Source organism: Pinus tabuliformis, chromosome 1_2 (assembly GCF_031772625.1).
Source record: "Pinus tabuliformis cultivar Carrire ecotype Pingquan chromosome 1_2, CPIR1, whole genome shotgun sequence".
Taxonomy (NCBI): Eukaryota; Viridiplantae; Streptophyta; class Pinopsida; order Pinales; family Pinaceae; genus Pinus; species Pinus tabuliformis.
This window is the reverse complement of record NC_142298.1, coordinates 875,119,853-875,191,941: the sequence shown is the minus strand read 5'-3', so window position 1 is coordinate 875,191,941 and position 72,089 is coordinate 875,119,853. Positions and strand designations below refer to the sequence as shown.

The window sequence follows — 72,089 nt, the reverse complement described above, 5'->3', positions numbered from 1 at the left end:
CCTTTCACTTCACTCTTCATAGAGAGTGGTTCTACGAGTATGAGAAATATGATGGTGGTGATGTCTTCTTAGGGGATGATAGGAAGGCTAGAATCGTTGGTCGCGGAAAAGTAAAGTTGAAGTTGCAAGGTGGAAGGGTTAGAACACTTCCGGGTGTTCTACATATTCTTGCATTAGCCAGAAATCTGATTTCTGTAAGCAAGCTGGATGATGCAGGTGTAAAAACAGTGTTCGAGAAGGATACCTGCAAGATGGTTCGAGGAGCACTAGTATTGATGCGGGGAGTTCAGACTGGAACTCTGTACAAGCTGCAAGGTAGCACTGTTGTTGATGGGTGCAACAGTTCTGTGGTTCCTGAAAGTGGAGCAGAAAATCTAGTGGTCTCTAGAGAGAAGACCATGTTGTGGCATCAAAATCTTGGACTTATTAGAGACAAGGGCCTTCGAATACTTCATGGTAAAGGTATGGTAGAAGGTATGAGTAATAGCTCTCTGGATTTTGATTTCTATGAAAATTGTGTATATGAGAAGCAGAATCGGGTGAGTTTCCCCTCTGGTAGTAAGAGGGCGAAACATATATTAGAACTTGTGCACAGTGATGTGTTTGGACCTGTGAAGGTTCCATCACTGGGTAAGTCTGTGTACTATGTAGCATTTATAGATGAATTCTCAAGGAATACATGGATATATTTCCTTAAGAAGAAATCTGAAGTATTTGACAGGTTTAAAGAATTTAAGGCTTTGGTGGAAAACTAGACAGAGAAGAAGATAAAGGTGCTGAGGACAGATAATGGTGGAGATTTTTGCAGTAAGGAATTTGAAGAATTCTGTAAGAAGTGTGGTATAGCACGACATAAGACTACTCCATATACACCTCATCAAAATGGAGCTGTAGAAAGAATGAATAAGACGTTGATGGAAAGGGCAAGAAGCATGCTCAATGGTGCCGGGTTAGGATAGGAATTCTGGGCAGAGGCATTAGATACTGCATGTTACCTGGTCAACAAGTCACCTTCATCAGCGTTGGAGGATAAGACTCCACAAGAGGTATGGACTGGTAAGAAACCCTCTCTTTCACATCTAAGGGTATTTGGATGTGATGCATATGTACATGTTCCAAAGGAGAAAAGAACCAAGTTGGATAGTAAATCTGAAAAGTGCATCTTTATTGGGTATAAGGATGGTTTAAAGGGTTATAAGATTTGGAACCCAATAACAAGGAAGGTTGTGTACAACCGAGATGTGGTGTTCAGAGAGGTGAAAGATGTTATTAAACATGAAGTCCAACCAAAGGAACCTGAGAAGATAGAGTTTGAACTAAAGGAGGAAGAATCAGACTCTACAACAGAGGAGGAATCAGAAGATGAAGAGCCACAAACTCCGGCTGTGAGAAGATCAGTTCAAGAAAGAAGGCAGCCAGAAAGGTATAGTCCATCTGCTTTCTGTTCAAATTTTTCTTTGTATGTTACTGATGATGATCCCAGAACTGTGAAGGAAGCAGTGGATTCAGAGGATGGAAAACTCTAGAAAGAGGCCATGGTTGATGAAATGGCATCTTTGCACAAAAATGAGGCTTGGGATCTGGTGGACTTGCCGGCTAGAAGGAAACCCATTGGCAACAAATGGGTGTTCAAAAAGAAGACAAATGCAGAAGGAGAAGTGGAGAAATACAAAGCTCGGTTGGTAGCGAAAGGTTATTCCCAGGTGCCGGGAATTGATTTTGGTGATATTTTTTCCCCTGTTGCCAAGGTAGCTTCTATTAGATTACTTTTATTTGTTGCTGTTGCTTTTGACTTTGAGGTAGAACAGATGGATGTGAAGACAATCTTCACAGGGATCTGGAAGAGGAGATCTACATGAAGCAACCTGAAGGCTTTGTGGTGAAGGGTAAGAAAGAACTAGTATGTAAGTTAAAGAAGTCTCTGTATGGGTTAAAACAGTCACCAAGGATGTGGTATCAGAAATTTGATACATTTATACGGGGACTTGGCTTCACCAGAAGAAAAGCAGATCACTGTGTGTATTTTAAATTAATTGGTGACCGTGTTATTTATCTGGTCTTGTATGTGGATGATACGTTGCTGGTTGGAAATGACAAAGAATTTATCCAGGATTTGAAGACCCAATTGTCCTCTAAATTTGACATGAAATATCTTGGTGTTGCAAACTATATTTTGGGCATGGAAATTAAAAGAGATCGGGTAAAGAGGAAGCTCTGGTTAAACTAGAGGAAGTATGTCGAGACAATATTGCAGAGGTTTAATATGTAGGATAGTAAACTGATGAAGGTTCCTATTCCTGTAGGTGTGAGGTTATCTGCTGAACAGTGTCCCAAGACACAAGAAGAGGAGAGGACATGTCTCGTGTTCCATATGCAAGTGTAGTCGGTAGCCTGATGTATGCAATGGTCTGTACTAGACCAGACATTGCACATGCAGTGGGAGTATTGAGCAGGTTTATGTCAAAACCAGGGAAGGAGCACTGGACAACAGTGAAGCGGGTTTTCAGGTATTTGCGTGGCATTAGTGATTATGGTCTGTGCTACCAAGGAAGACCAGGATTGGACAGAGTGTTGGATATTTGTGGCTTTGTTGATGCAGACTAGGCTGGGGATCTGGATCAGAGAAGATCTACAAGTGGGTATGTGTTTAACCTATTTGTAGGTGCAGTCAGTTGGATGAGTAAGAAACAGTCTGTAGTGGCACTATCAAATACAGAGGCAAAATACATTGCAGCCACTCATGCAAGCAAGGAAGCAGTTTGGTTGCAGAGATTGTGTTCAAGTATGGGGTTAGTACAGGAAGCTATAAGGATAGACTATGACAGCCAAAGTGCAATTTTCTTGGCAAAGAACCTTGCATATCATTCAAAGACAAAGCACATTGATGTTCAATATCACTTTGTGAGGGATATGATAGAAGACAAAAAGGTGTTGCTAGTAAAGGTGGACACTTTGAAGAATACTGCAGATGCATTGACAAAATCTGTGAGCTCTGAGAAGTTCTCTTGGTGTAGAGAGACAATGGGCATTTCAGGGCTGGGAAATTGACTAAGCTCTCTTGTGGCCCCCTGTGGAAAGAAAACAACAAGTGGGACTATTAGGTGGCCAACAGATATGGTTTCCCTATGGGCAGGTTGAGGCCACCTAACCATTTTGATGATGGATGTATCCTGCCCATTTTTGTGAAAATTAATGAAAAAGAAAGGAATTGCCAAAATTACAAAAAAAAGAGATCTGGCCATAATTGTTTTTGCTGGATTTCAACCAAAAATCCGTCAGAAACTCCAAAAAGTCACACTTAAAAACCACTCCATTGTTTAATGTGTGGTTCATCTTTTTGTAATAATTAACTTTTATGAGAGTTTAGGCTAAATTCATAGATATCTTGAGATAATGGTGGAATGTGTGACTACATTTAGAGAAATTATATTAAATAGTATCTTTACCTATACAACTTAAACATATCAAAGCCCATTTCCATATTCTTTAATTTTTAAATCACATCTCATATTTTTACAAGTGACCAAGTTTTGAAACTTTTTTTTTTTAAGCTTGGTAGGTCCATGCATTTTCTATTATATATTAGGCAAATTTACACCACTTAGATTGACTGGGTGGCCTCAACTTGCCCCGAGGGGAAACCAAGTCTGTTGGCCACCGGTCAGCGTTATACGCCATCCAAAAACAAAATTGCTTCAGTCTTTCTAGCCAAGCTAGATAAGTCTCAATCTCATGTCCAAATATTGCATAACTGTTATATCTAGCATATGCAACAGGAAACTTAAAAGCTAACCACATAAACAAAAACTAAGCTTGAGGAATCTAGTCTTTCTTCTCATCGGAGACAGAGGCTACAGGAGCAGGATCTTCAGCAGTTGCCCCTGGCGTTCCATACAGCTCTAGGATGCAAGGGATGTGGTGGTCGATTCGATCCATCCTGATGTCCTGTTTGTGCAATTGAAAGAGCATTTTTTCCATGTATTTTTTATCACTGGGCAGGCCCTGCACTATGTCCGCCATCCCCACAGAGATTTGTTCCATCACTTTGCCAAGCAAACTTTTCATTAAAAAATACAAGTAAAGGGTGTGTTTGAATTGCGTAATTCTACCACAGGTATTCCTTGGATCACGGACCATTGTCCTCCAGTAGTCGATCTCTTCCTCTGGTTCACTTTCCTATTTTATCTTCGCTTCCCAATATTCAATAAGGTTCCAAATTCCTTTGTCCGTCTCATCTCGGTATGTCGTTATTGCCTCTTCTATGAGGTGCTCGACAGGCTTACGACCCTTGCAAGCTTCCGATGTGTTCGACCCCTTGTTTTCCTAGTGGGTTGAGCCTCTCCTACCTCGACCATGCCCTCTCGTTGCTCGAGCCATAATTTGTGCAGTGATTCCCTGTGGACAGTCAAACGAAGTTAGGTCCGTCAACCCTTGCGCATCATCCCATCGTCGTTGTTCATACAATGCCTCTCTTCCATGCTTCACCATCTGCGGGTTAAGGTAGCCCAGAGCCCACATGTGGCCAAGGGAATTGGGTTTTGGACTCGTCTCCCAGGGCTCCTCAAAGTGCCCCTCCCCCTTGCCATGGTGCAATTTCCTGTCATCCCGCTGCATTTGGAGCCAAGCCCTCAGGCCCATCCGGAGCCTAGCTTGGCACTTGCTTTTATACCCGATTTCAGCTCCCTCAACTAGCAACTGCCAGCCATGGGTATGCTTGCCCCTCTGTCCCGAATACTGCCCAGGGTCCCTAGCTTTGCCCTTACTACCATGCAGGTGCCCATTTTCCCAGGGTTTTCTCAGTGTTCTACTATCATGGCTGATATCCTGACCCCCTGCCCTCAACTCTTTCGTGCCTCTCCCTTTAGCACCCAGCCCCCTAGGAATGGAAAACCCGCTATCCCCTATTCCCTAGTTTGAGCAACTAGGTAAAAGCCCGTGTATCCTCTCGACCCACCATTACCAATGTCGCTGCCAAGATTCTGGTTCGAATGGGATAAAAACAAAACACAGAGCTAGGCCATGGCACTCCCTTTCCTCCCCCAGTTTCTCCCATACAACACTACTCCCCATTGGGACAGCCTCTTGCCCCTCCCTTCCCCCAGCAAAACCCCAACCAGATCATGTAATTGATACAGGAACCCAACCAAATCATGGAATTGATACATGAGCGAGACCGAATTACATACCAGGAAACTGTTTCTTGTCCGTAGCCAAGGTGCCTTCACCCCTCTCTAGCTCTGAGTCACCTCTCGTCTCCACAACTACTCTCACTTGCCCAACACGTCGAATGCCTTAACCTTCTCCACCACCCTTCCTTATTCCTTCCTTTGCCACCTTGCCAGCCCACTGTCCATGAATTCATATCAAAGGACACCACACCCCCTGCCTTGAGCATGTGGGGGACGACGATATTAATGGTCTTTGTATAGTTCATATCACGTCCTAGCCTGTCGCCTATGACACTGTCCCTCATCCTGATCAGGAGGACCAAGTTTTGAAACTTTTAATAATAAGAAGGAAATAACAAAAAAAACCAAATACTTTTTTTTTTCACTGTAAAAAGTTAATTTTTTGTTATTCAGAACTAAATTAAAAAAAAAGTACATAGTCGTTGTTGTAAAACTAGTTTTTCATCTCTTTCAGAAGGTTGTACAACTCTATATAATTATATATTGTCTGAAAGATTCCATAATCTACAGTGAAATAAAAACTTAGATAGAAAACCGAGAGATATAGATTTTGTATAATTTGATCTACTATGGAGAGAAATTATAAGCAATACAATAGCTGTATAATCTGATATACAAAATCTGAATAAATATCTTCAACAAGTCTTAAAAAGGATTTGAAAATTTTGAAAATTCAGAGAGTTAGGAACCTGTAGACTACTTTGTTGAATTTTATGCTAACTTTAATGTGGAATGTTGAAAGGAGTGGCTGATAATGGTTGTGTAGGGAGACCAAAGTTAAAACATGAAGTTTATAGGAATGGAGTGAACATTTTGGACATAGCCACCGACAAGATCCTCAAAGAGAATGGTACTTGGGTCCAAAGTTAAGGTACTTTTTGAGATCTTGTCTGCATTTTTATTAAATTTTGTCTATATATGTTGAAAGATGATCTCCTAAAAGTGGATTTTTTCCTCTACGATTTTGTGCTTCCAAGCAACGAGGTTTAGGACCTCCAACTGGGATTTACCTGTCAACCATCCTATTATGCATTTGGAGTCACCAAGAATCTGGATGTAGTTAATGTTTTTCAGGTTAGCTAATATCATAAGGGCTCAAAGTGTTATCAACTCCGATTTGGTGTTAGTCCCATTTCTAATTCCTATTCTAAAAGTTGTAGATATGTTTCTAGGCAGTTTAATCCAACTCGCCTCCCTCTCACCACAAATTTCCTTTGCATAACTCCATAAAAAAGTCAAACAATTAGATCATATGAGATAACATCGAATATAATCCTCCTTGGGCTTATGCATTACTGGGAGAGGTATTCTCTAAATAGAGAAACAATATTTGAAGATGGAGGGAGAACGCTTATCGTTTTCAAAGATAACCCTATTCTGGAGTAGCCATATGCCCCAGGAGACAAAGATAGGAAAAGCACATAGAATTTATATTTCTTTGACCAAAAAAATAGAAAATCGTCAAAGATAGCCTGAACCATATTCTATGTAATGCCCAGTTCCTGAAGGACAGAGTGCTAAATTTTCTAAGTTGTAGAGCAGTTAACAAAGAGGTGGTCCACAATTTCTTCGTGTTGTCTACATACACAACAACCATTTGGTCCCACAAAGCCTCTTTTCTGCAGATTCTCCTATGTCAAAATTTTATTATGTAGGACTAGCTGAGGAAGCATTTTATCTTATTGGGAATATGCCATTTCCATACAAGTTTATTCCACCATTTGTTGTCTTGAGCTGCTTTAGAGTGAACAATAACTTCATAGGCATGAGTGGCTTTAACTTTTCCAAAAGAGGAGTCCCAGGTCCAAAACAATGAGTCCTTGGAATTGTTTAAGCACACCCCATTGACAATTAATTCTTTTACAAATAGATTCCATTCCTTTGATAAAGGGCTAGCCAATCCCAACTCCACTTAGGTTAATCAATAGCTCTTTATGGGCAGAGAAAGATCCACTCTTTTTACATTCGGTGGGTCGTAGGGATCACCTCTTGGCATATCACAAAGATATTAACAATAAATATATATAAAAGATTAAAAACCTGTCTTTCAATATGTTAAACAATGTTTAAAGAATTTTGAAATTATTTTTTTTGCGTAAATTTTGTGCATTTAAGCGAACAAGTGCTTCAGACCATTTTGGTTAAAATGTTTTAGGTAACTATAGCAAGTTGTCGAGATGAATCGTTGTTATGCTAGTATTCAAAATTTAAATTTTATATATTTAGATGGTATTTTTTCACTTTTCTATATATATATATATAGTAAGTGGCGCGATTACATCTTTATCATATCCAATATATCACCCCTGATAAGGGCGGGAAATTGAACCAATAACTTCATGTCAAAGAGTACCTTAACAAAGCACCCAATTACTGTCTATCCAAAACCTTTTATATATATATATAAATTTAATTAATCATTATTTATTATGAAAATTAAATAATTATATTAAAAATAATTTAAAAAACAAAAATAATTTATAAATAAAATAAGATATTTATTTTTTCTAACAATAATAATAATTTATACTTTTATATTAATAAACCTGTATTGATAACCCTATATGTTTTGGAATGGGAAGGAAACTTCAAAATTAAATAATAATAATAAGATTTGTGCAATTGTTGTATTCCGTTATAATTCTTATAGTTTTTTATTAAATTCAATTTTCTCTTTAGATGAAAGGGCCTTAACATGACGTTGTTAGAGGGAAACCGTTTGCAAGGATTGCGAGCGTGAGGTGGGTATTTGAAAAACAATGGTGGTGTGGAATAGGGAATGGGTTAGCGACAATGACGACCATCAACAACTGGACTGACAATGCCTTTCACGGCACATTCATGTACGTATTTTATTATATCAACAAGCCAATTAGAGATTTTATGTGCTTTTTATACACATGCATAATTGGGGCCATTTGGATTTTCAAATTCCAATCTACATCCCTCGTATCAATTTACTCTTTAATATTTTAAAGATATTTTAAGCATATTTTCTAGTCAAATTTATTTAAAATTTAGTAGGGATCCGTTAGAACCAAAAGTTTGAATTGTGAAATTTGTATAATTTGAGAGTCTCAAAAAAGTTACAGGGCATTGTATCTATTTATGCATTTGTGTTTTAAGATAACAAAAATTTAAAATCAAACCAAAAAATATTTTGCTAGATTCCCACAAAAATCTCCAAAACATAGAATAGTTAGAAAACATACTTAACTTTTTAGTACTAACCTTGTGGGATGTATAATGCTAAGAAATGATAAGGCACCAATATTATTAATAAATAATTAAAAATAATTTTAATTTTATGACGATGGATTTGATTATTTATTGAAATTAATTTATTGTGCCAGCCTAGTATGGAAGAGATGTTGTAATGTTTTGTTATGTTATGTTATATAAACATTTTGAATATGTCAAATAAAAATAAATAAAATAAAAATTATTAAAAATAAAAATAAAATTTATCATTTGTAGGTTTTGGGTTCCAGGTTTTAACAAGTCATGGTTTTGCCAATGATATTCTTATGTAATATAGCATGCTCACACACACACCCTAGATCCATCTTAACTCCTTATCTATCAAGTGCTGAGAGAGATAAGATCTTTAGAGGTGCAAACCTTTCCTCAAATTTTACACTCAAAAAAGAGGTTTGCACTTTGAGAAATTTGATCCCTCTCATGGTTTTGCCAATGATATTCTTATGTAATATAGCCCGCACACACACACACCCTAGATCCATCCTAACTCTTGATCTATGAAGCGCTGAGAGGGATAAGATCTTTAGAGGTGCAAAAATTTCCTCAAGTTTTACACTTAAAAAGAGATTTTCACTTTGAGAAATTTGATCCCTCTCGATGCTTAATAGCTTCGGAGTTAGGATGAATCTAGGTTGATTTTTTTTATTTATTTAAAAAATAAATTATTTTTATAGTTAAAAATATAAAAGAATTTTTTTTACTAATTTTGTTAAGTTAATAGTTTAAAAACTCTTTGGAATTAGGGGTTTTTGGTTAATTAAATTTGACATAAAAAACATAAACTATTATATAAGTTAATAGTTTAAAAACTCTTTGGAATTAGGGGTTTTTGTTAATTAAATTTGACATAAAAAACATAAACTATAATAGATATAATAGGAATATGGGATTTTGGTGATTTGGGTAGGATTTTGATGGATTGTTGGAATTTTGATTTAGTTTTTATAAGTATATTTTTTATTGAAAGTTAATGTATCAAATTGATAGGCCTATTGGGATTATTTAGCCAATTGACTTATATGGCTATGCTATATGAATTATGTGAATAAATACTTCTTTGATGGAGTGATGCTATCTACATGTAATGATTGAAGTGTGGGATTTGTTGCAGCCTTGTGCAACCTCCCCTCCTCGTCAACCACAGCCACTGCATTGTATTTATTACGATCATTTTTCAAAGCACCACTTGCAATGCACTATGGGTAACATTTATCTCCTGCATGATGGTCTCTCTAGAGAATTCTATGCCATCACCTTCTCTTGCTGCATACCTTGGGTTCCTATTTCACTTCGGTTCCTCCCATGCAGGTTGTTTCCTCCAACTGCCATGACTTACGACCGAAGCTCTTTGTCTTAGCCGCTCTGGTTCCACCTTGTTCTACTAGCATTTCTTTGGCATTCACAAATTCTATCCAATGAGGAGGGCCTCATGATGTTCTATTGTGTCTCAAACCTTCCTCTATGGGCTAGTTTCTCTTTATTCTTTGGTTTCATCACTCTAAGCTCCTTTGTGCTCCGTCTTCTCAACTTCGCCAGTTTTCTCCTCCCCCTGACAACAATGACTAGATAGAATAAGTGTGCCTACTACTGCAGAGGGAGTGGTGGTCATGGAAACTTTGACAGTTCTCGAGTTGAACCTTCAACTCATCATTACTAGGTCTATACTTTGCCATAAATTCAACCAGAAATATATCAATTTGAAGCAGAGGTGTGCCAAGAAAGACAAATCACATAAGATTAAGAAATTTAGATAGTATGGCTACATGGGTTTAGACGTAAGAAACACTAGGGGCTGCTATAACCATTATCTCCATACTATTGGGTTTTTGAATAATACCACCATAAAAATTAATGTATAAAATTAATAGACCTCAAAATGGAGACTTTTGTGAAAAGAGAAATTTTCATTACTCACATTAAATTTTTTTTATCAACATTCCGAGCTATCAATTTTAGTTCATCATCAAAACAAAAATATAAATCACACTTATAACTCAAAACATCGACTATAAAAAAAAATTCAAAGATAAATAATCCAAAAATTCAAAGATAAATAATCCATAAATAATAGAATAGAATTAATAGTTCTATCCATCTTTAGTTCTATCAATCTTCTTAAATCATTTTACTTATATAACAACACAATTTACTAAAGTTTTCAAATTTTAAATATGATTTTCATATTTAATTTTTAGATTATAGAACAACACCTTTTCAGTCTCTAATCGAATTTTCCTTGTAACAAAAAAAACAGCTAGCAACCATAGACAAATGTAATATTTCATGAATTATTAATGGAAACAATTAACTTAAAAACAATTGAATAAATACTACCTAATTTTCTAAAACATTCTCCGGGGAATCTTTTAGGGTGCGTCACGCCAGTCTCTCACCCGCAGTCATATGGTTTTGATCTTTACTAGTAACTTTTATACAGAGATTTCGATTTTTATTCGTAACTTTTACGAAAGCTCTATAAACGTACAACTGGAAGGTTTATGTTATCACGAATATAAAGTAAAAAACGGGGTTTTTAGTTATTATGGGTGAATGGAACTTGTTTTTAATTATTATTTTAAAAAATTAATATATGTTTTTTACGGAGGAAAATATGATATAGTTTTTTGGCGAAATTATATATATATATATATATAAGAGTTTTTGAGATATGTTTTTGGGGATTATCACATTAAAATTCATTTGTCTACTTGTTTGGAACTAGTAAGTGTGGTTCATCATGAGAACATGAAGATGAAGAATTAGATCATGACAACAAGTTAAATAAAGAGACCAATCATTCAAACTACTTGGTCCAGTCAAATAGAGAGACTAATCATTCAAACTACTGTGGTCCAGTGAATTGTAGTAGCTGTGGTCCAGTGAATTGTAGTTGTTTTCTTTGGTCAAAAGTACAATTGACTAGCTGTGGTCCAGTCAATTGTCGCTGTTTTCTTTGGTAAAAAGTACAATTGACTGGACATGAGTGAACCACACCCTTTTGAATGATTGGTCTCTCTATTTAACTTGTTGCCATGATCATTCTTCATCTTGTCCTAACGATGAACTACACTTATTACAAATGAATTTTGATGTGATTATTGCCAAAAACATGTCTCAAAAACTTGATATAAATCACAAAATTCTTAATTATATATATATATATATATATATATATATATATATATATATATATAAAATTTGATTAAATAAGAATAAAATATTTCACTATATAAAAATGATAAATTTTAATAATTGATATTCGAATTCAAGCTTCTGATCCATAGCTTGTTAATTTATGATGATTTTCGGAAAAAACCACATTGCCAATATTTGGTCGACGCCTTTCGAACTAGCAAGGTGTTAAAGCTTTCCTCAAAGCTAGTAAGGATCCTAAGGTTAAGATTGACACTACTGATCGTCGTGCAGGAGTTCACCTCCCCTTCATCAAAGGGACGACTAACAAGATCCTCAAGAAGCATAATGTTCCCTCAACCTTTAGACCCCTCAACACCATTAAGAGCTCCCTAAGGTCTGTTAATGACCAAGTGAACCCTATGGATTTGAAAGGTGTTTATGTTATTCCGTGTTCATGTGGGACCTCATACATTGGTGAAATAGGTCAATCTATTAACCAAAGGATTAAGGAACACGTTGCTGATATCAAGCATGGGAGGACCAAATCTTCTGCTTTGGCAGAATATGCAAGGGAGACCAAGAATCATATATGCATTGAGGAGGCTAAGGTCGTCGCAAAGATCTCTCATTTTCATAACCCTAAGTTGCCATTGAAATTGAGAGGTCTTCTAATAATATTAATAGGGATGACAGTTGGAAAATTAGTAGCTATTGGTTCCCCCTCTATTCCTAGTTTTTCTCCTCTTTGTGTGGGCTTTTTCATTTTTATGTTCTATTCCCCTTTTTTATTTTATCTTTTATTAATTAGAAAAGATTATTTATTAATTTTTATTAGTAATATTATTTATGTATTCATTATTAGTATTCGTTTATTTATCATTATTATTATTATTATTTATTGGTTCACTCTCAATATCTATCTATCTATCTATCTATCTATCTATATATATATTTTGTATCTTGGCTATTTAATTTCTATTAGTATTATTATTTATTTATTCCTTATCAATTTTTTTTTTACAATTTCTAATCCTTATTATTTTTTCCAAATCAGATACCAAATAAATAATTAAATAAGAATAATAAGTAATTAAATAAGGGAATGAATAAATAAATAAGTAAAATAAATAAATAATTATTAACTATTTAAATGAATTAAATAATTCCCTACCCTAGTCAAATATAGCCTTTTGGTTAAATTATAATAATATATAAATAAATTAAATAAAGTCTTTTTTTTAACATCATTTTTTTTTTACAATTTCTAATCCTTATTATTTTTTCTAAGTCAGATACCAAATAAATAATTAAATAAGAATAATAAGTAATTAAATAAGGGAATGAATAAATAAATAAATAAATTGAATAAATAAATAAATTGAATAAATAAATAATTATTAACTATTTAAACGAATTAAATAATTCCCTACCCTAGTCAAATATAACCTTTTGGTTAAATTATAATAATATATAAATAAATTAAATAAAGTCCCTCCCTGGTCAAATTTAGCCATTTTCCTCTAGCGGTTAGGATGACCTATCTTCCTATCTCTTCATCTTGTTCTGAAGATGAACTATCTTCCTATTTAACCTTTTTTTGAAATCTGTTTCTTCATCTTGTCCTGAAAATGAACCACTATTTAACCTTTTTCTGAAATCTGTTTCTTCATCTTGCCCTGAAGATGAACCATACTGGCTGGTTCGAAACACATCGATCAAATATGAACAATGTGATTTTTTCAGAAAAATTTCATATAATAATTGATATTTATAATTTTCATTTCATAAAAAGTTAAACATAAATTATTGTTAAAGGTTTAAACATAAATTATTGGTAAAAGTTTAAACCTAAATTATTGGGAAATATAATTATAAGTAAACTTTTTAACATATTTAGATTATGTTATTTTAATATTAATTTTTAAATATCTTATAAAATTAATAAAGTTTAATAATATAAAATATAAAAATAATAAATTTTAATAAAAATATTAATTTTTTTATTAATATAAGTAAAAATCTTAATATAAATCTTAAAAAATAATAATATAATATTGATATATATCTTAAAAAGCTTATATTCAAATTTAAACCATACCAAAAAAATCGATACCATGTTAATACACGCTGATGTGTAACTACATAACCTATAAAACAAAAATATAATTATTATCATAAAATATTCACCCAACTCAAAATATAAATATTCTATTATCTACTAGAAGATTTGGCTTTAAATAAAATATTCACGAACGCAAAATAATAACATTCAACATTATCTCATAAAGTGTATTGCTTTGGTTTTTTTTGAATGCCACGCACACTTTAAACCTCTTACGAAAGCCTAAAAAGAGCGCGATGTGACTCATACAAATAAAGTCAATTTAAGGTTGAGTTTTAATTACTTTAAAATTATATATTTATATATAAGAGTTTTAGGGATTATTTAGACTAATTGGGTTTTTTTATTATGAGAATGGGTAACTTGTTAGAGTGATGGGTTAAATTTGAAATCAAATTAACTCCTTATTATTATAATCTAATAGTATATTTAATGGTGCACAAACGAGATATATTAATAATTTACAATTTAGAAAGCATTGAGATATTTTTAGATTAAAGTGAGTCGTTATCATTAGGGGTATTTTTTATTGGTGATTTGAATTTTGGTGGAGAAATTATGTAAGCTTAAAATTTATTTTCTTAGAATTAAAGTGGATAGATCATATCAATATGTTATTGGGAATCGAATATTAGTGTAGGGTGTCAGGGTTTACTTAGTATAAAAGTTAGGCCTAATGTCTATTGATATCATAGTCATGTCCATGGATTTGTAAGTCATCCCCTCTACCCTCTTACAAATCGCTTCAACCTTGTTTTTGAATCCCTGAATGTCTAGCTACACATCAATAACCCAACCCCATGCTTCCTTCCATGTCATTACCTTCAAGTAATGCTTTGCAAACCACCTCCCTTCTCATGTCCATGATAGTCTTTGTTGTTATTTCCTTGCCTTAGCTAGGGTTTATCCCCCCCAACTCATGTCCATGCACCTACTAAATGAAAAGAAGACATTTAAATTGACCCTTATGGAGGACATTCAATAAGGAACTAGGATGGATTCTTCCCACCAGTATGAGAGGCTCTAATCCCCTCCATGGTAGTGGTATCCTATCCCATTAACTAAACATATTTCTTCAAAAAGTATTGCATCAACTGTAGATTTAGTGGCTTATGGCAAAAAATCAGAAGTATGCATGCATGGATTTCCATAACATCGAAAACTTGAAATCAAGGACGAAGCCTTCATCTCCTTAAATGAAAGCATTCTTCATCATTGAATCCTCTTATGAAGGATAAGAATCTCATTCTCGAAGTTAGTCCTTGGTTTAGGAGCAAAGCGAAGAAGGTTGTTTGTGACTACCACGAAGGCTAGTGAACGAGTCTTGTTGAAGGTAGACGTGGGGGTTGCTCAACGAAGAATAGAAGAGAAGAAGAAAGACTTCAAGGAGGAGAGTCATGCATTGAGGGATTCCCTTCTTTCGTCATAAGGCAAGATTTTGTCATAAGGAACAGAACTACTCACTCCCGAACTATGCCTCTAGCCTATGTGTCTTTTTTGCGAAGCCACTATCAGCTTTGCAGAATTAAGTTTTCAAGCAACTTCAACACAATATCCCTTTACTTTATCTTTCAATCCTTGGTCAATTATTTAAGTTCACTTCTTTAACATTCATCAAATGAACAACTTCAATGAAAACAACAATATAAAACAACAATACACTTCAACATAACATGAACATGTATAACAACATACATGAGAGGGAGAAATCCCAACAGAAAATCTCCCCTTCTTTTATTAACTTCATGCTTCAAGAGATTTTACAATATTTTACAAAAGCATACCTTAGACCAAGTCCCTGTCGACTTGCTGTCATAAGGCAACTTAACTTAAAAAAATCCTAGTTGCCAAGGTTGGGCCAAACCCCAAAGATTTGATGCCACAACACTTAGAAGAAATATAACAGAACCTAAGAAACCAGTCCCACTTCCAATCATGGGGCAGCCAAATCCTTGCCCACCAGAGACGTCCAAATACCCACAAACTCGGCAACGTGCCAACTTGCCTTAGGGCAAGAAAATACTAGCACCCTTTGCCTTCATTTTTCCCATACTCTGTTTTAGTTTGTTGCCTCATACCAAGTCGCATCTTAGATCGTGCACACTTCTTGTCTTCTCTGTCTCATAAGTATATTCATCCACTGCCCTTGCTTCAGGAATTCATGCGATCTGTCATGAGGTCGAACACCACTCGAATAAGCCCTGCATCAATCAAAGTTATATGTCGCATATTGAATGAAAAATCACCTCCACCTTCCTAAGGAAAGCCATCACACAACTCTCTTCATCAATATCTGCATAAGGCTCTTTCATGAAAGAACCCTATTCTTTCTTCATAATCAAAGTCATTGCATAACCTTCTTCTCTTGCATGAGATCTCTCTAAGGGAGTTCCTCCATCTTCCTTCAATCGCTGTGATATGCTTGAATCTAGTTCAAACTTGGCAGGCTTCATCCCACTAACTTCCTTCCTCTTTCAACTACAAGTTCTCAACACTCGCTACACGTTCAATCGTATGATCAACTTCCTCTTCTTCACAGTTAACAACTTCATCTCGTTCAACCAAACATTCTTCTTCAAAAGCACAAGTGCCAAGCTATTCCTCAACATGACTAGAATTACCTTCTTCATGACCGAGAACTTCCTTCTCAGTCTTTTTCCCAAGCACATCGATTCTTTTCTCAACTTTGACCATCTTCTGTTGAAGTGCATCAAGTTCCTTTGCCACCTCACTCATTTCTCCATCAACGTGCTTCATTTTATCATAGATCTACAGGATTGAGTATGACTTTCATCATTTAGCCAATGCACGACTCTCCTCCTTCAAGTCTTTCTTCTTCTTTTCTAATATTCATTGAGCAACCCCCAAGTCTTCCTTCAACAAGACTAGTTCACCAGTCATTGTGGTAGTGGTCGTCATATCACTGCCTTCTTCACTTTTGCAAATAGGTGGGTACCCTTGGATGGACACCCTCATCTTCATCTCAACACACACAACTTCAATTGTTTCATATCGCCCACTTCATTTGGGCACACACGACTTCCATCATCACACCCTCAACTTCAATCAATAGGCACTCTTAATCACCCATGCTCATTGCACAATTTACCTTTGCTCATCGCACAATTCGCTATCACTTTGAATTCATAGGCACTCTCATTCACCCACACTGTAGTGTCCTATCTAGGGTGCTAGATTAGGTTATATTTATTATCGACCAGGATGCGTAGACTTAGAGGCATGTGTCTAAAATATATAGACATAAAGGATTATTAGCTAAGTGGTTATGATGGTAGGTTACAGGGCTTCTTTACGAAAGATTGAGGTATGTTACCTATCACCCAAACACTTAGGTCACTCAGTTTATCTACCTAATTAAAACACTGTCATTCAATTCATCTACCAAATTAAAACACTGTGTATCACTTTAAACCAAGATTTCAATCTCCTTACGGAGACACTATGCATAAAACCCCTGTTTAGCAAATACTCAGCATTCAACTAATATTCATGAAAGATAAAGACATACTGAAATCATAAGCATACTTTAAAATGATAACAGAGTTCATGACATTGCTTTAAAAGACAACAAAGGATCGAATCCCTTACAGGATACGATTCACGATCTCAGTGATGAACTGTTCAAGCACTATCATAAACATCACTCATACGCATTCTAGTGAAATCAAAAACCAATTCTAATTGCTGTGCATATCATTTAATACCCTAAGTTGCGAATAAAAAGAAATGACAGTATACCAGTTCAACGCAGGGCCCGTCCGCGTTTTCAAAGGTATACTGGACTGCGATCAACCAACTATAGAATCAATATGAACTCGTGACTGCAACTGGGTTTTTCGTATTACGTTTCAACCAAAAGCTCTGTTTCGATAACGATACAATGATGATAAAAACTAATTGCCAACACAGAACTGTGTTTACATATGTCTTGCTAAAAACTAACACCGCATACATTTGGAATGTACATTCATTAAGCGGCTGTTGCCGCTTTTATCATGTCATGACTTTTTAAAATGTTTCTATTCTGAACTGATTTCAAAAAGGAACAAAACTAAATCAGTTTAGAATGCTATGCTGTTGCTGCCTTTGTCGCCAACATGCTTGCTTTGACCATCGTTGACCGCGCATGTAGGAGGGTCGGTTCTGTTGTAGGATAGGTATTCGTCCATGCTTGGACATTCTACTTTTCATCCCTACCCTTCGCTCTAGCCCAGCTGTCATGCCATATGTCAAACAATAAACCAATTACAGGATGTTGTAACTTCCTGTAGTCATTTTATCAAAAATTCCTAATTCTTTAACATAAAACTCCTAAATCAATTTTAATGCATTTTTAATAACTATAGTACTATTAACCAATCAATTTCAAGGGATCTAAGAGATGTATGACGGAAAGAGGTAAGCAAATGATATGTTTTAGGAGGAAAAAGGAGGTCATGGGATGGTACCAACACACACCTTCAATTACGGCTGGCTCATTCTCCTCAAAATGAAGTCTAAATGATGATCAAAAACCAATTTCATCATGTTTTACTTCCCAAATGGTCCCTTCCTTCATCGAAACCTCTCCAATTGAAGGTTCACCAAGAACTTCACCTTAGCCTCAATGAAACCTCAATGAAGAAGTCCACCAATCTCTGTGTCAAGTTATCTCTTCTTCTTCTAATGTGCCCTTCTACTACAAGTGCTTCCACTTGAATTCCCTTTGTCCATGAGCCATGTTGGACACTTGGCCAAATCTTCACTCGACCAAACATGACTGGCCCATCGCATAAGAATCTCATCCACCTCCCTTGTCTCAGGCATTCACACCATCCATCACGAGGTCAAATGCTTCCCGAACAAGTACTGCATCTATTGAAATCATTTTTCACCTAATTAAATGCAAAATCACCTCAAATTTACTAAGGAAAGTCATCACACAACTTTCTTTATCCATATCTACACATGACTCTTTCATGAAAGAACCCACTTTTTTTGTCATCACATGATTCTCTTCTTCGACATAAGGTCTCTCCGAGGGAGTGCCTCCATCTTCCTTCAATGGCTACAACATGCTTAAATATGGTTTAGCCTTGGTAAGCTTCATCCCATTAAGCTTTTCCTCTTTCAAAGCAAGTTCACAACACTCATTTCACTTTAAGTCATATGAACAACTTCCTTTTCTTCACAATTAACTACTTCAACTTGTTCAACCAAACATTCTTCTTCAAAAGCACAAGTGTCAACATGTGCCTCAACATGACCGGACTTACCCTCTTTCTGACCAAGAACTTCCTTCTCAGTATTTTTCTCAGGCATAGATTTCTTCCACTTAGATGGGTAAGGAAGCCCAATACCCCTTTACAATTTTGGGGTTTGAATTCCTAAAGACTATTAAAAAATCACTAGGAAAATTCCACCTCCACCATGTAGAAGTGGAAAAGGAGGCATATCACCACATGCACTTACGTTTGTCTGGAAATGGAATTCAATGAAGGGTTTCTAATAACATTCAAGCTTATTATAGAGGAAAAACTAGCAAGGTAGGTTGACACATTAGGAAATCTCATGTAAAGCCCACCTAGAGGTGGGAGCAAAAGAAGATCACACTTAGTTAGAAAAGGTTCCCCTCCAACCCCTTCAAATCATGATTCACCTTAGTTAAAAACCCTCTTGATGGTGTAGCGAGGTGAAGGGAGGAGTCCTACATACCTAAACAAGCAACAACAATAACATCAACCCCATCTTAAGCTACACTTGCATATAAGATAAACCAAGGACACATATCATCAAGTCCCTCTTCTCCCCCAAGAGAAAAAGTCCTTAACATGATCCTCTCCCACCCTCTCCTTAGTGACTACATTACCTCATATCCCTTAAAGTGGGGACAAGGAAGTTGGGTTGATTTTGTTAAGAAAGAGGAAGAGCCCAAAAGATCACTAGACACTAAGGAATCTCACCCAAGTTAGGAAGATGAAAGATCAAAAGTGCTAGAAGAAGGAGAGATACAAAAATTGATAATCCCATTCCAAGATTAATTAGAAGAATGGACAAAATTCCACAAAGAAAAAAAATATGTTGCCTCTATGGAGGACGATCTACATAATGAGAAACTACCTTCCAAATTTGTCTCAACATGTCATGCTTATATGCTTTCTTATGCTCTCAATTTGTCAAAATTTATTCATGTTAATTGGGAAACAACATAACATCAAGTATAAAAAGAATAGTATTTGCTTACCATCCCCCCTTCATAGTTATCGATCAAACGAGAACTATTACCTCAAAACGGGTACTCTAGCCCAAAAACCCTTTAAAAACATGAAAAAACAGGATAGAAATGAAAAGTGTTGATGCTGGAATAACATTTTTTTATTTTATTTTGGGGTACATTTTCAATTTTTTTTTTAAAATGACAGTAAGAACCAATTTTTTGTGTGCAAAAAATACCTTGAAAACGAAAAGTGTTGATGTTGGAATAACATATTTTTTTTCCAGGGTATATTTTCAACATTTTTTAATAATGACGTTAAAAATAAGATATCACGACTCTGAAAAAATTTAAATCTCCAACGATTTTCAAGCATGACATTAAATTTAAAATATCATGTATTTGAAAAACCTTAAAATTCCAACAATTTTTAGGCATGTTGAAGAAAAAATACTTATAACTGTTTTCAACCATAACATTAAAGATAAAATATCATGACTTAGAAAAGCATTAAAATCTTGACAAATTTTCAATCATGGAATTAAAACCAAAGTTATGACTACAAAACAATCTTAAGTTTTCAAAATATTTCAAGCATGACATTATGGACAAATTTTATGATTAAAATTTTCTTTTAAATGAACACTTGAATGAAAGAGTTATTATACGAAGAGTAATTTTTTTTAAAATGCTAAATGTATAGAGATTTTAAACTCTTAGCATAAGACAACTTGATACATTGCAAAAAAAATTAAAAATCAACCATCAAATTGACACGCAGTGTAGGTGTACTCAACCCATTGTGATGAAAACTTAGTAACCAACCATGAAATTGACACATTGTGAGGACAAACTCGATTCATTATAACGAAAAATTTAAAATCAACTATCAAATTGCACATAACGGGATCGGTTGCTAGACGAGCATCGACACAGACCCTATAGAAAAAAAAAATAAATAAAAATGAAAAATACAAAAGAAAACGGAAATTCAAATATTGAAAAAGACTAAAAGCATTAAAAAACAAAAGAATAATACAAAATAAAACAAAAATAAAAATATTGAAAAAAATAAAAACAATAAAAAAACACAAAAAATTTAAAAAATAATAACAAATAATAAAACATAAAAAACATGACAAAAAAATCAAATATAAAAAATATATAGAAAGGACCAAAAAAAACTATAAAATAAATAAAAAATAAAAATTATCTTGTAAAAAAAAGAAAAAAAATGGGGGAAAATATTTCAAAAATAGACATAATTTAAGAAAAAAAATGTTAAAAATTAACGAAAAAATCAAAAACATTTTTTTAAAGTTAATAAAATAAAAACCAAGTAAAAAATAAAAGAAAATTAAAAAATAAGAAAAATAAAAAAAGTTACAAAATAACATAAAACATTAAAAAAATAAAAAATTATAATATGCCCACCCGAAGGCCCAACCAGGGGTGGCGAGGCGCTGATTCATGACAAAAAAAAATCAAAGATAAGAAAATATAAAAAAGAACAAAAAAACAAAAAAAATGTAAAAAAGAAACCAAAATTAACTTGTAAAAATAAAAAATTTAAATAAAAAAAAAAAAGAAAGGAAAATATAAAAAAAAACATATAATTTAAGGGAAAACAAAATAAAAAATAAAAAAATAAAATCTAAATCAATTTTTTTTTAAGTTAAAAAAAAACCTCATAATAAAAAAATATGTAAAATAAATTAGCAAAAAAAAAACCCTGAAAAATTAAAAAAAATTAAAAAAAATTAAAAATTTAAATTACAAAAAAGAAAAATTGAAAAAAAAGAAAAAAAAATTGTCGGTCCATTCGACCTCGCCCTCCCACCCCATCCGACCCACCCCATTCTGACCTCTCATCCCACCCTCCCAAACCTCCCCGCCCTGCCTCCCACTCCTCTCCACCCCTCTGTCCCTCCCACATCATCCTGCCCTCCATCCCTCTCCTCTCGAACCCTTCATCCCTCCCACCTCACCCTGCGGCCACTCACTGCCCACTCTGCAGCCCAACCGACCTAGGGTGGATAAGCAGGAAGGGAGGGGCGGGGAGGCGTGGGACGGGTGGGCGAGGAGGCGTGGGAGGGAGGTAGGGCTGAGTTGGATGGTGAGGGAAGGTGGGGTGCGGTGGGCTAGGTGAGAGGGTGGGGTCGGCTGAAAGGGAGGGTGGGGAGGAGTGGGGTGAGCAGGGAGGTGTGGGAGGGAGTGGTGGTTGGGTGCGGTGAGCGTGGAGGTGTGGGTTGGGTGCGGTGAGTGGGGAGGTGTGGGAGAGAGGACGACGATATATATATATATATATATATATATATATATATATATATATATATATATATATATATATATATATTAATTTTAATTTTAATATATATTTTTAAAATTTTAAAATTAAAATTTTAATTGCTTTAATTTTGTTTTTGTTTTTGGTAATTATTGTTATTATTATTATTATTTTTTTTTTAATGAGTTTTTTTTTTTTTTAAACCTAAAATAAATAGTTTTAGATTTATTTTTTTTGGTTTAATTTTTTTCCTTAAATTATATATATATATATATATATTGAAAAAAATCATTTTTTATTTATTTTTTGTTAAATTTTTTTACCAACATGAAAATCACCAACATTTAAAATATCCGCACTTACTACATTAGAAAATTTAAAGTGTAAAAAATAAGCCCTCTAAACAAAAAGGGTTGATGCTCATTAGCACTTTTCAAAATCAAAATGAAAATCACTAACAAAAAAAAATTGTTCATACTTGATACATAAAAAAATTTAAAGTGTCAAAAATAAGCCCTCTAAAAAAATGTGTTGATACTCCATCAACACTTTTCAAAATTAGCATGAAAATCACTAATATTTAAAAAAAAAATGTTCATACTTGATACATAAAAAAATTTAAAGTGCCAAAAATATGCTCCAAAAAAAGGGGTAGTCCGAATCACCAATTTTCAAAATCGAGTGATTTTTTGCTACCTCAAAAAAATGGTACTAGGTAATTTTCTCGTTTGATCGATAACCCTATAAGCATTGGGGGATATCCCTAGATACATAACACCATTATGATTTTTTGTAGTTTTTCTATAAATGAGTAAAGCCATAGATTATGACAAATACAATTTTATTATTTCTTAAAAAAAAAATAATAGAGCTAGGATTCATAGTTCTCCATAGGTCAATCACACACACACACAACACAATTCATATATGTGTAGCTTAAGGGTTATCACAATTAGTTGGCCCATCCACCAAAGGCATGTCCTAATGGAAAGGTCATAGGTTTCAATTTCATCAAGTTCCTCGAGGTTCCCGGTTGATCTTGTGGCTACTAGTTGTCATTGTCCTCCTTTTTGATGTTCTAGGGAGGTGTGGGGTACCCTATGCAGTTTTCCTTCAATATGTATATTTATATACATCTACATGCATGAAATAAAATATTGTTTTCTTATTTTGAAATGCAAGGGCACCTTAGGGTTGTTATGAAAGCCTTGAGCAGTTAGAATCTACACATTAAGTTCTACATGGCATTAGAGGTAGATTCAAAGTAGAGAAGAGATTTTGAAGTTGTCATTGCAGGAGGTTTGAATTCGAAGATCAATGTTACAGGTTTTCTCCAAGATTGAGAAGATGGATTTCAATGGACTTAGGCTCAATTATGCTTTGGAAGGAACCACAAATTTTGTGGCATGGAAGATCCGCATGGATGCAGTATTGGATGATAATTGGATGCTAGAATACATCAAGAAAAATGTAGCAAAACCCCCAGCATTTGATGCCCAGGATCTTACTCAGTGGAAGAAGGATGTGGCTAAAATGAGGATGATCATATTGGAGGGAGTTTGAGATCATATTGTCTCGAATATACATGGGAAGGAGACTTCGTTGGCAATGTGGAAAACACTGATAGAGTTGTTTGAGAACAAATTATAATGACCATAGGAAGTTGGAACTTAAGGACAAGCTTCGAAGTATTAAGATGCAAAAGAATGAAACAATTCTGCAGTACCTGAGCATGTTTACATAGTGTCGTTATGAACTTGGTGGGGTTGGTGTCACTATCCCTACTGAAGATCTGGTAGCTCTAGCTCTCTTGGGCATTATAAGAGCTGACATATTTATCAAGGTTCGATAAATGGTAGAGAGAAACCACCAAGCTGGGAGTAATTATGGTCTGATCTAGTGTAATAAGAAATAAGGCAGAGCAACGGAGACGAGACTTCATCCAAGGGTGAGGATGAAGAGAAATGTGCCTTGGATGGAAAGGCAAAGGGAAGAAATCCCAATCCAAAGCAAAATGTAGTCAAGAGGGAAAGAAGAAAGACTTGTCCAAAATCAATTGCTTTCACTATCGTGAACTGGAACACTATGCCACAAAATATCCACACAAGAAGGCAAGCAAGAAGACTGTAGGAGGAGCAGTGGGTGAAGCTTTGGCTTCACAGTTCGAACTTGAATTTACCCTCATTTCACACATGGCAAGCATAGTGATGGGTAATGTGTGGTACCTCATTCCACATGACATGCAACAAATATTTTTTTAGTGACTTAGAGGAGAAGTATCTCCAGATGCACATTGAGATGGAAGATGATGAAAGGTATAGTGCAACCAACATTGGTACAATTACTTTTCAGAGGGAGTCTGGCTCCCCTCTTAGGCTCAAGGATGTGATGTATGTATCAGGTTTGAAGAAGAATCTAGTTTCCGTCGCAGTGTTGGAAGATCGTGGCTACGATGTGATATTCAACAGAAGGAAGGATTTCTTGAGACACATTTCCATGGGACAAGTGAATCAGATCGGGGTTCGAGTGAAGAACCTCTACAAATTAAATGTGTAAGACCGTGCAACATTGAACACAAGAGCAGAGAAGGTGCATAGTTGAGATGTCAGTGAGTTATGGCATATAAGACTTGGCCATTTGCATCATGGTGCTTTGAAGATCATGCAATAGATTCTACATGCCAGCCCAATGGAGCACTAGAGCAACATGATACATGAAAAGGGTGTACCTTGGGGAAGTACACAAAATCCACCTTTAATGATCGAGACAACAGGGCACATGCAATCCTTGAAAGGATCCCCTCTAACGTATGTATACATTTCTCAAAAACCTCCACTTCCAAGCACATGTGTTATGTTATATTTGTAGATGATTTCTCACTGAAGTGCTGGATCTACTTCATGTATAAGAAAGACTAAACATTCTCCAAATTTGTTGATTTTAAAGCACTTGTTGACAAAAGAGACTGGTAGTAATGTGAAGGCTCTCAAGAGTGATAACAGTGGTGAGTATGTGTCAAATGGGTTTAAAAAATTTTGTGCAAAGGAAGGCATTCGATGGGAGTTGACAACACCTCATAACCCACAACAAAATGGGGTGGCTGAGAGGAAGAGCATAAGTATTTTGGGAACAACACGAGCGATGTTGCATGACCAAATCCTACCTCTACACTTATGGGTTGAAGCATGCAACACAACGTCTATTTCTAGAATAGGAGTCCTCACAAGATTCTTAGCATGAATACACCGGAGGATTTTTTTTCAGAGAAGAAACTAGATGTATCACACTTCAGGATCTCTTGATCATCAATTTACTGCCATGTTTCCAAGGATGTGAGAAAAAATCTAGAGCCTAAACTAGAGTTTGGCATATTTGTGGGGTACACTGATACACCTCACAACTATCGTGTGTACTTTCCATCTCTCAGGATGACAGTGGTTAGAAGAGATGTAAAATTTGATGAGGAGAAGACAATGAGGCGTTCTCTTAAGATGGAGCTTCAGTTGCAGCCTAATCAGGGGTTTTTGTCTCTGTAGGAAGAACCTAAGGAAGTTGTGGAGTAGCCACAAGCAGAGGAGCAGAGAGTGGAGACATCCACTCAAGTAAAGACTTCCAGAGAAGGAAGGAAGCGAACCAGGGAAGTTGAGAGATTATTGCATGATACTAGAGAGAATGTGGGAGCACCCATATCACAATGCAAGAAAAGGAGGTCACCATATCGGTACACTGGCTACATGGCTCTGATGAGTGAGATGGTAGAGAGAAATCCATCGTCATTCGAGGCAGATGTAGAGAAACCAATATGGGTTGATGTTATGGTAGAGGAATATGATTCCATTTTCAGAAACAATGTTTGGGATGTGGTCCCAAGACCAGTAGACAAATCAGTGGTTGGTTTGAGATGGATCTACAAGGTAAAGCATGCAAAATACAAGAGCATAGAGAAACATAAGGTTAGATTTGCGGCCAAGGGGTTCTCTCAGGTTGAGGTAATTGACTATGAGGAGACCTTTGCTCCAGTAGCAAGGTACTCATCCATAAGGTTGATTCTAGCACTGTCAGCATAGATGGGGTGGAAGATCCATCAGATGGATGTGAAGACAACATTCCTCAATGGAGTTATTGAGGAAGAGGTGTATGTTGAGCAACAAGAGGGGTTTGACACTTTCGACAAAGATTCGCATGTGTGAAGACTCAAGTGAGCGTTGTATGGACTTAAGCAAGCACCCCGTGCTTAGTATACCAAGATCGAAACATATCTCACTGGTTTGGGCTTCACCAAAAGTGAAGTGGATTCAAACCTTTATCACATTATGGTAGAAGGTAAATTATTGATTATTGTTTTATATGTCGATGACTTGATCCTTACTGGTGATGAGAAAATTATCAGATCTTGCAAGGTCAAATTATTGATTATTGTTTTATATGTCGATGACTTGATCCTTACTGGTGATGAGAAAATTATCAGATCTTGCAAGGAGGACCTTGCAAGAGATTTCAAGATGAAGGACATGGGCCTCATGCACTACTTCCTTGGTATGGAAGTATGGCAAGGAAATGGGGAACTGTTTTTCTCTTAGGGAAAGTATGCCAATGAAATACTTCAGAGGTTTTGCATGGACAGGTGTAAACCCATGGAGACTCGTCTAGTAGGAAACTGGAGGAAATAGAATACTACTTTAGCTGAAGTAGTGGAGGCTACCATTTATAGGTAGCTTGTGGGTTCACTTATGTATTTTGTGAACACACGAACGAACATTTGTTATGCACTTAACCATCTTAGTCAAGTAATGGTTAAGCCAACCAAACTGTATTGGAATGCAACAAAGCATGTGTTGAGATGCCTTAGAGGCACCACTTAGTTTGGTCTTTGGTACATACAGACATAGGGAGTGAAGCTGCAAGGATTCACAGATGTAGATTGGGTGGGGAGTCCATTAGACATGAAGAGCACTTTAGGAGGAATTTTTAGTGTTAGGTCAGCAACAATTCTTGGTACAACAAGAAGCAAATATTTTTGGCACTCAACGTAGCAAAAGCAGAGTACATGGCTGCAAGTCAAGCAACATGTGAGGCTATCTAGATGAGAGAGATTATTGTTGGGTTATTTGGTCAGAATATGGATCTTATCATGTTTCATTGTGACAATTATCAGAGTTGTATCAAACTCTCTAAGAATCTAGTATTTCATGATCGATCCAAGCATATCAACATCTAATATCACCATCTACAAGATTGTGTGCTGAGGCAGATTATATTGTTGCAGTACATTTTGACAGAGGAACAAGATGCAAATATTTTGACAAAAGCCTTCTCAAGAGGAAATTTTGAGTTTCATAGAAGTAGGATTGGGGTATCTGATAATCCCTTTCTCGCTGAGAGGGAGTGTTGAAAATGCAGCAAGAAAATATAGTTTTTACTCTGCCATGGTCAAATAGTCCATGTGGATATTGGTGTCTGCCCACCTATTCCACTTAGACCTCCATTTGGTTTCATCTGTTTGCTTGATTATAGAAACATTTAGTATATTTAGTAATTTTTCCGATCCTGAACTTCCGGAGCTATTTTGACCCCCTAAATAACGTTTTTTTGAGGTCCGTGGTGTTAGTAAGGGCTCGTAGAAAATCCTATGGTACTCATAGATATATTTCCAACGAGGTATCATATGTGCCAAATAGAGATCGTATGACCAAGTTACAACCCCGAGAAGTTGGTTGCCCAACTAACTCCAACGAGGCTCACAAACTCTTGGCGTTTCATCTCCTAGGGTTAGGGTTTTGGTTGTTTATGGTTTTCCTTTGTTGTTCAATAATAAAATTCCCCTTGAGCCTCATTGTAACACAGTTCAGAGGCATGTAGCTGCCACATCTCTTCTCAGAGATAAGCTACCATTGCCCGAGCTAGTTTATTTCCATTATAATTCAGTTCTTTGATATTAATGAAATGAAGTTTTATTTCTACTGCATCTCTATGTTTATGTTTGTATTTGTATTTTGTTGTGTTCTTGCATAATTCTAGATCAGTGGTATCAAAGTGGTCTTCTCTTTCTCTGTTTTTCTTTGCATGTCCCCAATGAGGTTAGGGTATAAGGAGTTAGGGATTGAACAAGTTGAACCTTTGCAAGACCAACCTCACAAACCCCAATGACCTCCCATGGCGAAAGAAAAGAATGACGAGGGAGCAGGAGATCCTTTCAAAATATCGCTCGAGGAATCCCTCGAGTGATAAAGAAATGCAATGATGGATAAATTTGCCCAGATCCTTTGGCGGCTACCCATAGATGACTCATCTTGATCCAACAACCACTCTGGAGGTGCCACTCCTTTTGAGGTACAAGTCAACTTTGAAATTCTCATATTTGAAGGCCAAATAGATGTAGACATTGTAGATAGATGGTTAAATCTATAGGAAGGATATTTTTCGGTTCATGACTTTTCTAATCAGGAAAATATTACTTTTTCACTCCTCAAAGCTAGCCCCCATATCAGGGACTGGTGGGAAACCTACTGTGAACAAAAGGATGAGAGGGAATCCTCACTATTTTTAGCCGCACCCACTTGGAATTCTTTTCAAGACACCTTCAAGGAAAAATATTACCCTGCCGTGAGCTATGATGATAAATACATAAAGTGGACCACACTACGGCAGGGAAGGGACCAAGATGTGCTGAAGTTCACTAATATTTTTCATACCCTTCGCTCGAAGTTGGGTATCAAGGATTTTGAGCGGCATTTGGTACACAAGTTTCATAGTTGTCTACAGAAGTACATCCAAGACGAGATGGATTTCTTGGACATATCCTCGCTTGGCGCCGCCTATTGATATGCTGTCAAGATCGAGCAGGAATTTAAACATAATAATTGAGAATTTGGATTTGTGAATCTGAAGTAAGGGAAAGACGCCCCCAAACCGCAGAACAAAGGACAAAGCCAAGACGAGGAGACCTACGACAACCTGATAAAGCCGCAAGAAAAGAAAAACCCCTAAGACAAATAAGGACACAAGGAAAAGGTGTGAGTTCCATAAGAGCCCCACTCATAACACAAGAGAGTGTCGAACCAAGCAGTCACTGGTGGCCAAGCTGAAGGCTTCCAAATCAGATGCATGTTACAACTCTGAGTCAGAAACCAACAAGGGGAATGACAAATGGAAGAAAATTATTGATGTAGAGCCTAGTGCCAGTGTTGTCACCACCAAGATCTAGAAGATCTAGAGGAGGGGGAGCGACTCTTCCACTCATAGATGTGGGTGAAGGTTTCTTCATTGCAGTTCATTGTCAACAACGGAAGCCAAAGGAAACTCATTTTAGTAGAGGTCATGAAGTGGTTGGGCCTATTGACCATGCCACACCCGCAACCGTACACCATTGGGTGGCTTCACCAAGGGAGAGATCTCCGCATCAGCCAACAATTCACAGATGAGGTACTATGTGACATTGCTCCTCTTAAAGTTGGTGATATATTATTAGGCCAACCATACTTGAGGAAGCAACATGATGTGTATGAGTCTAGGCCTTGCACTGTCATTATTTATTTGGGAAATAAGTTATACAGGATACCGGAGGTAACATCATCTACCACCATATCTTTGATCTCTACAAAGCAATGCAGTAAGATCATTTCGTAGACCGAGAAATTTGTCTTCCTTGTGATTCACCCTCAAGGAAAGAAGAAGGTTGTGGCCACATCCACAGCCTCTAGACAGGGCTCCTCCACACGACAACTATAGATGGAAAAGGTTGTGGAAGCGTACAGGGACATCTTCACCTCACCCACAGGGGTACCCCTACATTGTCAGGTCAAGCGCTCCATCGATCTGACCCCGGACACGTCGCTATCGAATGAATTGATCTACTAACACTATTTTGGAGAATGATGAAATTAAGAGGTAGATTCAAGAGTTGTTATAGAAAGGGAACATTAGGCCAAGTTCATCACCCTGTGGGAGCCCGATCATGTTGGTACAGAAGAAAGATGACACCTAAAGACTCGGTATTGACTATCAGGCACTGAATAAGATCACTGTCCAGAATAGGTATCCAATCCCATAGATTGATGAACTTTTGTACCAGCTCAAGGGGACCAAATATTTCAGCAAGATAAACTTGAAGACTGGGTATCACCAGGTAGCAATCGAACCTTATGATGTGTGGAAGACTTCCTTCAAATCTAAGGAGGGCCTTTTCGAATCGCTGGTCATGCCTTTCGGGTTGACGAATGCCCCCACAACCTTCATGCGACTGATGGATGACATATTGCAATCGTTTACCAACTCGTTCGTGGTAGTGTACCTGGATGACATCCTAATCTTCAACAGGAGTTGGGAAGAGCACTTACACCATATCCGACAGGTCCTCCAAACCCTGCGACAACACAAATTGTGTGCCAATTTGGAGAAATGCACTTTTGGTATGACCCAGGTTTAATATCCGGGGTACATCATTAATGAGCAAGGTGTGCACATGGACCCAACTAAGATATGGGTTATTCGAGATTGGCCAGCCCCAACCACTCTAACAGATCTCCACAACTTTCTGGGCCTTGCCAGTTTCTATTACAGCTTCATATTGGGATTCTCTCATATCACTTGGCCTTTGAGTCAATTCACCAAGGGCAGGGTCAAAGCAAAGTTCTTTTGGTCCAAATCCCAATAGAAGGCATTTGTTCGGATGAAGCATTGCCTTTGCTTTTCTCTAGTGATCACATTACTAGTCATGCAACAACCATTTGAAATCAAGACAGACGCCTTCGGCTATGCTATTGGTGCAGTTCTCACCTAGCAAGGGCATCTAGTGGCATATCGCAATGAGACACTTTCAGATATAGTGCGAAAGTATCAAACTTATGAAAAATATATGTATTCTATTATGCAGGCTTTCCTACAATGGAAGCATTACATTATGGGGAAGGAAACAACCATCCACATAGACCATCGACCCCTGTAGTTCATACAGACATAAGGGAAGTTGCAGAACACTCGCCATAAAAAATGGCCCACATATATGCAACAATTCCATTTGAACATCAAGTACAATAAGGGAAGCACTAATAATGTTGCAGAATGTCTCAACCGACCACCGGTTATCGCGCTAACCACTGTGCTTGACTCTTGTGGACACGAGACTTCGAGGTGGCCGCATATTTACAAGAGTGATCGAGAATTCGGAAACACATACCAGATGCTCATGGAAGGCAAGAAAGTTCTAGATTTTCCACCTCTAGGGCACACTGTTATGCCACCTGGGACACCACTGTGTTCCTACAAGTGAACGTGCTGAGATGATTTGGGAGGTGCACTACGGTAAGGTCACTGGACATTTCAGAGTAGAGAAAATAGTGGCAGTGTTGCAAAAGTATTTTTATTAGCCGAACCTTCGGCAGGATGTTGGGAAGTACATCAGATCCTCCACTACTTTCACCATTGACAAACCAACAATCAAGAATCAAGGCATATATACTATTTGCCTATTCCTAGTCGGCCTTGGGAATCCATCTCCATGGATTACATGTCGAGCCTTCCTTCTACCAAGCATGACAACGACTGCGTATTCGTGGTCGTCGATAGATTGTCTAAGATGGCCATTCTGGCAGCCTGTAAGAAGAGTATCACCGCATAAGCCACTGCTAAGCTCTTCTTTGAACGAGTGTGGGTACATTTTGGGATCCCACAATCCTTATCTCAGATCAGGACAACAGGTTCCTAAGTACATTTTGGTCAAGCCTCTGGTTGATGCTGGATACAAAGCTCACCAAGTCCACGACCTTCCACCCCCAAACTGAAGGTCAAATAAGGGTTGTCAACAGGATGATCGTGCACATTTTGTGCATGTACAACTCGAAGCATGCACGCACATGGGAAGAAAACCTCCCTTATGTCCAACACAACTACAACATAGCTCTCCATAGCTCAACTGGCCATAACCCCTCTCAGGTGGGGTTGCTATTTCAACCACTATGTCCCATTGATGAGGCCATACCATTTGCAGCTACTCAAGTAGATTCGACTCATGTCCAGTTTGAAGCTAACCAGGCTAACAACTTCATTGACAGCATTAAGCACATCCCACTACGGGTCCATGACATATTGGATGGAGCTAATGCTAAGTACAAGAAGCATCATGATCAAAATTGAGTGTGATCTCAGTGGATGTTGGTGGCCACCAGCCTATTCCACTGGGACCCCCACCACTGTCTCTTTCAGTTTCCTCAATTGTAGCACAAATTACTATTTTTGGCAGTTTTTCGAGTGCTAAACTTTCAGAGCCTTTTTGAGGCCCTACATGATGTTTTTTGGTAAAACCAGGGAAAACATGAGTCTTTGAGTTATTTTTGTTATTTGAAAGTTGTAGTCCTCGGATAGATATTTCTAACAAGGTATTTGGCACGTCAAACAAAGGTCATCTTCCAAACTTACGCCCCTAGGAAGTTGATGTACAAATTTACCCAAATGGGGCCCATAGTTTTGGAGCTTCATTTCCTAGGGTTAAGTTTTTGGATGTTTAGGGTTTTCCATTGTTTTTCAATAATAAATAGGCCTTCGAGTCTTATTGTAACACAGTTCAGAGGCATGTAGCTGCCACATCTCTTCTTAGAGATAAGCTACCATCGTCCAAGCTAGTTTATTTCCATTCTATTTGTAAGCTTATTTCAGTATTTGATATTAATGAAATGAAGTGTTATTTTTGCTACATCTCTGTATCTATGGTTATATCTGTAATTTGTTGCGTTCCTGTTTAAGTTCGGTTCAAAGTGGCACATAAGTTTCAGGTGGGCGACAAGTTTTGGTTACATCTGCAGAAGGAGCGCCTCGTTGGGCCCCACATCAAGCTTCACCCGCTTCGATATGGGCCATACACCATCAACAAGGCTATAGGGGACAATGCTTATGAGCTCAACATTCCATTGTTCCTTGGTCTGCACCTAGTATTCAATGTGGATCGATTGCAACCATAATTTCCTCCATTGTTGGACACATCCGACGTTTTTGAACAATTGACACCAACAGAGCTCAAACCAAGCTTCATCGAGTAGGCCAGAACAAACAGGATCATGGACACACAGATCAAGAACACTCACCAATAGCGGATCCATCTATATTGAGTTGTTAGAGCATGCCAACTCCTTCACCAAGACAAAGTGGTTCACCGTGGACCAGGTTCAACATAAATTTCCTCACCTCAAGGATGCTCTGCATGTAATGGGGACCATTGGTTCCTAAGGAGGGAGCATTGATCTAGGTGGATATTGGTGGCCACCCGCCTATTCCACCTAGAACTCTAGTCGGTGTTGTCTGTTTCCATCATTATAGTAGCATTTACTATTTTTAGCAGTTTTTTGGGTCCTGAGCTTTTGGAGCTGTTTTGACCCCCTAAACGATGTTTTTTTGAGGTCCGCTACAAGCGTGTATTTTTATGCAAGGGCATGCAAATTTTTTTGTACTACTCAGAGAGATATTTCGAAAGAGGTATCATACGCGCCAAACGAAGATTATATGACCAAGTTACGACCTTGGGAAGTTGACTGCCCAACTAACCCCAACGAGGCCCACAAACTATTGGCGTTTCATCTCCCAGGGTTAGGGTTTCCTTTGTTGTTCAATAATAAAAAGGCCCTTGAGCCTCATTGTAACATAATTCATAGGCATGTAGCCGCCACATCTCTTCTCATAGATAAGCTACCATCTCCCGATCTAGTTTATTTCCATTCTGTATGTACGCATATTTTAGTTCTTGGATATTAATGAAATGAATTTTTATTTCTACTGCATCTCTGTGTTAATGTTTATATCTATATTTTGTTGCATTCCTGCATAATTATGAATCATCAAACTAGATTAAAATTCGAATTTCAATTTCAGCAGAATACTTGGAGGTAGTTAACTGAGGTGACATGGCTCTTGTCACTCAGTTAACTCAATATATTCGAATTGGAGATACTTGAGTTCAGTTCTACATGATTGATTGCTAATTTGTAGAAATCTATGTTAGTTAATTTGAGTTATTGTTAGTTTAACTAGTTCTAGCCATTAGAAGAACTAGTGGAGGTAAAGTTGTGGATGTGTAACTTCAACCACACTGAGTGATTAACTAGTTAATTGATCAATCAACCCAAAATAATTATTGCATTCAAAGAATTTGAGTTACCCAGTTGAGATTGGAGTTGTGTACTATCAGTTGAAAACTAAATCAAGTTGTACAGGTGGTGCATGTAGTAAAAAAATTGACCTACTGTAATTGCGCAATTCCTTGGTGAAATTCCTGAAATATAGGGGCAATTTCCCAAGGAAACAACGCAAGGAATAGGAGCTTCGAGGCTCGAAATTTTGGCTAAGTATTGGCCAAGGTCAGTCAGTCACGTAGAGTATAGAAGATACAGGTGCATGTTGAGCTCAAGCTTGAGCAAAGCATATTGTATTCACCCAGATTCTTTGATTAATGCAATACATATGGTAAGGGGTTTTGAATAGTTACTTTCCCCTTGATAAATATCTGTGTATGTGTGTTGAATATTGATGCATGTTAATGATTTGTGTTCTTGATCATGAATTTACTTTCGCAGATCAGTTGAGTAGATTCTAGTCTTGTGATTTAGAAAATTATATGAGCAATTTAGAATCTACACATTATTTTCTACATAAATAATGTGAATTTTAGAGGTATTTTCCAATATGTAGTCAAATTAGGGGTATTGTTTAGTATGCCACGAACGCACGTGATATGTCAGAGGTTCATTGACTAAAGCCCTCGTGATTTCAATACACATATTCTCTATGTCATATCCATCAATATTTAAATTGTATTCAGTTATAATTAATATTTAAGTTATTATCAAAATTCAAAAAGGCATCTCAAACATCAATATGAAACAAATTATCATAAGCATTAACCATTTGAATTATGACTTAAATACAATATTGATTTCCATTAGACATGCCATTAATAAGACAAATGTATATTATGTAATGATATTCTATTCACGAGCATGTAACAATGTAACAGTAGAGATAACCCCTTGTTCAACATACATCATGATTGATTTGATGTGACACCATTAAATATAAAGTATAAAAGTAGGTTCTAATTGTTTTGTAGCAATGACATGTAATGTGGAAAGCTTTAAAAACAATTTAGAAATACCACATACATCAATTTGGAGCACAAGTGTTCAACATTCATAAACCGTGTTTGAAAGAGCTAAATGATATTATATTATCACCCATAGATGATACTTAGAGTATAATTGTGGAATATAACTTAGAAACATGTGTTCATTTTATGTATCAATGCATTTGGTATTTTGTTTTTTGTTGCATTGATTTTTCATAGGATCTCCACTTAACGAACATATGACATCACATGTGCATTTATGGAATATTAAAGTATACCCCTAATTTTCCTAGATATTGAAAAATATTTCTTGAAATCCTTTTGTTGAACCTTCCTCCCAATACATCTTTCCGATACAAAAACCCTTAGTTTTACTAGATTCTCCCTTTTATACTCTACAATACCCATAACCCCCCATGCACCCCACATCCTCACCGATGATACCTACAATATATTCACTCTATTTTGACAAACCCCCTTTATGAAAGAACATGATAAGATAGTGGTCAATAAGGTGAAATCTTTTGCAATTTATATTGCATGACATTTCAATATTGGAACTTGCCCATATGTGTAAATAAAGATACCTCTTTATTTTACAAATGAGTTTGCAATGATACTAATGCCAAAAACTCATAAAATATCAAGGCAATAAATATGAAATTTCAACAATTGTTTGAGTTCATTTTGGTCATTCTCAATGGTTCAACTCAAATAATACTCAACATTATTACTAACAAAAAATAAAAATTGCAAAATTTATAATGCAACTTGATATATCAAACAAAGAAGTGCTCAACTCATGATAGTAATACTAGATGTTGACTTGTGGACAATGATTAAATAATGAAAGGCACTAACATTACACCACAAAAACATATCATGGTGAAATTATGATTGGATCCAAAATGTAATCAATCCAAGCATTATCCACCATAATGTAGGTGGTCTATAGGGATTTATCACGAGTATTCCAATTAGCATTAACGAGATCTATTAGAGGATATATCATGTGAGAATATAGATCCATCAACCTAGATCTAAAAATGAGTAATTAGACCCTAGGTTGCAAAAAAGGAATCAAGAATGGAGTTTTTGGGTTTTTGGTTGAAGAAAAGTGATAGACTACTACCTTGGGGGCTATATAGTCTTTAGTTAAAGATCAAAGTGATATCTTGGGGTTAAAAGGAAATAATGTTGATGGCACCCAAAGGATTTCCCCTCAATAATTGCCTTTGGTTGCTAGGTCTTCTACAAGGATAGATGGGGGATTCATCCATGAAGTTGTTGCATGACTATCCCCATGCACTATACAATGTGTAGAGGGCAGGGTCACATGAGGGTGAAAAGACCCTATGCAGGGTAGTGCCCTTGAAAAAAATTTAGGTATTATTTTGCATTCATTTTTGGAAGTTTTTAGCACACAGTTTTTGCTAAGATTGATTTTGTGGCACATGGTGGTTTTTCCTATTGGTTTGTAGTTTTAGTTAAGGAACTATGGTTGTATTCTAATCCAAGGTAAATGGATTGGTGGATCATGAATGCCAGATGATATATATTGTATTGTAAAACTCTACAAAATAACATATATTGAAAAAATATTTCTACTTTTCCTAGTTTAGGTTTCGAGGATAAAATACTTGTGTTAATGCGTGTGTTTTCCATTGCGTATTTTTTTATTTTATTAAGAATCCGTTTGGAACAATTATTTGTAGAAGGTTAAAATATACATTTGGTATCAAAGAAGTTTTGGCTTCAAGGGGATGCCTTTGTGGCTAAGGGGTTTGGCTTAGGCCTATGGTATACCCTCTTATAGTGGGATATCGGCATAAGTGGTTCTTTTGGTGAAAAGGAAATGACAAGCAATTCAAAGATAGAGATCAAGAAACTCAATGGACAGAGTTTTGGGTTGTCGAAGCTCAAAATAGAAGATTTTTTAGTGAAAAGAGATCAGTGGATCATTATCGATTTGTGTATTGCACCAATAGGGATGTCAATAGAATACTAGATGAAGTTGGATCAAGATGCAAAGAGCACAATATGATTATATCTCTTAGATTTAATATTATTAAATGTTTCAGAGAAAGCTACAACAAAAACTTTATAAAATAAGTTAAAAACTGTAAATCCCTAGCAGAGAATTTGTGTCACATTTTCAAGTTAAATTCACATTATACTTATTTATTTAGTGTTATTTGAAACTTTTTCATTGATCATGATAATTTTAGATTCACATTATACCATATTTATTTAGTATTTTGGCATTTGAAACTTTTTCATGGATCATGATAATTTTAGATTCACATTATACCATATTTATTTAGTGTTGGCATTTGAAACTTTTTCGCGGATCATGATAATTTTAAATATAGTAGTTTAATAAACTTATTGTCGTATGTTTTTTAATCAACAAACATGCTGATATACTTAATAATTAATTATATATACGTGGGAAGATTTGTGAACAATAAAGCTTGTAATAAGATTTATGGTAACAATAAGCATAGATTGATATATGCACCAATTAAATTTAACTTGAATAATCATATTCAATATCTACGGAAAAATCACTATACACGTTCGTGCACATTTGTTTATTCGCTGAGAGTTGTTATGTTTTTTCTGACATGGACCAACCTAGAAGCTTTCGCCACCGGCAATATGGCCGAGGCAATATGCTTAGAATACTAAACATTGTAATAAGATATTGTTTTTAGGGTGGTTGAGACATTATTTAGAATACCAAATAGTAGAATAAGATTAAAAGCTACCTTAATTCTTCTATGCTATGTTAGTTGGATAGAGATACCTAAATTCGGTTTTCCTAATACCTTTTCTATCCAACTTTCATTTAATGTTAGAATTATTTTTTGGTTGGTTTTTATTACTAGCATTTGTACTTGATGTTGCAAAGGAAACGCCGTAAGGCATAAAGTGTGGAAGAATAGGGACATGTGAATGGGCATTGTTGAAAGCAAGGGTGGATGATAAAGAGTTGCAATTGAAATTGTTAGTTATGTGTATGTTGAATATAGATATTTTATAAACAATAGTGTGTAGAAGAATAATGACATGTGAATGGACATTGTTGAATGCAAGGGTGGATGATATTGAGTTACACTTGAAACTATTAGTGATGTGTGTTTTGAATATGGGTAAGTAATAGTAGTGTGTGGAAGAATAGCAACATGCCAAAAATAAGGTTACTGCAAAAGAAACAAATTCCTGGTACACGTGAATTCACCCTCGCAAGCAATCCATTCAAACCTTCTATGCTGAGTTTTCTCCGTGCTAAATATTTATACTTTTCTGCCTTCCATAGTTCTAAGAGAACATTATGGTCAGAAAAATTGTTGCAATTAGGAAGGGACACCAACCTCCTTGTGGCACCTTATTCAATACAGATGATAGATAAACGCCTTCAGAGATAGCAAAAAACAGAGTGAAGGGTAGTATAAGCAAAATATTTTGTGTAAACGATGTCCCGTGCACTATTTGTCATAGATTATCCTTCTAATATTCTCACGAGTGAAGGAAACAAGTTTTTCCAAGCCCCAAAAGTCAATAAAAACAACATATTATCAATACAACAATGCAAAGGTTTCTATCTTCCTGTATTTTACATCACAACTGAGCATCAAGGGCTGGCACTTCCAAAGGAGCGTGATCAATTCTTCTTAAAATTCGCCATAAACAAAACAACACCATCAAGACCAGTAACAATGTAAGTAAGAAAAATAAAATATCTAACCATATATATGCTATTATTCTCCGTTGGTAATTCATAAGTGGTGACATTTCAAGAGCTGATGCGAATTCAAGCAGCAAGCTAGCCAATGTTGTCAATTTGCTGTAAAACATTTGGTAGAAAAACTTTGAATCTCAAATTCACCAAACAATGAGTAGTATTAAATAGCTCTAATTATCTCCATATAGCCAAGCTCACATATCCACTGTCAAAACTGAAGTAAATTGAAAACGCTATCAAAACTTGACTGGCTACAATGGCTGCTAAAGTGGCAACAATGAACATTAACCAATACACGGGCTGTAGTATTGCTTTGTAAAATGTAGAGCCTATGTCCCCTGGGTTTTCTATCAAATAAGTCACTTGTCTCGTATATGTGATAAGCAGAGATGGGTAAACCAACACACAGAAAGCAAGCTGCAACGAAAAACCCAAATTTCTCATTATGGTACTAAAACTTGAGGGTGAAGCACGCAGGTATGATGAAATACTAATAATTATGTCCTTGACATATAGCTTGGACCTGGATTGATTTCCTGTTGAAATGGGCCAAGTCTGCAAACATGGCCTCCGCACTGGATCCAGCCAGAACAAAGCACTGATGTTAGTGTTTCTATTTGTATAGCTTTAACATAAATAATTGGGATGAAGTTACGAATTTTGTTTGAGAAAATCATTGGTATGGATTTATCAATTCAGTTAGAAAACAGTTCCAAGTATACTATATGATAAAATGAGACACATATCATCATGCGAATAATCAATACATGTTATACATAAGACTAAACCTACAAGCATCACCCATCCTTATTAGTGATATTCATGAAAGTAATAGTATATATAATATGGGTTGAATGCCTTGAATGCTCTAGGATAATATTTCACAATATTATACTATCCTATCATGATGTTGGTCACGAACCAGGCAAACATTATGGGTGAGAACATGAAGCTAACTTTAATTGTACCGAGTACTTTGCTATATAATATGGGTTGAATGCCTTGAATGCTCTAGGATAATATTTCACAATATTATACTATCCTATCATGATGTTGGTCACGAACCAGGCAAACATTATGGGTGAGAACATGAAGCTAACTTTACTTGTACCGAGTACTTACACTCTAGATGAAACACCAATGTATTCAAAATGCTTCTGAGTACTCTAGGTGAAATTCATAGCACTCAGTGCCATTCATTTCGATACAAAGACAAAACATGATTTCCAACTATGAAATCTGAAAAATGAGGAACTGGTTATCAGAAATTATGTAGCTTGCCTAACATCCCATGGCATAAATATCCAACTGTGGATCCTCTTTCCAACAACTTAATTAGTCTTCTCACTTTTGGATTTGGGTACAGCCTTGTATGGTATCTTGATTGCAGATTCCCCAAATATTTAGGGGAGCAGTTAAATATTTGACAGCATTTTTTATTTCGATTACAGAATCCCCAAATATTTGGAGGCGCAGTTAAATTTTTGACTAAGTGTTTTATCTGGATTGCAGATTCCCCAAATATTTAATAATCAGGCGGACATAAAAACCGTGAAATTTTTAACCGTGCCCATATCGTTGTCCATCCAATTGCCAAATATTCAGAAAATCGGCAATCAGATAAGCTCCAGGATATGGACGTGGATGCTATTTTCCAGGCATTACATGGATACAAGAAGTCTTTACACCGGCTGGCGGGCTGAAATGAATGGCAGGTAGAGAAGATAACATTTGATCATCTTGAAGGGGCAATGTAGAAAATATTCTGTTGACTTAGCCTGAGGATATTCACACTGATAGAGATACGTACGATTTGACATAATCTTTAAATGTTCAAATGAGTCATGAAAATAACTGAATCATTTTAAATAAGAATTATCGCTGTCTTTAATGAACTGTCCATATATATCAAAACATTTCGAGGCCTATTAGAAGTGCACTCGAGAAATATATATGTATAGACACACGGTTTTCTTTTTAATTGAAGTGACGTTGGGTGTATTTCCATAACAATGTCTTCCCTGACGAAGTCCATGCAATTTGTGGTTAATTTATTCACTACCCATGTAATTATATCTCTGATTATCACCTCACTTCAGCTGAAATGCAAGGCAGCACCTGCAAATGCCAGAGTGGAGTCCTTTCCAGGATATCATGGCAATATTAGTTATGAGATATATGCTGGGTAAGTGCCATATCTATCCAAGGTAAAGTATATTTATTCATGAATAAAGTTCATGTTCAAATGTAACAATAATTGAAAGTAACAAATTCAAAGTGCTAGATTTTTCACTGGAAAGAATATTTATTCATTAACACAGTCATTTTCAAAAATTTTCAAAAATAGCATGCATGAATTTGCCCCTGTTTGTAAATAAACAATTAGCTGTGTACTTATGCAAAGATTAAGAACATAACCAAAGAGTTCATAGCTTGTAGAATGTTCATAGCTTGTAGAGTGCATGCTTATATGACAAAGAAAGACAGAAAAACATAAAAGATATACAAATATCTAATTGTTATGCACAGACTGTGAATATGTTTGAACAGAGTTTAATTTCTATGGATACTTAATAAATTTGGTGACAATTGAAGCTAAAAAATATTAAAGTCAAAATTGTTGCATGGAGAGTTCAAAATATGTAAAAGACTAGGAGCGAAAATTGTTATATGGAGTGCTTACAGATGTGATTCTACCACTCTTATATTCTATTGGATGAACAATTAACTGCATGAAAGTCTTTTTGTTTTCTTCATATTCATGCAGGTATGTGACAGTTAGTGAGGCCAATGGAAGAGAACTTTTCTACTATTCTGTGAAGTCAGAAAGTAATCCAGCAAATGATCCACTTCTTCTTTGGCTTGAGGGAGGTCCTGGTTGCACCGGTTTCACTGATTGTCTATGAGATTGGTCAGCTATGGGAATTCTTGCTCTTATTATCTATTTCAATGCTCAAAGTTGCTATTTACTGAATGAATTTTGATCTTGTACACATTAAGTTTTCAAATTGTGTAATCTGGCCATGGGAACAGCTTGTTCAAATGGCTAACTGTAAGCTCACTTTTACCCAAGTTGTTGGAATTGGCACCCAAAACCGAGTCAACTGCTGTTCTGGAGGTATGGTGCCTGCCAAATTATTGCCCTCCAGGGATCTGCACAAGAAGGTATATACTTATGCGAGTGCATTTAAAATAATCAAAAGGGAGACATGCTAATGCATTTGTTAATAATATCTAGCGTCGGGCTCGATCAAAGTGCACCAGATTGGATTTATCTTACATTATGGCAATGTTTGACAAATTTCCAATTTCATTGGGAATGGCACCACTAAGCCAATTCAAAGCCAGATCCAAATTCTGTAGATTCTTTAGTTGACCAAGTTCTCTCGGTATGGTACCCAGTATATTGTTTGCACGAAGGTTCCTGCATAAGATACCAATTTGCTCGAGGTTGTTCATGTCAACAGTTCGACAAACATATTCATATTTCTAGACTAACTTATAACTGTACAAAAACTTGGCTCATGTGCAAGCTTCATTTGAGTAATAGGCACTTACAGGTCTGCAGCGAAGCTAGAAGGGCCAATTCTGGTGCTAGAACCCCTTTAAGAGATGAGTTTGGAAGATTTCTGCATATAAATTTTTTAAACTTATTCAAGTACTTTGAATCTCAAGTATACAATGCATCAATAGAAAACAACTGATTCAAACAACTTGGAGAGACTCAACATCAAATGTTCTTTCAATTCTACTCATTTGAAATTAAAAATGGATCTGTGATTCAATTATCATGGGATTCTAGGTCGCACAACACCAGGACTTGGGACATGCAAGAGACGTGGATACGAGCGTCCAACACAGGACACAACAACATTCGAAATGTGACAAGGATATATATATATTCAAAAATTTAGAACATTTACAAAATATTAATATTGATGCAACTAATTCCTACATCAAACATACAAGAAATTGGAGTATTCAAGAATCAACACACATAAAATAGTAGTTTAGGAGTTAGAACTACAGCTTTCTCATTGAGTCCCTTGATGTCATCGAAATCACAATGTATTACATAGACACTAATATTACAGGTAGACATGCCAATGGCAAAATACAAAGTAGAGCAGATAGCAGATACGGTGGATATGTTCTTTCTTGAGCTTGGTGTCTTGTTATAGCAAAGTGGTTTGCAGTGCCGGCAGCTTCTCCTATAACAAAGTGGTTTAGAGTGCCGACAGCTTTTCCTCGAGCAGACAGAATAGTGACAACGGTAGATGGACTTGGAGAAGGGGATGAACACCAAAATTGACGTTCTTCCCTTTTTCCTGTGACCTTTGTGGTATAAAAGAAGAACACTAAAATTGGAGAAACGACAATTTCACCTCCTTCATTCTTCTTTACCTACACAATATTAGAGCATTTTCCTGTGGCTGGAAGTGAAAAAAGGAGGTGAAACTGCTTTTCTAGTTCTGTTTTGGCTCCTTGCACGTCCAACACTCGAGACATGATAGGTCATGTGTCAGAATCAAGTTTTCCACGTGTCTTGTTGTTTTTAGGAAATGTGTCAAACTCATGTCCAACACATGCCTAAGTGTGTCATGTATTTGAGACATGGGATACAGACATGCAGACCCTGGGGGATGTCTCTGGCCTCTTAGGAGATACATATAACATGGCCTCACACTATACAATTCTTGGCTATTCTGAATCCATATTAACTATATTACAACCATGATAACCATTCAATTGTTGTTGATGTTGCTTTTGAAAAAAATTGTCCTTTTTAAAGTAATAAAAGCACAACATAACATTACATCTGCTCTAGAATGTGCACACTATTTTTTGTGTTCTAAATTGACTCTCTATTATCAATGCAACTAGATACAATGATCATCTGATTGCCCTCATTTTTCTAGGGAAAATAAAGGTTCCCTGGAAACACAAACTGACTTTCACCAATTTAAGAGTGACATAGTGGGTGAGTTCTAGGCACCTGCCAAAACATGGTCGAAATTTTTGTGCGCTTTGCAGGTTTGACAAAAGCAAAAAAAGCATCCTGCAACTTCGGAGTGCAATAAGATTTGCAAATTCTGTAAACAAACTTTAGAGAAATGTAGTTTGAGAAGTGTTATTTTCCTGATAAATAATTGGATTGCTCAAAATTTTACAAGGTTGAAGCCAGGCATAGAAGATCCAACTATAGAGCTTCATAGGGCAAATGGTTGCATATACAAAGCCATGCATTCCCAAGTTCCAAGTTCTCTGTACAATTAACGCTTAGAAGCCATCCAATTAAAAGGGAACTAGGGAGGGTACATTGTCACCTATTGTATACTCCCTCTGCACTTTGGGCTAGTGCTTTTCTGCCCTCAGGAGAGATCCTTATGTGATCTAAAGTGCAAAAAAAATGACTTTGACCAACAAAGACACTTGGTATTAGAAAATTAGTTTACTGTAATTCAATTGTTACACCTAAATTCTGCTGAGAAATTGATGGGACATCAAGCTAATGTTCAGATTAGCTCTTATAATCATTAATTTGCTAAAATTCTTTGTGCAAATCTGCTCTCAAACACCTCAAATCTGCAGACCCACATGTAAATCTCCAAAAGCAATGATGAGAAACTCTTAAAATTTTGTTTGTGACTGTAGTGCCTTGAATCTGTGGGTTATGGAGACAAGTGTAGAAGAAAATTAACTGAGCAGGAGTGATTCCCAAGGCCAACCAATTCAGAAAATTCCAAGTAATAAAAAACACCGATAAAATGAGAATTAGCCTCCAAGTAACTGTCACCTTTATCCAATGCCATGCATACAACGTTTAGAGATATTGACTTCAAATTCAAAGTGGATGTCAACAGTCAGATTACTTCAAAAGCACCTTTTCCCACCAAGTTCAATGATGCAGAAGCATCATCACCACCCCACCATGGTTGCAGCATCCCATGAACATTGAGAAGAGGTCAAGCGAGATAGCACTGTGGAAGAGACAGTGGGTAATTTTCGTCCCAGCATTCATCCTCCACCATCCAAATTCCCTTGCTTTCATCTGACAACCCACGGTTTCCCAGACCCAAGGATTCTCGTAGCCAGCTGGAACTTCTGTTTCAAGAGGATTCGATCAGTATTTCTAACGTTTACATTTTGAGCAGTCCAAGCTGTTAACAACCCCATGAGAAAATGACCATTTCCGCGTTGCATCATCTCTAGTTAGTTCCTTGTAATCAGCCACACTTAATTTGAATGATGGCTTTTCTGCTACCAAAAGATAAAAGGCTTTATAAATTTCAGGAAGCCCAAGACCTAAAAAACAGTAAGAACAGGAAGAAAAAAAATGTCTGGAACCGAACCCTCCTCCCATCACCCCCAACCCCTAAATGGATACTAAGAATAATAGATATTGAAAAAAAAGAAAAGAGTTTTCTTTCCATTTTGCCCATTACTAAGCAGTAACTTCCAGTAGGATCTTGGACTTTATAGAGTAAGCACCATGCTGTCTGCATAATGCAACTTGAAATTTCCAATAAAAAGATTAAAAACATTTCATCTTGTCTCTGAATAAAACGAAGAATGAATGAAGAAAAGTTACCAGATAGTTTCCAAAGGACCCACTGCAGTTTTAGCCTTGGCCCTGGACAAAGCTCCACTGGTAAACTCTCTAAATGATCTGCCTTTGAATAAAGTCTGCATGCATATCAAGATTAATAGGTGAGAGAAATTGGGATTCCCATATCAATATAAAGAGACAGAGCAGTCGGAGGATCAGCATTTTCTTCAAGTAAAATTTACTGCGGTGGGTTTAGTATGAAATTCTCTCTACTCGGTTCAGTAAATAATACTTAAATCATTGGGATTGAAATTTGAAATTGAAGATCTCCAATGTTCTACTCTGGAGTCTGTACCAAGGGTAGAAAAGCATACTTACTTGGAATGCTTTGCGCAGATCAGGAGCCTGAAAAATTTCTTTGCTGGGTAGTTTATCTAACTTTACTTCCATACTTTTCATAATTGAGGGATCCATGGTGCTCAGAGCCAATAGCTCTATGGCTTGAAGTTATGGGATTTTCACACCCCACCTCAATTCTTGCTCTTATTATCTATTTCAATGCTCAAAGTTGCTATTTACTGAATGAATTTTGATCTTGTACACATTAAGTTTTCAAATTGTGTAATCTGGCCATGGTAACAGCTTGTTCAAATGGCTAACTGTAAGCTCACTTTTACCCAAGTTGTTGGAATTGGCACCCAAAACCGAGTCAACTGCTGTTCTGGAGGTATGGTGCATGCCAAATTATTGCCCTCCAGGGATCTGCACAAGAAGGTATATACTTATGCGAGTGCATTTAAAATAATCAAAAGGGAGACATGCTAATGCATTTGTTAATAATATCCAGCGTCGGGCTCGATCAAAGTGCACCAGATTGGATTTATCTTACATTATGGCAATGTTTGACAAATTTCCAATTTCATTGGGAATGGCACCACTAAGCCAATTCAAAGCCAGATCCAAATTCTGTAGATTCTTTAGTTGACCAAGTTCTCTCGGTATGGTACCCAATATATTGTTTGCACGAAGGTTCCTGCATAAGATACCAATTTGCTCGAGGTTGTTCATGTCAACAGTTCGGCAAACATATTCATATTTCTACACTAACTTATAACTGTACAAAAACTTGGCTCATGTGCAAGCTTCATTTGAGTAATAGGCACTTACAGTGTCTGCAGCGAAGCTAGAAGGGCCAATTCTGGTGCTAGAACCCCTTTAAGAGATGAGTTTGGAAGATTTCTGCATATAAATTTTTTAAACTTATTCAAGTACTTTGAATCTCAAGTATACAATGCATCAAACGAAAACAACTGATTCAAACAACTTGGAGAGACTCAACATCAAATGTTCTTTCAATTCTACTCATTTGAAATTAAAAATGGATCTGTGATTCAATTCATCATGGGATTCTAGGTCGCACAACACCAGGACTTGGGACATGCAAGAGACGTGGATACGAGCGTCCAACACAGGACACAGCAACATTCGAAATGTGACAAGGATATATATATATTCAAAAATTTAGAACATTTACAAAATATTAATATTGATGCAACTAATTCCTACATCAAACATACAAGAAATTGGAGTATTCAAGAATCAACACACATAAAATAGTAGTTTAGGAGTTAGAACTACAGCTTTCTCATTGAGTCCCTTGATGTCATCGAAATCACAATGTATTACATAGACACTAATATTATAGGTAGAAATGCCAATGGCAAAATACAAAGTAGAGCAGATAGCAGATACGGTGGATATGTTCTTTCTTGAGCTTGGTGTCTTGTTATAGCAAAGTGGTTTGCAGTGCCGGCAGCTTCTCCTATAGCAAAGTGGTTTAGAGTGCCGACAACTTTTCCTCGAGCAGACAGAATAGTGACAGCGGTAGATGGACTTGGAGAAGGGGATGAACACCAAAATTGACGTTCTTCCCTTTTTCCTGTGACCTTTGTGGTATAAAAGAAGAACACTAAAATTGGAGAAACGACAATTTCACCTCCTTCATTCTTCTTTACCTACACAATATTAGAGCATTTTCCTGTGGCTGGAAGTGAAAAAAAGAGGTGAAACTGCTTTTCTAGTTCTGTTTTGGCTCCTTGCACGTCCAAAGGATTCTCGTAGCCAGCTGGAACTTCTGTTTCAAGAGGATTCGATCAGTATTTCTAACGTTTACATTTTGAGCAGTCCAAGCAACAACCCCATGAGAAAATGACCATTTCCGCGTTGCATCATCTCTAGTTAGTTCCTTGTAATCAGCCACACTTAATTTGAATGATGGCTTTTCTGCTGCCAAAAGATAAAAGGCTTTATAAATTTCAGGAAGCCCAAGACCTAAAAAACAGTAAGAACAGGAAGAAAAAAAATGTCTGGAACCGAACCCTCCTCCCATCACCCCCAACCCCTAAATGGATACTAAGAATAATAGATATTGAAAAAAAAGAAAAGAGTTTTCTTTCCATTTTGCCCATTACTAAGCAGTAACTTCCAGTAGGATCTTGGACTTTATAGAGTAAGCACCATGCTGTCTGCATAATGCAACTTGAAATTTCCAATAAAAAGATTAAAAACATTTCATCTTGTCTCTGAATAAAATGAAGAATGAATGAAGAAAAGTTACCAGATAGTTTCCAAAGGACCCACTGCAGTTTTAGCCTTGGCCCTGGACAAAGCTCCACTGGTAAACTCTCTAAATGATCTGCCTTTGAATAAAGTCTGCATGCATATCAAGATTAATAGGTGAGAGAAATTGGGATTCCCATATCAATATAAAGAGACAGAGCAGTCGGAGGATCATCATTTTCTTCAAGTAAAGTTTACTGCAGTGGGTTTAGTATGAAATTCTCTCTACTCGGTTCAGTAAATAATACTTAAATCATTGGGATTGAAATTTGAAATTGAAGATCTCCAATGTTCTACTCTGGAGTCTGTACCAAGGGTAGAAAAGCATACTTACTTGGAATGCTTTGCGCAGATCAGGAGCATGAAAAATTTCTTTGCTGGGTAGTTTATCTAACTTTACTTCCATACTTTTCATAATTGAGGGATCCATGGTGCTCAGAGCCAATAGCTCTATGGCTTGAAGTTATGGGATTTTCACACCCCACCTCAATTCTTGCTCTTATTATCTATTTCAATGCTCAAAGTTGCTATTTACTGAATGAATTTTGATCTTGTACACATTAAGTTTTCAAATTGTGTAATCTGGCCATGGGAACAGCTTGTTCAAATGGCTAACTGTAAGCTCACTTTTACCCAAGTTGTTGGAATTGGCACCCAAAACCGAGTCAACTGCTGTTCTGGAGGTATGGTGCCTGCCAAATTATTGCCCTCCAGGGATCTGCACAAGAAGGTATATACTTATGCGAGTGCATTTAAAATAATCAAAAGGGAGACATGCTAATGCATTTGTTAATAATATCCAGCGTCGGGCTCGATCAAAGTGCACCAGATTGGATTTATCTTACATTATGGCAATGTTTGACAAATTTCCAATTTCATTGGGAATGGCACCACTAAGCCAATTCAAAGCCAGATCCAAATTCTGTAGATTCTTTAGTTGACCAAGTTCTCTCGGTATGGTACCCAGTATATTGTTTGCACGAAGGTTCCTGCATAAGATACCAATTTGCTCGAGGATGTTCATGTCAACAGTTCGGCAAACATATTCATATTTCTACACTAACTTATAACTGTACAAAAACTTGGCTCATGTGCAAGCTTCATTTGAGTAATAGGCACTTACAGTGTCTGCAGCGAAGCTAGAAGGGCCAATTCTGGTGCTAGAACCCCTTTAAGAGATGAGTTTGGAAGATTTCTGCATATAAATTTTTTAAACTTATTCAAGTACTTTGAATCTCAAGTATACAATGCATCAAAAGAAAACAACTGATTCAAACAACTTGGAGAGACTCAACATCAAATGTTCTTTCAATTCTACTCATTTGAAATTAAAAATGGATCTGTGATTCAATTCATCATGGGATTCTAGGTCGCACAACACCAGGACTTGGGACATGCAAGAGACGTGGATACGAGCGTCCAACACAGGACACAGCAACATTCGAAATGTGACAAGGATATATATATATTCAAAAATTTAGAACATTTACAAAATATTAATATTGATGCAACTAATTCCTACATCAAACATACAAGAAATTGGAGTATTCAAGAATCAACACACATAAAATAGTAGTTTAGGAGTTAGAACTACAGCTTTCTCATTGAGTCCCTTGATGTCATCGAAATCACAATGTATTACATAGACACTAATATTACAGGTAGACATGCCAATGGCAAAATACAAAGTAGAGCAGATAGCAGATACGGTGGATATGTTCTTTCTTGAGCTTGGTGTCTTGTTATAGCAAAGTGGTTTGCAGTGCCGACAGCTTCTCCTATAGCAAAGTGGTTTAGAGTGCCGACAGCTTTTCCTCGAGCAGACAGAATAGTGACAGCGGTAGATGGACTTGGAGAAGGGGATGAACACCAAAATTGACGTTCTTCCCTTTTTCCTGTGACCTTTGTGGTATAAAAGAAGAACACTAAAATTGGAGAAACGACAATTTCACCTCCTTCATTCTTCTTTACCTACACAATATTAGAGCATTTTCCTGTGGCTGGAAGTGAAAAAAGGAGGTGAAACTGCTTTTCTAGTTCTGTTTTGGCTCCTTGCACGTCCAAAGGATTCTCGTAGCTAGCTGAACTTCTGTTTCAAGAGGATTCGATCAGTATTTCTAACGTTTACATTTTGAGCAGTCCAAGCTGTTAACAACCCCATGAGAAAATGACCATTTCCGCGTTGCATCATCTCTAGTTAGTTCCTTGTAATCAGCTACACTTAATTTGAATGATGGCTTTTCTGCTGCCAAAAGATAAAAGGCTTTATAAATTTCAGGAAGCCCAAGACCTAAAAAACAGTAAGAACAGGAAGAAAAAAAATGTCTGGAACCGAACCCTCCTCCCATCACCCCCAACCCCTAAATGGATACTAAGAATAATAGATATTGAAAAAAAAAGAAAAGCGTTTTCTTTCCATTTTTCCCATTACTAAGCAGTAACTTCCAGTAGGATCTTGGACTTTATAGAGTAAGCACCATGCTGTCTGCATAATGCAACTTGAAATTTCCAATAAAAAGATTAAAAACATTTCATCTTGTCTCTGAATAAAACGAAGAATGAATGAAGAAAAGTTACCAGATAGTTTCCAAAGGACCCACTGCAGTTTTAGCCTTGGCCCTGGACAAAGCTCCACTGGTAAACTCTCTAAATGATCTGCCTTTGAATAAAGTCTGCATGCATATCAAGATTAATAGGTGAGAGAAATTGGGATTCCCATATCAATATAAAGAGAGAGAGCAGTCGGAGGATCATCATTTTCTTCAAGTAAAATTTACTGCGGTGGGTTTAGTATGAAATTCTCTCTACTCGGTTCAGTAAATAATACTTAAATCATTGGGATTGAAATTTGAAATTGAAGATCTCCAATGTTCTACTCTGGAGTCTGTACCAAGGGTAGAAAAGCATACTTACTTGGAATGCTTTGCGCAAATCAGGAGCCTGAAAAATTTCTTTGCTGGGTAGTTTATCTAACTTTACTTCCATACTTTTCATAATTGAGGGATCCATGGTGCTCAGAGCCAATAGCTCTATGGCTTGAAGTTATGGGATTTTCACACCCCACCTCAATTCTTGCTCTTATTATCTATTTCAATGCTCAAAGTTGCTATTTACTGAATGAATTTTGATCTTGTACACATTAAGTTTTCAAATTGTGTAATCTGGCCATGGGAACAGCTTGTTCAAATGGCTAACTGTAAGCTCACTTTTACCCAAGTTGTTGGAATTGGCACCCAAAACCGAGTCAACTGCTGTTCTGGAGGTATGGTGCCTGCCAAATTATTGCCCTCCAGGGATCTGCACAAGAAGGTATATACTTATGCGAGTGCATTTAAAATAATCAAAAGGGAGACATGCTAATGCATTTGTTAATAATATCCAGCGTCGGGCTCGATCAAAGTGCACCAGATTGGATTTATCTTACATTATGGCAATGTTTGACAAATTTCCAATTTCATTGGGAATGGCACCACTAAGCCAATTCAAAGCCAGATCCAAATTCTGTAGATTCTTTAGTTGACCAAGTTCTCTCGGTATGGTACCCAGTATATTGTTTGCACGAAGGTTCCTGCATAAGATACCAATTTGCTCGAGGTTGTTCATGTCAATAGTTCGGCAAACATATTCATATTTCTACACTAACTTATAACTGTACAAAAACTTGGCTCATGTGCAAGCTTCATTTGAGTAATAGGCACTTACAGTGTCTGCAGCGAAGCTAGAAGGGCCAATTCTGGTGCTAGAACCCCTTTAAGAGATGAGTTTGGAAGATTTCTGCATATAAATTTTTTAAACTTATTCAAGTACTTTGAATCTCAAGTATACAATGCATCAAAAGAAAACAACTGATTCAAACAACTTGGAGAGACTCAACATCAAATGTTCTTTCAATTCTACTCATTTGAAATTAAAAATGGATCTGTGATTCAATTCATCATGGGATTCTAGGTCGCACAACACCAGGACTTGGGACATGCAAGAGACGTGGATACGAGCGTCCAACACAGGACACAACAACATTCGAAATGTGACAAGGATATATATATATTCAAAAATTTAGAACATTTACAAAATATTAATATTGATGCAACTAATTCCTACATCAAACATACAAGAAATTGGAGTATTCAAGAATCAACACACATATAATAGTAGTTTAGGAGTTAGAACTACAGCTTTCTCATTGAGTCCCTTGATGTCATCGAAATCACAATGTATTACATAGACACTAATATTACAGGTAGAAATGCCAATGGCAAAATACAAAGTAGAGCAGATAGCAGATACGGTGGATATGTTCTTTCTTGAGCTTGGTGTCTTGTTATAGCAAAGTGGTTTGCAGTGCCGGCAGCTTCTCCTATAGCAAAGTGGTTTAGAGTGCCGACAGCTTTTCCTCGAGCAGACAGAATAGTGACAGCGGTAGATGGACTTGGAGAAGGGGATGAACACCAAAATTGACGTTCTTCCCTTTTTCCTGTGACCTTTGTGGTATAAAAGAAGAACACTAAAATTGGAGAAACGAAAATTTCACCTCCTTCATTCTTCTTTACCTACACAATATTAGAGCATTTTCCTGTGGCTGGAAGTGAAAAAAGGAGGTGAAACTGCTTTTCTAGTTCTGTTTTGGCTCCTTGCACGTCCAAAGGATTCTCGTAGCCAGCTGGAACTTCTGTTTCAAGAGGATTCGATCAGTATTTCTAACGTTTACATTTTGAGCAGTCCAAGCTGTTAACAACCCCATGAGAAAATGACCATTTCCGCGTTGCATCATCTCTAGTTAGTTCCTTGTAATCAGCCACACTTAATTTGAATGATGGCTTTTCTGCTGCCAAAAGATAAAAGGCTTTATAAATTTCAGGAAGCCCAAGACCTAAAAAACAGTAAGAACAGGAAGAAAAAAAATGTCTGGAACCGAACCCTCCTCCCATCACCCCCAACCCCTAAATGGATACTAAGAATAATAGATATTGAAAAAAAAGAAAAGAGTTTTCTTTCCATTTTGCCCATTACTAAGCAGTAACTTCCAGTAGGATCTTGGACTTTATAGAGTAAGCACCATGCTGTCTGCATAATGCAACTTGAAATTTCCAATAAAAAGATTAAAAACATTTCATCTTGTCTCTGAATAAAACGAAGAATGAATGAAGAAAAGTTACCAGATAGTTTCCAAAGGACCCACTGCAGTTTTAGCCTTGGCCCTGGACAAAGCTCCACTGGTAAACTCTCTAAATGATCTGCCTTTGAATAAAGTCTGCATGCATATCAAGATTAATAGGTGAGAGAAATTGGGATTCCCATATCAATATAAAGAGACAGAGCAGTCGGAGGATCATCATTTTCTTCAAGTAAAATTTACTGCGGTGGGTTTAGTATGAAATTCTCTCTACTCGGTTCAGTAAATAATACTTAAATCATTGGGATTGAAATTTGAAATTGAAGATCTCCAATGTTCTACTCTGGAGTCTATACCAAGGGTAGAAAAGAATACTTACTTGGAATGCTTTGCGCAGATCAGGAGCCTGAAAAATTTCTTTGCTGGGTAGTTTATCTAACTTTACTTCCATACTTTTCATAATTGAGGGATCCATGGTGCTCAGAGCCAATAGCTCTATGGCTTGAAGTTATGGGATTTTCACACCCCACCTCAATTCTTGCTCTTATTATCTATTTCAATGCTCAAAGTTGCTATTTACTGAATGAATTTTGATCTTGTACACTTTAAGTTTTCAAATTGTGTAATCTGGCCATGGGAATAGCTTGTTCAAATGGCTAACTGTAAGCTCACTTTTACCCAAGTTGTTGGAATTGGCACCCAAAACCGAGTCAACTGCTGTTCTGGAGGTATGGTGCCTGCCAAATTATTGCCCTCCAGGGATCTGCACAAGAAGGTATATACTTATGCGAGTGCATTTAAAATAATCAAAAGGGAGACATGCTAATGCATTTGTTAATAATATCCAGCGTCGGGCTCGATCAAAGTGCACCAGATTGGATTTATCTTACATTATGGCAATGTTTGACAAATTTCCAATTTCATTGGGAATGGCACCACTAAGCCAATTCAAAGCCAGATCCAAATTCTGTAGATTCTTTAGTTGACCAAGTTCTCTCGGTATGGTACCCAGTATATTGTTTGCACGAAGGTTCCTGCATAAGATACCAATTTGCTCGAGGTTGTTCATGTCAACAGTTCGGCAAACATATTCATATTTCTACACTAACTTATAACTATACAAAAACTTGGCTCATGTGCAAGCTTCATTTGAGTAATAGGCACTTACAGTGTCTGCAGCAAAGCTAGAAGGGCCAATTCTGGTGCTAGAACCCCTTTAAGAGATGAGTTTGGAAGATTTCTGCATATAAATTTTTTAAACTTATTCAAGTACTTTGAATCTCAAGTATACAATGCATCAAAAGAAAACAACTGATTCAAACAACTTGGAGAGACTCAACATCAAATGTTCTTTCAATTCTACTCATTTGAAATTAAAAATGGATCTGTGATTCAATTCATCATGGGATTCTAGGTCGCACAACACCAGGACTTGGGACATGCAAGAGACGTGGATACGAGCGTCCAACACAGGACACAACAACATTCGAAATGTGACAAGGATATATATATATATTCAAAAATTTAGAACATTTACAAAATATTAATATTGATGCAACTAATTCCTACATCAAACATACAAGAAATTGGAGTATTCAAGAATCAACACACATAAAATAGTAGTTTAGGAGTTAGAACTACAGCTTTCTCATTGAGTCCCTTGATGTCATCGAAATCACAATGTATTACATAGACACTAATATTACAGGTAGACATGCCAATGGCAAAATACAAAGTAGAGCAGATAGCAGATACGGTGGATATGTTCTTTCTTGAGCTTGGTGTCTTGTTATAGCAAAGTGGTTTGCAGTGCCGACAACTTCTCCTATAGCAAAGTGGTTTAGAGTGCCGACAGCTTTTCCTCGAGCAGACAGAATAGTGACAGCGGTAGATGGACTTGGAGAAGGGGATGAACACCAAAATTGACGTTCTTCCCTTTTTCCTGTGACCTTTGTGGTATAAAAGAAGAACACTAAAATTGGAGAAACGACAATTTCACCTCCTTCATTCTTCTTTACCTACACAATATTAGAGCATTTTCCTGTGGCTGGAAGTGAAAAAAGGAGGTGAAACTGCTTTTCTAGTTCTGTTTTGGCTCCTTGCACGTCCAACACTCGAGACATGATACAACGCATAGCAACCTCCCGTGAAATAACAACAGAAATCTTATAAATCAGAAAGAACAAATCAACATTGCCACGAAATACTCTGATATGCACCTTTGTGCTGCAGATTTTGCATCATATGTAAATTCTATACTGATAAATATATCGCTTTTTTCATCTGAAAAAAAAAGTTGTATGGCGTCATAGAACAGGGTTATCCTTAAACCAGTTTAAAAACAAGCAGTACTGAAAAGAATTATTATTTAGCTCAGACATTGAAAACCACAAAATGAACCTACATAAGTTCTCTACCCTGCACGGTGTAACTTCAACAGGACATACTCTTTTTTGATAGCGGTTTCAAAGAACAGAAAATGGTTGGTGAAAGCAACAGTACATGTTGATTTTTCCCAAAATGTATTTAAACGCAACAAGAAATACTACCTACAGTGGATTTTCCTGCACTTAGTTAGGTGACCTCACATTCGATCTGAAAAAAAACATTGAGCAGAGGAAACCTGTAACGGAAGTTTATTACCTGATTTTGCTAATATCAAAACATCCAAAAAGTTGTTCGTATGAATATGCCACAAATCCACCGCGCACATGGGCATATTAACCATGTAAATCAGGCTGCAGGTCGGCATGTGAAAACCATAAGATAATAGGATCCGGTTGTTTATTATCAAATTCTATTTGAAAGCATCTGCTTTAGACCAGGTTTATCATACTCCATATCTGTCAAGCTGCAAACAATATCAAAGAGAAGCTTAGGTCTGTCTTTACACTGAACAGTCACCACAGAATACCCCCTCTCCAAACAGTTGTCAACAGTCACAAGAGGCTTAGCATTGTCGTTGTCCTTGAGAGAAAGAGATGCCCTGTCTCCAGTTCCATCGAGTTTATCATAGTCACGGTCAGCAAACATCAATTGATAAAGCCGCCTTTCTGTGTGAGTGAATCCCATTGACACCACCGTTTTAGCTTCTCTGTGTTAATTCAATTGTCGTATGTTCAGCGGCTGCATCTAGACCTACTGGTTTTCCAAACAAAGGCACTACGCAAGGGTTTGTTGCCAACCTCTGCAATACAACGCATGGATGATTGAGAGGGATATTGCATGGATGATTCAGAGGGATCCACAACGGCGTGGAGGGATGCAGGGGAGGCAAGTCCTGAGGGATCCAGAGGAGGCAAGTCCTGACGCCCGCCTGGAGAACACCATTGGAGAAACCCTACCTCTGGAATGGCGATTGGCACTCCGCGCTCTTCATTACCCGGACCGCCTCAATGACATTTTTGATCGACGGTTGTGGTGTTTGTAATCGTCTAACATCTCATCGTACGGCGTCAGAGGAGGACACGTAGGCAAAATGGGGGATGGATCTCAGAGGGAAACGCCTTACGGCGTAATAATTCCCATGTAGAGTGAATATTAATTCCATGTTTAATGTGCAATTTCCATTTTTCCCTATTGTATTTTGGTGATTTTATTTTAATGCCTTTAAAATATACATACAATAAATTTCACTAAAGATATAACAGTCATATTAATTAAGAAATCTAAAGAATAAGTCAAATAAAAGTTGTATTTTTCATCAATTGACTACTAAGTTGATTGAGTGCCTTTAAACAGATAACATTATTCCTGTAATTTGATTTGATGCCTTAGCAAATAGAAACGAAGGGCTACTTGTAAGAGATAAGTGATTAATAAGTGTTTTATTAATACTTAGAATTCTCCTTTTATACTTTCCCTTTCCTTAAATTTGTTGTTGGTTTCTAATTAAAATTGTTTAGCTTCTAAAAAATTTCAACCCAACAACCAAAACATATCATCCCTACATAACTTTGTGTCTACCAAACCAAATTTTTAGCTTTCTTAACATTAGGAAAAGACTAAAATGATTCATCTCCAAATGTAAAATCTTGCCCCTTTCTTCTCTTCATCACCAATCCAAATTTTTAGCTTTCTTAACATTAGGAAAACACTAAAATAATTCATCTCCAAATGTAAAATCACACCCCTTATCTTCATTAATTTCTCTCCAGCCTTCTCATACTATTTTGAATCTCAAGCTTTGCAACCATTGTGTTTATGGTTGCTACTGAACTTTTAGTAACAAATTTGTCTTCAACCATTTTAGCATGTATCCATTAGAGTTTTCGGTTGTCGTCCTTCATTGTCTTTACGAGATGTGTAATCATATATTTGTATGACAACATATCATACTTAGCCCTTCCACTACCTGATTAGGCAACATTAAATCCTAATGTTAACAACCCTTTCAATTAAAACTACTTAAATCTAGGCAAATAAGTATTTTATCTAAACAAAAATTACGAAATCTCTTAAAAATGAAATTATTACAAACCCAAGCCTTTGTCGAAGTTTCCTATGCCATCCTTATTTTCCATATAGCCACATGATATAAATTTTCCATGTCGATCCCAATTAGTTTACCTCTTCCTTCTTTTAGGCAAAATAGTTTTCATTCAAGTAGCCAACTGCAAAATACTAAAATATCAATAAATTGTTATGATATCCCAATGAAAATTTACATATGTTATATGGATTATTTAAAATAAATTGTTAAATTACAAGTAAGTTGCAGATACATATAAATATTACAATTTTAAATGTTGAATCTATGATTTATAAGAACATATACAAAGGAGGAACTTGCACCAAAGCAAACCTATAGATTAATGCAATTTGACAATTCATTTTTAATGATTTTGGTCCTATACATATAGCCATATTCACTAATAAGTGATAAATTAGTGAGTAGAAATGCCAAGTAGCAAGCGATTAGGAACATATTAATCCAAATTATAAGTTTAAGGGGGTTTCTAAGAACAATAATAAAGGGGTAACATATTGGTTGCTTAATGGAAAAATTCCAAGCTAATCAAGGTTTCCATGGGACTATGCTACCATTATTGGCCAAAACTCTACATGGAACTTAGCTGTGGCTATTGGACATGTAACAACTTGAATAATTATGTCAAATATGTTCCATAAACTATGTGTAAAGACCAAACATTAAATGTTTGGGAATTAATGCTAGATTCAATTTTAGCATTAATCTATCGCCTCAAATTGAGTATAATATATAGTTTATTTCCTAAGTTTAAATATGATTTTTTTCCCTTTTCATTCATATGAGGCCAAATAAGGCCTCAAAGTTTATGATTGGTTAAACAAAACTAGTAAAAATATTTGATAAGTAAAAAGCAATTGCTTAGTAAAATAAGGAGCCAAAACTTTAGGTTAAACACCTCGGTTAATGTGTAAAACTAATGCAAAGATCACGACTTGATTACTATAATCCCTATAACCCAAAGAGAAAGGAACAATAAGAAGATTTCTAATTTACATCTATCCAAGCCATTGCTTACATTCTAAACCAATATTCTTGTTTGGTCAACTTAATGTTCTTAAATTGCAAGCATCAATTATCGACCAAAGTTGGTAAACTTATGAAGTGCAGGTGCACTATATATGCTAGAAGCCTATTCTTTCATTAGTAAGATGATGGTTATGTTTGTTTTGAGATTTTCGTTGTTATCTAGATTTTTAGTAGAGTTAAATTTCTACAAATTAATCTATATGGAAGTTAAGCTAATGTTAGAACAAATGGAAGTTAAATTACTATTAGATTACTTTATCAAATCATGTCTAATGGAGTATCATTCTAAAATGACCTAAGTTATTCATCCTAAAACTATAAATCTATATAAACAATTCGCTGCTATGAAACAAAGTATTGCAATTCAAAAGCTTGTTTACGAAATATATACAATTATGATTTTTAAAAAGCATGAAAGAAATTTCTAATTACAAATTGCAGAGTGATATAAATTCTAATTCTAGAAAGCATGAAAAGATTAACTGTGATGAAGCAAAAAACGTTGAAGGACTAATCTATTAAACGACTGCAAGCATAACAAAATGCGAAATGGTAAACGAGATAATTGAGTTTATATGAAATAGTGAAAACATTGAAGTAATTAAACTAAAATGCAATGATAACAAAAAGCAATTGAATGAAAGTAATTCTAAAGCACGAAATGAAAATAAACTTAAAACCTTGACTGTCTGCAGGGGCCCTCCACATCCAATAGGTATGATTCAAAATCAAATACGCATCGAATCAGAAAAGTAACTTCAAATTAATGCAAGAATGAAGGTCTGGTTCACAATTTCTTCAACAATTAACTTAATACTTCCTCTTTAATATCGTTTACAGAGGATACATATTTATATAAAATGCGTGCTCAATCTGTTGAGACTTTTATGCCTATAGGTCTGATGTTTAATCCTAATTCAAATATAAAAATTAAACAGGAAAAGAATTATTTCGACAATTTTCTATTTGGAAAGAAAATCGAGAAACCATGTTGTGCCTGGACTCTTGCTGCTACATGTTGACTTGTATCTTTGACCGCACAACTGTGTGATCCCTTTGGTGAACTGGCTCGAAGGAATAGGAGGAGATCCATGAGGGGATCAATCCTCAACTACCCATATGCTTAGTTGCTTCATTAGCGCATCAGAACCCTGCGAACCATGGAGGTAGTTGCATATTTATAAAATGGCCACAGAATGATGTTAATTTTGTAGCTAATGCACTCTTTAATATAACAATAAGGAACATTGACAAATATGAAAAATAAGACACGTAATATTTGTTACCTTATCAAAATCTATGATTTACTGCCTTTATTGAGTTGATAGTGATGATGAAAAAGAGGAAAATGGTGGAAAAAGGGTGTCAAAACAAAAGAGTTATGGAACTCTACAGTCCCCCACACTGAAGATTTTGTATGTCCACATACAAACTACAAAATTGATATCTTTAAATACTGCATTTGATTGGACACTTCTGCCAGTACATACAACTTCATCTTTTTCACTTTCTTGCCAGTAATTTCCATCTTTGGTTTCCTCACGAGGATCTTGTATTTCAAGTTTATAACCTATTTTTGTAAATCCTTGTTTTTCTTCTTTAGTTTCTTATTCTTATTAAGCCACAAACTTAGATGTAAGAGGTGGTCATCACTCTTGGCTATTTGAATTTTGTTATGTGCTTTCAAGGCTTGATTTTCATTTTTGATATACATGTTTAATGTCTCCAATTTGAAGATTTATTGTTTCAATATATTGACTATTGGAGGTTCTTGTGGCTCATTAAACTGACTTTATTCTTCCTCTTGAATTGGAATTGATGTTCTTTCTACGTCCCTTTTCTCCAAGGGCTCAATATAATCATAGATCTCTTGCTGCACCAGATCAATCTCTGGCATTCTTCATCTTGGAATCTGAGGAGGCGATGTGACAGTTGGTGATGAAACCCTCGGTGGTGAAACCCTTGGTGACAAAACCCTTGGAGATGAAACTCTTGGAGGAGTTCCAGAATCTTCTTCTTCAGCTTCTAAGTTTTCTTCTATTTCTATACTGACATGCTTCATGTTCTTTGATGGTAGTCCTTTTGCTGAGTTGAGTCTGGTACTCCTTAAAGCTATGATAGGGGTCTTTTGAGTTTTCTTCCTTTCTGCTTTAGGCTTCTCTGCTTGTGATGAAATCTCTGTTTATTTTCTGGCTTTCTTTCTTCTAACATTTTTTTTTGTTTATTATCTATAAAACTTCTGCAAGTGGGATGTCATCTTTTGACAGTTTCTGTGGTTGTTGTGGTTCTTGTTCCCGTGTCTTATCATTTTTTCTTTTCCTTCCCCTCTTAGGTCTGTTGCTATTTGGCTGCCCATGAGTTTCTTCCTGAAAGTGATTTCTAACTAAAAAGCTCTCCCAATTATCACCTATGTTTTGGAGATGAAATTCAACAAGTATTTTGACTAGACCATGGTGATACATTGTATTATCTATAAACTGAATTCTCCTTTGAACATTTCCTGACATCTTTCTAAGACTATTCAATAAGAAATATGGAAGGTTTATCTCATTTTCTTCAAGGAAATTCATTAGCAATCGAATATGATAGAAAAACATACATCCAAACCTTCCTTCACAGGTAAATTTTTTTTGGATTATTAGAAGTAGGTTTCTCCACTTACTTTTCAATGATGTGCTTGGGATTCCCTTCTTGAAAATGGTGGTGTCCATGCTTGGTTTCTTTAGGAAAACCTTCCAGTCTTCTATTTCTATACCTCTGTTCTTGAACCATTTCTCTCCAATCTGCGGCAGTCCAGTGGCTTTGGCTATAAATGACTCTGTCACTGTGAATTTGATGTCCCATATCTCCACTTCGACTACATCAAAGGCCTCGGCGAAGGATTTGGTCACTTATCTATGAAAGCCATTGAATTTCTCTACAAATTCGAGCCATTGTGTTTTCTGCAGTAATTCTTTTGTTTGTGGATACCCCTCTAAAAATTTCTTTCCTGTTGGCTCTGTTGCTATTTGGCTGCCCATGAGTTTCTTCCTGAAAGTGATTTCTAACTAAAAAGCTCTCCCAATTATCACCTATGTTTTGGAGATGAAATTCAACAAGTATTTTGAGTAGAACATGGTGATATATTGTATTATCTATAAACTGAATTCTCCTTTGAACATTTCCTGACATCTTTCTAAGAATATTCAACAAGAAATATGGAAGGTTTATCTCATTTTCTTCAAGGAAATTCATTAGCAATCGAATATGATAGAAAAACATACATCCAAACCTTCCTTCACAGGTAAATTTTTTTTGGATTATTAGAAGTAGGTTTCTCCACTTACTTTTCAATGATGTGCTTGGGATTCCCTTCTTGAAAATGGTGGTGTCCATGCTTGGTTTCTTTAGGAAAACCTTCCAGTCTTCTATTTCTATACCTCTGTTCTTGAACCATTTCTCTCCAATCTGCGGCAGTCCAGTGGCTTTGGCTATAAATGACTCTGTCACTGTGAATTTGATGTCCTCTATCTCCACTTCGACTCCATCAAAGGCCTTGGCGAAGGATTTGGTCACTTCTCTATGAAAGCCATTGAATTTCTCTACAAATTCGAGCCATTGTGCTTTCTGCAGTAATTCTTTTGTTTGTGGATACCCCTCTAAAAATTTCTTTCCTGTTGGCTCTGTTCTAACTATCACACCCATGGCCGAGAAGCTTTGTTTCACAACTGTTTTGTTTGACATGGAAGGATGGCTTGGTAGGGTTTTTAGAGCGAAGAGGTCGAGAGTGTGAGTGATGGAAAAATGAGAGCGTAGGTAGTGAGGAATGAGTTAGAATCTAACCGTTAAGATTATTCATGCTTATGTTTTGGGCGGCTGATTCAATGGATCAGGATATGAGTGATGATGACTGTAAGTGAATGGCGGATTATGCAATATTTGACATGATACGACCAACCCTTTGCAATAATGATTTTGATTTTTTGGTAGTACCATGTCTTAGAATTCATATATGTAATGTTTTAATCCCTATTAGTAATTTAAAGAAATGCATACCTTTAAGTTATTTGCTTGCTAACATTTGGTTGCCTTTTATGCTGTCTTCAGGTACCTTGCAGTGGAGGGAGTCAATCATTCCTTCAATTGCATGATCAGAGGTGTCTATCACATTGGCTGCAAAAAGTCATCAAAGCTGCAGAAAATCAATGATTCTGTAGCTATTTTTTTTTTTTTGAAAAGAAAGGGATAAAAGAAAATGGGATTATAGAAAATGGAATACAAAGAAAATTTAATATGCCAAGAATTCTTGGTTTTCATCTTGAATTTTCTCAACATGCCAATAATTGTTGGTTTTCATGTTTATACATATTTATTTATATATATATCTGAAAAATAAAATTCTAAGGTGGAGAAGAAGAAGAATTCTTCTTAACCAACTTCAAATCAGAGTTATCTTGGAAAATCTTTACAAATTCCTCCTTTGTCATTGGCTTATGATAGATCTTGAGTCGATGTCCATTCACTAAGAGAGGAAATTTTTCTTCATCAATAGTCCTAATTATGACTGCTCCATTATCAAAAACATTTTCAATCTCATAAGGCCCAAGCTAGTGAGTTTGAAATTTTCCTTGGAAATTTTTGAACTTTGAATAAAAGAATAATGCCCAATCTCCTAGCTGAAATTTTCTTTCTTTGATGTATTTATCATGCCATCTGGATCTCTGTTGCTGGACTAAACTAGTCTTCTGGATATCATCTTTCCTTATTTCATCAAGCTCATTGAGTTACCCATTCTTTGCTTTTGTGATTCTGATAAGTCAAGTCCCAACTTCACTGCTGTCTTGTATCTGAATCTGGAACTCAATTGGAAATAGGACTTGCTTCCCATAAATAAGTTCATAGGGAGTATGTCTTGTAGTGTTTCTCCATATGGTATGGTAGGCCCATAAAGCTTCTAGAAGATTTTCTGCCCAGTCCCTTCTGTGCAAGTGAATTGTCTTGGTAAGGATTGCTTGAATCACTTTGTTGTTAGACTCTACTTGTCCATTTTATTGTGGATGGTATAGAGTAGACTTCCGATGTTTGATTTTATATTCTTCCACTATCTTTTGCACTACTCTGGATGTAAATTGCTTTCCTTGATTAGTTACAATTTCTCTTGGGACACCAAAATGGGTAAAAATATCCTAAAAAAGGAATGAAACTACAACATTTTCAGTAGCAAAAGAAAGTGCTTTAGCATCTACCCATTTAGTAACATAATCAATGAATACAAGAATATTTTTTTGTTTTTTTTGAAGATGGATTAATTGGTCCAACAAAATCCAAAGCCTATTTTTCAAAAGGTTCGATGAGTACCTGAGGTTGTAGTAGCATTTCGTCTGAAGGAACAAGTTTCCCCATTCTTTGACAACTATCACACCTCTTAACATATTCTTTGTCATCCTTAAAAGGGGAAGACCAATAATATCCTAAGCGAAGGACTTTATAAGCAGTTCTTTTGTCAGCAAAATGACCTCCACATGGTTCATCATGGCATGCTTTAAGTATTTCAGGTATTTCATCTTCTCTTACACACCTTCAGATGATGATATCTGGTCCTGTCTTGTATAATTATTCATTTATCCATGAATAAGATGCACTTGATTGAATTATTCTTCTCTTTTCTCTAGGAAACAAATAGGAGGGTAAATTTCCTGAAACTAAATAATTGGAAATATATGCAAAAAACGGTGATTTAGTAGACACTGCAAAAAGATATTCATCAGGAAACTTATCCTCTACAGGTATATCATTGTTATCATTTTGAATTTTGGATAAAAAGTCAGCAATTGTGTTTTGTTTTCTGGGTCGATCTAGAATGGTGATATTAAATTCTTGCAATAGTAATAGCCATCTTGTTACTCTACCATTAGTAACTGGTTTATTCATTAAATATCTAATGTCAGAATGTTCTGTATGAACGAAAATTTCATAAGCAGTAATGTAATGTCTGAATTTATTAGTGGCATGAGTGACAGCTAAAAACTCCTTCTCAGTTACATTATAATTTAGCTATGCAGGAGTTAAATATTTACTGGTATAATAAATGGCATAAGGAGTGAGGTCTTTTTGTCCTACCACAACTCCTAGAGCTGTATCTAAAGCATCAATTGATATATGAAAAGGAAATTTCCAATAAGGTCCTTTTAAGATGGGTGCTTCACAGATCTTCTTTTTCAAAGTTTCAAAAGCCTTATGATAATCAGAGTTCCAACTAAATTCATAGTCTTTGGTGAGTAATTTGAAGAGTGGAGATGCAATCTTTGTGAAGTTTTCTATGAATCTTCTATAATATCCAGTAAAACCAAGAAAACTCCTAACATCTTGTTGACAACTTGGGATTGATAATTTGGCAATAACTTCTACCTTAGACGAGTCTACCTTATTTCCATTTCCTGAAATATGGTGACCTAAAACAATTCCTTCATTAAACAACATAAAACATTTTTCATGACTTAATGAAAGATTTGCTTCTTTTCATCTTATGATAACTTTTTCTAAACTCTCAAGTGCTTCTTCAAAAGAATTTCCGTAAACTGTAAAATCATTCATATACACTTCCACACAATCATGAATAAGATCAGAGAAAATTCCTAGCATTGCTCTTTGGAATGTTGCTGGAGCACTGCATAACCCAAAAGGAATTACTCGGTAAGCATAAGTCCCCCATGGACAGGTGAATGTGGTTTTGTCTTGATCTTTAGGTGCTACCTGAATTTGATTATACCCACTAAAACCATCCAAAAATGAGAAATATTTCTTCCCTTCTAATGTATCTAAAACTTGATCTATGAAAGGAAGTGGAAAGTGATCTTTCAAAGTTGATTTATTCAATTCCCTGTAATCAATGCATACTCTCCATTTTCCATTTTTCTTAGGAATGATTACTAGGGGTGAAACCCATTGACTGTCTGATATTGGATAGATGAAATTTACATTTAACAATTTTTGCAATTCTTCTTTAACAATTTCTTTTAAGTTTGGATTCATTCTTCTTTGTGGTTGTCGAACTGGTCTAGCATTTTCTTCAATATAGATATGATGCATGCAGGTTTTAGGATAAATTCCTTTCATATCAGTGTATTCCCATGCATATGCAAAAGAGTGTTTGTGTAACATTTCTACCTGTTTATTTTTCTGTAATTCTTCCAAGTTTTCATTGATGTTCAAAGTTTTTCCTTGAAAAATTTCTATTGAAGAATTTCCAAACTTTTCCATAGAATGTAAAGGCATTTATCTAGATGATAGATATTCGATATTACATTGTTCTTGAAAATTCTGACTATCAGCACAATATAAAGAGGGTTCATGATTTTCTATTGAATTTAAAATTTGACCCTCCTCATTTATTTATGCAATAGTGAAAACTAGTTGTATATCATTATCTTCATCTATCCAATCTCCATTTTCTACTTCTATCATTGCTTTTGCAGGTGGGTACAATGTAAATTTCTTTGTCGAGCTTCCATCTAAGATAAACACATCTCCTGATCTACAAATGATAAAGGCATCGACTGTAGCTAACCATGGCCTTCCTAAAATGAATGGATGTCCTCCTAAATTATTCTTGGGAGTTAGAATCATGAAATTAACAGGATAATCCCAAGAATATAAGGATACATATATATCTTCTAGCACACCATCAGGTTTAATTACAGACCTATTTTCTAATTGTAATAATGTTGGTGTGTATTGAAGATTAGGAAGCTTCAATTTATCCATAGTTTGTTTTCTCATTATGTTTATGGTGCTCCTAGATCAATCAGAGTGTTTGGTATTTCAGTTCCATTGATGTGTGTTTTTACAATGGGGCTTCCTGGATCTAAATATTTCTGAATTGTTGTCTTCCCCATCATAATATCTGCAATTTTCCCGACTAATTGAATTCTTTTTATTTCTTTTCTTTTTCTTCCTGATCCTTTAGTACTCAATTCCTTAATTGTTTTTGCAAAAATCGGTATTTCTTTTATTGCTTGTAATAAAGGAATTTTTATACAAACATTTTTCAATTCATCTAACATATCATAATCAAGAAATATGATTTGTTTTTCTACTCCTTTATCGATTTTCAACCTTTCAGGAAAAGGTGGTCTTGAGATAGATACTGAAGGTTGTTCTATAATAGGAGTATTATTAGAATGTGTGGGACTTTTTTCTGTTTCAATATTTTCTTTCTGAGGAAGGGAAATTTATTCTTCAAAGTTATTATTATATTTTTGAGAATTCTTTTCGATTTCTTGAATAACAACAGATGGTTTCTTCCTTTCTAATACTCTACCAGACCTTAATTAAACATTATTTAGATCTAATGGAGTTATCATATAAGTTTGAGGATTCTATCATTCTAAGTTGTAAACAGGTTGTGAAGTATTATTGTTTGGATTTGGAAGTGGTTGAAAGGGTAATTTATTTTGTCTTGGTGCAAATGGCAAATAATGTTGTGGATTTGAATTTTGAGCTTGAGCTTGAGCTTGAGGTAACTGGTTGGTTTGAGGGAAGTATTGTGGTGGAAAATTTGGATAAGGTGGCGGATATTGTTGATATTGAGAATATCTTCCATAAGGATTTTTCCATCCTTGATTCCAAGATTGTGGTGGTTGAGCCCAAGGCTACCATGGCATAGGTGGATTCCAATTATTTTGTGAAGTTTGTGCAAATTGTTGAGGATTAAAACCTTGAGTTTGATTTGTTTGAGTATTTTTCCATAGTATTTTGGCAATAAAGTAAAGAGGGTTTACTTTATTTGGCATTCCTTCTTCACTAAACACAACCTTAAGACCTGGTATAGAGGGACATTCTTTTGTATCGTGATTTTCCACACATATAACATAGGTTTCTATGCTTTTTAAATCTAAAGGACATTCTCTTAGAGCATGTTTCTTTCTACACCTAGGATAAAAGATGGATAATGCAACATTTTCGACTTTCTACTTGTTTTGTGTTTTAAGGGTGTCAATTTGCTCATTGAGACTCCCTAAAATACCCGTTTTAAAGTGATCAAGAAAACTGCCCATTTTTTCCCTACTCACTATCCCGGCTATAGATTTATTTACTCTTGACAAAAGAGGATCCCTTGAACTTTTTCTTGTTCTTGTTTTACCTCTTGAAATATGTACACATAGATCACATATATTTGTAAAGGGTAGCTGAGAAATATCTCCTTTTCCCATTAGATTGAGAAGATCAATCCACTCATCTTTAATGGATTTGAGTAAGAGAGCTTTCAAAGTTTCCTCATCCAGAGTGTTCATTTTTACCCTTTTGATATTATAAACAAATCTCTTGACAAAGTCTTCAAGATTCTCATCTTCTTTTTGTACCATTTTTAAGACTACATCTTTGTTGATATGAGGCATACAATAATACTTATATTTCTCTAAGAATGCATCTTTCATTTGTTCCCATGTCCTTATAGAATTTGTTTCTAGACTCATAAACCATTTTAATGCTGCATCCTTTAAGGTGGTAGGGAACAGTTTTAGTTTTTGAGCATCATGTAGATAGTCATTTGATCTACATAGTACTTCAAATTCAAAGAGAAATTTCTCTGGGTCTTCACTTCTTATTCCATGAAGCGAAAATAGAGGGTGAGATGTTCTTCATTGTTAATGTTGTATCCTCATCAAGGATAGGGAATCAAAAAGGTTCTGGATCTCCTCTTCCTCTACCTCTACCACCCCCTCTTCCACCTCCTATGTTTCGTCATCCTCCTCCTCCAATCCTATTTTGTTCACCATTGACATTGTGTACTTCTCCTTCTCCTTCTTCAGCCATGATGGATTCCTCATTATAGATATCTGGTTCTATAACATGATTATCTAGTTTTTCTTCTAGTTCTTCTGGTTCCTCTATTAATGGTTTGAAGTAAGTTTCTTCCTCTTCTTCTTCAGAAGGAACTTATAACTCTTGGGCTAGAAGTTGTTCTCTAGTTGAAGATAGAAAAATTATTCCAGTTGTTGGAGATGTAGGATCTTCTTCTATCATAGCCTCTGTTGATGAAGTTGGTGAACCTTTAGATTGGATTTTGGATCTTAAGACTTTAGGAAGTCTATATTGGCCTGCTATGGACGGAATTTGAGTTTGTGTGGGTGGTGTGGCACTACAAGGTCGTGGCGGAGTGAATGATGATGTAAGAATTAAACTTCTTCCTCGACCTACAAACCTACCTCTAGAGTCTCTTTCCCTATGCATGTCATGTTTTTATTTGATTTTTTTTAAGACTTCTATTTATACTTCGCTGACAACGACGCCAAAATGTTTGGTTAATTTAATGTTCTTAAATTGCAAGCATAAATTATTGACCAGAGTTGGTAAACTTATGAAGTGCAGGTGCACTATATATGCTAGAAGCCTATTCTTTCGTTTAGTAAGATGATGGTTATGTTTGTTTTGAGATTTTCGTTGTTATGTAGATTTTTAGTAGAGTTAAATTTCTACAAATTAATATATATAAAAGTTAAGCTACTGTTAGAACAAATGGGAGTTAAACTATTGTTAGATTACTTTATCAAATCATCTCTAATTGAGTATCATTCTAAAATGAATTGAGTTATCCATCCTAAAATTACGATTCTATATAAACAACTTGCTGCTATAAAACAGAGTATTGAAATTCAAAAGCTTGTCTACGAAATATATACAATTCTGATTTTTAAAAAGCATGAAAGAAATTTCTAATTAGAAATTGCAGAGTGATATAAATTCTAATTCTAGAAAGCATGAAAAGATTAACTGTGATGAAGTGAAAAACGTTGAAGGAAAAATCTATTAAACGAATGCAAGCATAACGAAATGTGAAATGGTAAACGAGATAATTGAGTTTATATGAAATAATGAAAACAATGAAGTAATTAAACTAAAATGCAGTGATAACAGAAAGCAATTGAATGAAAGCAATTCTAAAGCACGAAATGAAAATAAATTAAAACCTTGACTATCTGCAGGGGCCCTCCGCATCCAGTAGGTATGATTCATAATCACATATGCATTGAATCAGAAAAGTAACTTCAAATTAATGCAAGAACGAAGGTCTGGTTCACAATTTCTCTAATAATTAACTTAATACTTCCTCTCTGATATCATTTACAGAGGATACATATTTATATAGAATGCGCGTTCAATATATTGAGACTTCTATGACTATAGGTCTGATGTTAATCCTAATTAAAATATGAAACTTAAATAGGAAAACGGTTATTTCGTCGATTTTCTATTTGGAAAGCAAATCGAGAAACCGTGTTGTGCCTGGACTCTTGCTGCTGTGTGTTGAACTGTATCTTTGACAGCGCCATTGTGTGATTCCTTTGGTCAACTGGATCGAACAAATAGGAGGAGATCCATGAGGGGATAAATCCTCAACTACCCATATGCTTAGTTGCTTCATTAGCGCACCAGAACCCCGCAAACCATTGGGGTAGCTATAGATTTATAAAATGGCTGTAAAATCATGTTAATTCTATTAATTCTGTAGCTAATGCACTATTTAATATAACAATAAGGAGCATTAACACATATGAAAAATAAGACATGTAAGAGTTGTTACCTTATCAAAATCTATGATTTAATGCCTTTATTGTGTTGATAATAATGATGAAAAAGAGGAAAATGGTGGAAAAAGGGTGTTAAAACAAAACAATTATGGAACTGTACAATTCCTACTTTATTTTTTTTATTATAATGAATGTCATTTATCCATGCAGAATGGTTTGCATTGCTGGTATTAATGAATAAATCTAACAAAAAATGGTGTCAAGCCCCTTCCTCTATGGTGAAATGTGACATATATCATAAAAATTCTAGGATAGCAACAAACTAATAAGGTTTTCAAGCATCCTAGAGAGGCATAATAAAATTATTTCACAAATAAAAATTGTCAATAGTTTAGAGAATTTAAGTATGTTACATGTTGATCAAGTAGTATTGGTTATTCCCTTAGATCATATTCTAGATCTTAGTTTGTGTTGGGATATTTATTGCACTCTTATGGATGTGGAATCCTCCATGTGTATCATGGATTCATCATGCTAACAAGCTATCGATTCTCCACCACTCATTCAATCGACCACTACGCTCCAAGCCTTTGATGGTCACTCTTTCTACTAAAGGGACTCATCCTATCATTTTTCATCAAGCTTGGGGGGAAAAACATCATTGTTGATGCCCCCCTTGATTATAATTTGGTCATTGGACATAGTTGGTTTTATGCCATGATGCCTATTGTGTTATCGATATTTCACGCTCTTCACTTTCCTCATGAATGTGAGATAGTTACTATTGATCAAATTACTTTTTGTGTGATGAATAAGATAACCACCATTGTTGTTGCTATACCATTTGTTGGCTATACTCTTTAATATCCTTCGAATGTTAGTGTGGGTATGTTTAAGAACTATTCATTGATTAGAATCTTTCTTCTGCCCCCAACTGAAACTTCTATTTCTCCCATGCATATGATCTCCTCCATCACTAGTGGATCCCATTGGTCCATTGACCCTTGGGTGGTGCCTCCTTTTAATGTAGATTTGTATGATGAGAAAAGGAAACTTCTAGCATAATAGATTTCCTCTTTGGTAGTCTTTCCAACACATACTAATGCTAATTAGAAATTATACCATAATATGGACTATTATTAAGGTACCCCACCCATAGAGGTCATCACTCCTATTTCACATGACTCCCCCAGTATTAAGATGCCTTCAAAAAGGGTCATCTTGGAGAGCATGACTTCAATTTCTAAATCAAGGGAGGATATGCCTCATGATACATATATTATCCCAAATTTGGAAATGGTGGAACTTGGAAAAAAAAATAATTCTAAATTAGGTTAGGAGTCATTTCATGGGTCATCTTGTGAAGGGTGACCCTTGGATCAAGACATGTCTTGGATTTCTTATATTGAAATTTCCGTTGGATTCTCCAATCCTAACCCCTCCATTGATGAGTGTATTGTACCTCCATTGTGTCTTGATGCCCATCATCAAGGAACTATCTAAGCTAATGACATCACTCATCTTTGATGTTCTTGGGTAGTTCCTAATAATGATATGATTCTAAGCTCTCACTAGAGTCATCAATCTTTAGGAACATGGAAATTTGAGTCTATGTGGTGTGGCCCTAACATGGTGCACCACATGTTGTTAATAATGACCCATGAGTTCATACACATCAATAGGAATCCTTGGCCTATGCCTGGAAGTGTGCACCGCAT

The 72,089-nt window shown here is 36.0% G+C and overlaps 1 long non-coding RNA gene across 4 annotated transcripts; it reads right to left on the bottom strand.

The window, feature by feature from the left end:
• Positions 1–41,581: 41,581 nt before the first annotated feature.
• Positions 41,582–46,118, bottom strand: LOC149208750 (uncharacterized). 4 transcript variants are annotated; one of them, XR_016252157.1, is made up of 6 exons: positions 45,990–46,118; positions 45,654–45,748; positions 44,859–45,166; positions 42,620–42,690; positions 42,342–42,485; positions 41,582–42,214 (listed from the first exon to the last, which is right to left on the bottom strand). It is a non-coding gene; the product is annotated as an uncharacterized LOC149208750 (long non-coding RNA). The 4 variants fall into 4 exon arrangements; XR_016252156.1 differs by having other exon boundaries at positions 41,584–42,214; positions 44,859–45,319; XR_016252155.1 differs by lacking the exon at positions 45,990–46,118 and having other exon boundaries at positions 41,586–42,214; positions 44,859–45,322; positions 45,654–45,963.
• Between the last annotated feature and the right edge of the window lie 25,971 nt (positions 46,119–72,089).